Source organism: Bubalus bubalis, chromosome 2, assembly GCF_019923935.1.
Source record: "Bubalus bubalis isolate 160015118507 breed Murrah chromosome 2, NDDB_SH_1, whole genome shotgun sequence".
NCBI lineage: Eukaryota > Metazoa > Chordata > Mammalia > Artiodactyla > Bovidae > Bubalus > Bubalus bubalis.
In genome coordinates, this window is record NC_059158.1 from 126,095,528 (window position 1) to 126,167,616 (window position 72,089).

The 72,089-nt window shown below is 43.5% G+C and overlaps 1 long non-coding RNA gene across 1 annotated transcript; it reads left to right on the plus strand.

The window, feature by feature from the left end:
• Positions 1 to 13,847: 13,847 nt before the first annotated feature.
• On the plus strand, positions 13,848 to 48,902 carry LOC123328537. Its single transcript, XR_006543421.2, has 3 exons — positions 13,848 to 14,032; positions 48,051 to 48,173; positions 48,845 to 48,902. It is a non-coding gene; the product is annotated as an uncharacterized LOC123328537 (long non-coding RNA).
• The last annotated feature ends 23,187 nt before the right edge of the window (positions 48,903 to 72,089 follow it).

Here is a 72,089-nt window from a genome sequence, read left to right on the forward strand (position 1 = left end):
CAGGAATCTGGACCGGACCCAGAGAGAGTCAGCACCTCTCCAGGCAGCTTGAGCCTTAAGAATAGACTCAGAGGCTGCAGATAGCTATGTGAGTGGGCAACAGGAAAGACAAACTGCTGAGAAAGAGAGAGAAACAGGTGCATGAGATAAATGGAGCTGAAGGACAGGCAGCTGATACTTCCTGGGATCCAGAAAGAAGCTTTGTTACTACTTTCCTTCCTGTGACCCAATTCCTTTCTTGCTCTTGGGTTTCACAGATTAAATCTTAAGCTTTTTTTAAAAAATTTATTGCAACATTCCTTTTTTTTTTCCTAACAAAGCTGTCTTGAATTCATTTCTGTTACTCTCAAACAAACAAAAACTCTCCAGTGAGCCTTTTGCTCAGGTCCCTCACCATACACGAGTGTTGACATTTTGGTGTTGCATCATTTTTCGGAAGGTGCCTTAGAATTCCTTTGTGAATTTGGGATTGTGAATAACTGAATAGAATTCAGATATTCTCTTCTGAAGCTGGTCATGTAGTCTTCTGGATGTCACTGACAACAAGACAGGGTCTGGGGGAAGTCAAGAACACACAGAGGTGGGTCGTTGACCTGGGGTGTCTTCAGTTATAAGATTATCTCTTCTGCCACGAAGAAAAATTATTTTGGCCTGGCCTGACTTGTTTTGAAAGCATGTTAACTTTTTCCTGGTTTGCTCTTGCTTTGTCATGAGTTGCAGATCAGTAAATTATTTGTCCTTATTTCTGGGAACTTACTCTGAATAGTCCCAAGTTATGACTCCAGACTAGGGTGATTGCTGTTATTAAAGATTTACAGAGGTGCTTATGCTTCTAAATATCCTTTGATGAGTCTCCATTTCTGTGGTAACCTAGATAGGCTACTCAGTACACACAGGCACTTCTTTGGGAAAACCTGATAGAAGAAAACCTGAATTTACAGAAGAGATAAAGAAGAGGTTGGCTATTCACCCGGGTTTATAGAGGATGCACAGAGAGCAGCTCCCCTGAAGCGTCCGGTGCCTTCTCTGCTCTCCACACAGATCATGAACAATGTCTTATACAGAATAGGCTCTGAAAGAGAATTTTGTTGACTGATTGATGAGCCACTTGGGAAGAAGAGAAATGTGAAGCCAGGGTGATGGTTTGCTGCTGCCAGTTGGAGATAAATCGGAAAGGAACAGAAAGCATCCTGAGCAGACAGCCAGAGTCAGTGGGGAAATGGAACCCCATTTTAAAAAATGTGATCTGCATACAGTTTGTAGGAACTTCTTGCTGTATAAACCAAGGTATACAGGAATTTTTCACATCGATTTGCTTGAGGCCTGAAGGATGGCCCCTCAGCCTGGGTGCCAGTATTAATCAAAGGATGAGTGAGGCCCCCAGCACGTGGCAGTGCCAGGACCTGGTGTTTTTGCAGAGAAGCTACAGCTCATTTTTCAAGTTTCAAGTCCCCCTGGGCGAGGAGCTGCATTTTGCAAACCTGAGACCTTGAATAGCATGGCCAGCAGGGGCAGCCAGACTTGCCTTCTTCCCGGGGACCTGCATTGGTAAGGCTTTTTGGTTGCAAAGATTAAGCAAAGAGCCCTGGCCCATTGGAGCTGGGTGAACAAGAAGAGGAATTTAGAATGAAGAAACAAGACTGCTCCCTGGACTCTAAGGGCAGGAATATAGCTGTGCCTCAGACCCGGGAGGTGGAAAGGTGTGAGGGATGCAGACAGTTCCCTTGCTTCATCTCTCGCAGCCTGGCTTTATCTGCCTCTGCAAGCACAAGGGGGACTCTGTGGAGTAGGAGGTCGCCGACAGCCTACAGACCCTCCCTCCAAATGGGGTCAACTGGAACCCTGCTGGCAAGCCTGGAAGGTGCATCTTATAGCAACTAGTTAGCTCTGAGAAGTATAATTGAGTCTAGAGCTCCTAGAAGACACTTTTTTTTTTTTAAGTGGGATATAGTTGCTTTACAATGTTATGTTAGTTTCTGCTATACAATGAAGTGAATCAACCATAGGTATACATATATCCCCTCCCTCTTGAGCCCCCCTCCCACCCCACCTCCTGTCTCACCCCTCTAGGTCATCACAGAGCATCGAGCTGAGCTTCCTGTGCTATATGGCAGGTTCCCACTGCTATCTATTTTACACATGGTAGTGTATATATCAGAGAAGGCAATGGCACCCCACTCCAGTACTCTTGCCTGGAACATCCCATGGACGGAGGAGCCTGGTGGGCTGCAGTCCATAGGTCGCTAAGAGGTGGACATGACTGAGCGACTTCACTTTCACTTTTCACTTTCATGCATTGGAGAAGGAAATGGCAACCCACTCCAGTGTTCTTGCCTGGAGAATCCCAGGGACGGGGGAGCCTGGTGGGCTGCCGTCTATGGGGTCGCACAGAGTCGGACACACTGAAGCAACTTAGCAGCAGCAGCAGCAGCAGTGTATATGTGTTAATCCTAATCTCCCAGTTCATCTTACCCCCTCCCTGTGCGTACTTGTCTGATCTCTTCATCTGTGTCTTTATTCCTGCCCTGCAAATAGGTTCATTTGTACCATTTTTCTAGATTCCACATGTGATATTTGTTTCTTACTTCACTCTAATGACAGACTCCAGGTTCATCCACATATTTGTAAATGATCCAGTTTTGTTCCTTTTTAAGACTGAGTAATATTCCACTGTATATATGTAACATATTTTCCTTATGCATTTATCTTTCAGTGGGCATTTAGGTTGCTTCCATGTCTTGGCTATTGTAAATAGTGCTGCAGTGAACACTTGGGTGCATATGTCTTTTTGAATTGTGTTTTTTTCAGGGTATATGCCCAGTAGTGAGATTGCTGGGTCATATAGTAGTTCTGTTTTAAGTTTTTTAAGAAACTTCTATACTAGTCTCCATAGTGGCTGAATCAATCTATGTTGTCACCAAAAGTGTAGCAGGGCTCCCTTTTCTCCACACTGTCTCCAGAATTTGTTTGTAGATTTTTTTCAATGATGACTTTGATTCAATATGAATTCGCCAAATATCCCTTGTGGGCCGTCTCTGCAGGTGCTAGGGAGTAAATTATGCAAGAATTGGCCTTAGCCTCATTAGTTCATTGTCTGGCTTGGGAGATAGATAGGGAAAGAGGTATAGAATGGAAATTGCCAGGACGGGGACCATCACAGATTCTCAGTGGGAGTTCAAAGGAGGGATGTATGCATTTATTCATTCAGCATTCATGAGTGCTTCCCGTGGTGAGGAACTGCTCTGAGGGTCTGGGAGTGCAGTGGTGTTTATGGCAGATCTATGCCCTCAGGGGAGGAAACTGGCAAGACATGAACATAACCAAGATAACTTCAACGTAGAGAGGAAGGAAAGAAAGAGCCCTCAAAATAAATAGGTCAGGAGATTGAGTAAAAGGCCATCGTGGGGTCATCCATGTGAGTATCCATGTCAACCAGGATGATGATAAAGCCTGGGGTAGAACAAATAACATGCGCCAGCCTCCAATGAATGATCAAGAGTCAAAGGGGGAGTGGGACACAAAGGCCGAAGAGGGGGGCAGGGGCCAGATTGCAAGGCTCTTGGAGGGCCTTGTGGGTGGTGATGAGGACTGGGATTTTAAGCACAACTGGAGGATGCTGAGTCAGGCTGGATATCCAGGGGTGAGGACAGAAGTGGGGAGGGTAGAGGGGGCATGATGGCTGGGTTGGTTGGGGCTGGGGGAGAAGGACACAGATGTGCAGAGAGAATCAGTGGGTCTTGCAAATGGGTTGGCTGTAAGGAATGAAGAAAAGAGATAACCCAGGATGAATTCTTAGGCTTTGAATTAAGCAGCTGGGGAAATCGTGGTGCCATGTACCAAGAAGTGAAAAACTGAGTGAGAAAGAAGCATTGGTGGGGTCAAGAGCTCTGGCACCTCCTATTAAGTGTCAGGTTTCTCTTGGCCATCCAAGTAGAGATGTGGGGCAGACAGAGGAAGTCTTGTGCTGCAGAGCAGCGCCAGAGTGGAGGTGGAGCAGGCTATCCAGTGTGCATCTCAGGGCACTCTGAAATGGTCAGCTTGGGTAGATAAGGAAGAGCCAGCAGGTGAGACTGGGCGAGAATGAGGAACTTGGCATGTGAGAAGGCAAAGAAACTGAAATGGTGATTCCCGGGCTCTGGAAAGCTCCACCAGGGGAGCCCTGAAGTATGAGCCAGGGGAGAAGCAGGAGAGTGCTTCTGAGTGTTGGGGACAGCCGGAGCAAAGCAGGAGGAGGAGGAGGGGCCATGGAGGGGTCTAGAAGAGTGTGGACTTTTCTAGAGTTGGGGGAGGATGGGGAGTGGCGCAGGTGTTGGAGCACTAGGGGTCCTCTGCCCACACTGAGGACAGGAGCGTCCTTCTCTGGGTCAGTGGCCTGGACCACATTTGCAACCACGTTTGCCTCGCACCCCCTGGTCACTCGGGTCAGTGTGCTGCATGCTAGGGCTAGTCTCTGCGTTATTTCCTACTTGGGAACCCGTGCAAGGCAGGGTACAGTCTTGTAGAATTCATTGCTCTATTTTATAAGCAAAATCTTCATTTCTTTTAAAAAAAACTTTAAGTTTTTTATTGAAGTATAGTTGATTTACAATGTGTTATTTTCAGGTGTATAGCACAGTGATTCTGTATATATATATATACACATGTGTGCATGTGTGTCTTTGTGTGTGTGTGTATTCAGATTCTTTTCCCTTATAGGTTATTACAAAATATTGAGTATAGATCCCTGTGCTATATGGTAGGTCCTTGTTGCTTATCTATTTTACACACAATAGTATGTATATGGTAATCCTAAATTCCTAATTTTCCCCTCTTTCTGCTTTGGTGACCATATGTTTGTTTTCCATGTCTGTGGCCCTATTTCTGAAAAACTTTATTTCTGAATTTTCATTTCTATTAATAATGACTCTCTGGAGGCACGCTGTATGGGTGATGCAACGTATTGGGGTGTCCCAAGGCAGCAGCTGAGACCTTCTGCTGTGGGCCATGGGAAGTCCCTGGAGGGTTTTAAGCTGAAGCTCCATATTTGCATTTGAATTGATGGCCTGGCAGCTCTGCAAAAGGTGGGTCTCCACCTATTGACTGGGGACCCCTGTCTCTTATCCTCTACCTGCTTTCATCTTTCCATAATGAGCTCAAAAGCTGCAGGCAGGTTAGTAAACACCACCAATTATGTCAAACACAAGCCTTGCAGATCACACAGGGAGTCAGGGCAGGGTACGAACTGAACCAGGAGGCATGAGGTCAGCATCTCTCCTCCTAATCAGCCCTCAAAAGGAAGAGACACTCCCCTGGTAGCCACGGCACCAGCACCTAGGTGAGACATGCAGGTAGTTGAGGGCCTGGGAGAGAGGCTGGGGAGGTGGTGTGGTTGTGGACACCACGCTTGGTCTTCCCTGAAGATGTCCACATCTCACTACTGCCACTGTGTCCATAGGGTGTAGGCTGCTCAGCTGAAGCCTGAGGTGTTGAGGTCGAGGTTGTGGGTTCCATCTCCATGCCTTTATACATTTATTCACTCCAGTGATAAATACTTTGAGGGCTTACTACACTGCACTCTTCATACAGTGGTTTAAAAAAAGAGTGTCCCTGTCCTTATTCAGTGTATGTGGAGTTGAAAGGAGGAGGTGGATATTGTGCAAACATAGCAACACACAGATTATTTTAATTAATAAATTTGGTTTTATTTAATTTTTTTAAAATTGAAGTTCAGTTGATTTACAGTGTCATTTCAGGTATACAGCACAGTGATTCCATATTTTTTGAAGATTCCATTCCATTCTATGTTATTACAAGCTACTAGGTATAATTCCCAGTGCTGTACAGTACATTCTTGCTCATTTCATGTATAGTAGTCTGTTAATGCCAAACTGCTCATTTGTCCCTTCCCTCTCCCTCTTCTTTGGGTATCTGTAAGTTTGTTGACTGTGTCTGGGAGTCTGTTTCTGTCTCGCATATATTCACTTGTATTATTTTTCAATTAACGCCTTCAGTGCCCCCTTGGCCCATGAGGAAGTTGGTGCTCCTGACTGGCTGATGCGCCCCCTGGTGGTCATCTCCCGCTTCTGCCCCTCAGAGAGCGCCTCCGCCCTCTGACTCCCGTGTTCACACAGCTTCCTGGCTCCTTTCCAATTCATTTTTACACTCATATTTTTTTTTCCTCCCCCATGGAGCTCTGCTTACCCACCCTGTTATCCACCCATCTCCCCATGTGCTAAATCCTTATCTCACATGTAGTTCCCTTTCTGCACACAGCAGGCAGTACTCTGAATATTTCTTTAAGTCTGTAAAAAAGGACTCTAGTTGCAAATCTCTGAAATCTAATCAAATTTTAAAATTTTAAAAAAGTGACTGTGATTATGGTGGTGGTTTGTTCTCTCAGGGCTCATGAAACAAGGAGAGTCAAGAAGCGAGTCTGGCTTCAGGTGCCACTGGATCCAAGGGTGTGTCATCAAGAAGGTGACCCTTTGGCCTGTTGCTCAGCTGGATCCCCCCACCTCCCCTGTTAGGTCTTATTCTCAGGAAGCTGCCCCCAATGACTGGCGAACACAGCTGCTGGCAGCTCCAAGCTTTGTTTCCAGGAGAAGGCATTTCTTTTCCAGCCGTTTCAGCAAAAGTCTGGACCGAGTCATATGTCCTTCCTTGAGCCAACCATGCAGTCAGCGTTGTGGACACTCTTGAATGGCTAGATGTGGAGTTCGTGCCATGGACATCAAGATGGCCACCTCTGGCTGGAACTTTGTGGGCTCAGAAGTGGGCTTCCTCAGAGAAAAACCCAGGCATGATGGTTGGAAGAAGGGATTCTGGACTAGCAAATACCAAAAATGTCCACCTTGGTTTCAGCCAAAACCCCCTTACTTAGTAAAACAAGGATCAAAGCTGTGTCTTACTGCCTTTGATATCCTCACTGGCTTTTTTGTCGGGACTGGAGAAGACACACACAGCTTTCTGTATGGAGTGGCCAGGATATAAGGCGGGCGTTGACTAATGGGTGGATGTGCAAGGATGGATGAGAAAGGAATTTTGAGGAATGACTGGCAGGAGTTGGTGACAGATTATCATGAGAAGTTGTGCAGGAACAAAGGTCTAGGATTTCTGTTCTGAGTAACTGGGAATAAGAGGGACCACTGCCTGGGAAATAGCGATTTATCCTTGGATATCCTTCACCTTGGGTCATCCCAGTGGAGATGCTCAGGTGTTTATAAAGCAGGGGCTGGAGCTCAAGAAAGAGGTCATCACTGGACCTAGAAGTCTGAGCATTTTCTGTTTCTTTCTTTCCTTTTGCATTATGAAAGTATGATAGCACATTTACAGGACTCTTAGAAAATATAGAACAAAACACACACACACACACACACACACACACACACACACACAAAGAAAATATAGAACAAAGTTACATATAGTTCCAATGTAAGTGAGCATTTTCAAGGATAATCTGTGTATGTGCCTCTAAGAAACATACTGGGTGATGGTGGTTGGGGAATGGAACTTCTCTGGCAGTCCAGTGGTTAAGATTCCAGTGGTTAAGATCCACCACAGGGGGTGTGAGTTCAATCCCTGGCCTGGGAACTAAGGTCCTGCATGATAAGTGGTATGGCCAAAAAATAAATAAAAAATGAAGAAATCAAACAATGGTGGAGTATATAGGGAAAATAGGGCTTAGGCTGCAACATGGGGACCAGCCCTGTGGGAGGGTGAGCTGGAGGAGCAGGCTGCAACTTGGGGATCAGCCCTTTATGGGAGTGTGAGTGGGAGGAGGAAGACCAGCTGATGACGATGGCATGGCCAGATTGAAGGGGAATGGGCAGAAGCAATAAGGTTACCCAACCCAGGGGAGGAAAAGATCCCAGAAGAGGAGGGCAAAAATGTGAGTCGATCCAAATGGTCAAATGGGATTGGCTCAAGAAAACACCTTGAACTGTAGCATTTAAAGGACCACAGGTGATCTTCAAGAAAGCAGTTTAGGGAGTGACAGGGCAGGAGGAAGATTCCAGGGAGCTGAGAGATAAGACAGGGAGAAACCAGGACATGGATCAGCAGAGTCTTTTCCATAAAATACAGTACTCCCAGCCCTGGAGGCCTGAAATAGAGTGAGGGGACAATAGGGCTTGAACACAGTTGCTTGAACAATCATTTGGGGCCTCAGTTTCCCTCCTCCTAAAGTTTAGGTTGAAGTAGCTGCTCCTAACCTTAATATTAAATTTACAAGTGGCTTTGGTCTCAGAGCAAAGGGTAGGAAAATAAGATTTTTTCCCTTGACATACGTCTCCTTTTGAAGGTAATGGGTGAGGATGGAAATTCACATTTGAAATCGATATTTTAGAAGACTTAATGGCAGCATGACAATTGCACATTTGTGCCTCTCAAAAGGGCAGATCTGTTCAAATCAGAGAAGATCGAGCAAAATCGGTAATTTCACATCTTGCTTGAGAAGGAGGATTCATAGAGAATTTTAAAAAGGAATAAGGTTACTGCAAGGGACTCCCTTTCATGTTAGTCTTTTTTTTTTTAAAAAAGACTCTTGGTAACAGATTCATGGCACAGCTGTTGAAAAGAAGGCTCATTAATTAAAAAGCTGCAGTGGCTTTCCTTGGTATATAGAAATGAATTCTCATTTCTCACGGAGACTTTCAAAGTCCTGTACAGTCTGAGCCCAGCTTCATTTCATGTTTTCTTAGGTATAAAAATCCATTGCCCTTTGGACATTACTGGCCCTCGTTGCTGGTCCTTTCCAACATTTGTTCATCCCACGAATGTTAATGTGCCAGGCCCTGTTTTAGGTGCAGAGGTTATGATGGTGAATAAACTCACACCTGGTGCTCTGTTGAGGCCATGCCATTGGGCTCAGACAGCAGGATTAGAATTTAGAGTCAGGCTGTGAGATTTTGGGGAAATCTTTTCTCTTCTCCAAGCCTCCATTTTCTCTTGTTTAAAGTGAGGTAAGAACACTGGTTTTTAGGTTTTATGCAGAGATGAATGAGAAAATAAATGCAATGAACGTGACCACAGAGATGGTTCCAGTTTACGTTAGCTTCATCATTGCTGCTAAAATCCTCTCTGCCCAGGTTGTCTGTCTTCATCAGACTTGTTGCTTGGCCTGTACCCAGAACCACTGAACCAAACATTGCCCCTGTGAGGATGCATTTTTTCCTGTTGGCTCCTGTGACAACTTGGGAGCTCTAGCTTTATTAGGCAGGGGAAGCATAAGACTTTGGAACAAGTAAGAGAGATAATGTGATTGGAGCTGGGGTTCCAGCCATTGTAATAACCACATGAGAAGTGGCCAGGAAGGATGAAGTGATGTAGATGTGAAAATCTAGAAGTGACCTTTGGTATGGACAGGGAGGAAGAGATGTTAAATTTAGAAGAGAAACAACACTGGTGATGGGAAATGAGGTCTTTAAGAGAGGGGAGTTGGTTTTAGGGGGAGGTGCATATGGTCTTAATCACTAAGTCGTGTCTGACTCTTTGTGACCCCGTGGACTGTAGCCCTCCAGGCTCTTCTGTCCATCGGATTTCCCAGGCAAGAATACTGGAGTAGGTTGCCATTTCCTCCTCCAGGGAATCTTCCTGACCCAGAGATGGAACCTTAGTCTCCTTCGTCTTCTGCTTTGGCAGGCAGATTCTTTACCACTGAGCCACCTGGGAAGCCCTTTAGGAGTAAGAGGTGGAGTTTAACTTTATCCAAGAATCCTAGGGTGTTCTCTTGGTAATTTGGGACCATCAAGATATGGGGTATTTCAATCAAGGTAGTGTTAGTCACTCAGTCATCTTCGACTCTTTGCAACCCCATGGACTGTAGTCTGCCAGGCTCCTCTGTCCATGGGCTTCTCCAGGCAAGAATACTGGAGTGGGTTGCCATTCCGTTCTCCAGGGGATCTCCCTGACCCAGGGATCAAACCCAGGTCTCCTGCAATGCAGTCAGATTCTTTACTGTCTGAGCTACAGGGAAGCCCATTTCAAACAAGGCAAGAAGATATTTCGATCCTTCTTAGCTCGTGACCCAAGTAAAGTGAAGACTGAGCACCAGACAAGATTCAGAGGCCTGTTGACTTGGGTGAAGTGGCTGAAGAAGGTCAGGCTTGAATTGCTTGGTGCCCTGATCATGCCTCCTGGGCACGAGCTGGAGTATTCTCATGGCCTGAAATCTCCCTCAGGATGGGTGTCACTGCACGGTGGGATGGCTATGTTGCAGGATGCCTGCCTGCCTGCCTGCCTGCTATCTGGGTCCTAGCTTTGCTTAACAATGAGAAAAGGGACACTTGGGTGTTAAGATTTTGAATAAGTACTGAATGGCCTCTGTCTTCTCAAGTTTTTGCCTTGCTGCTTTGACTGGGAGCTGGCTTGCTTCATGTCCCTTGATTCTCACACTTGGATGGGGAATTGTTTCTTAGTGACTTATTGACTCGGTCTGTGTTCTTACAAGCAGGGACTGAGCCCTTACTGGTTCACCTGCTTTATCTTGCTTTGTGAGGCACATGTAATAACACCTGGAACCACAACACCAGTGAGGCTGACAACTGCTGTATGGCGTGTGATGTGATTTTCACCCTCTTGTCAACATTCCCGCTGCCCCAAAATACACAGGCACCATCTTCTCTCGGCTTCATTTCACAAAGCACGGTGATCACAAAAGGACTTTGAGGTCTCTGAACAGCAAGATGGATGTAGTTGATGGTGCTGGAATAAGGAAAGTGCCCAGCAGGTAGCTGAGAAGGGGGACCTGCAGAATAGGGTCGAGGCTGTGGCTCGTGGTCCAGCCTTGGGAAGTGCCATCCCAGCTGAAGTTGGGGGAGGAAATGAATTGTTCAGAGGGAGCATGTGAAGGGCAGAGGAGCAAGGGAAATAGCAGAACTGAGAAGGCAGGGAAGAAAAGAAGCAGGGCTCATGAGGAACCTTAACCTTAACCCTGACACTGTTCTCAACTGCTGTGGAACCAGGGGTGTGAGAGTCAAGGATGATAAAAGCTTTTAGAACTTGAGACTGAAGAGCTGTGATCCTGAAGGGCTCAGAGAAGATCACAGGAGGCTCAGCTGAGAGCTGGTGATGAGGAGGTGGAGATGATGTCTTGTTAAGCAGCCTCAGAATGAGGCTTTTGTAAAATAGATAGTGAGAAGCTACTGTATAGCACAGGGAACTCTACTCAATGCTCTGCGGTGGCCTAAATGGAAAGGAAATGGAAAAATAGGGGATAAAAATATACGTATAGCTGGTTCACTTTGCTGTACAGCAGGAACTGACACAGCACTGTAAAGTAACTACATTTCAATAAAAATTAATGAAAAAAAAAAAAGAATTAGGGTTTCAGTTGGAGTGGGGCAGGATCAAGAGACCCTCAGACAAGCAGAGCTGGACCCCTGGTAACTGCAGCTGGAATCCAGGGACTTCTGAACTTCTCGGTCTGTGGAGAAGCACTTGGTGACTATTTAAGCCCATATGAATAAGGGGTTTTCTGTTTCCAGCAGCCAATCACATTCCAGTGGTTTCCATCTACTGGAATGTAAACTCCAGGAAGGCAAGGGTCTCATTAACTTGTTCATTCTTGAATAGCCAGGGCCTAGAATAGTGGCCAGTGTATGTGGAAAAATATTTGTTGAATAGAATATCTTTAAGAAAGTGCTTCTAATAATATTACTAGTAAAGGCTGTTGGGAATTTTTAGGTAAGAGAACAGTTACACATCTCTAGGGGCTTCTCCAATATCACAGTTTTCCTGTAAGGGACCCAGGATAAGTGGGCAGAGGGCCTGGTGCCAGCTGGTTGCAAAACAGCATCATCTACAAATACCATCTAGTGTTATCTTTCTTGAATCAAAAGCTCAGAACAATAGTTCTTAAGCAGAGGTATACATGAAAATCTCTTGGGAGTTTTCCTAAACTATACAAATCTGCTTAAACTGCTTAACTGTAAATAAGGCATTTTTGAGACAACCAAGGACATTTAATTACCGGTTAGGTCTACCGCATCCAATAGAAATATAATTCCAACCATGTAGGTAATTTAAAATTTTCTAGTAGTCACATTAAAAAAAAAGGAAAAACAAACAGGTGAAATGAAATTTATTCATGTTGTTTTACTTAAACAAATACATCCAAAATGTTATCATTTCCATGTGTAATTCATATAAGAAACTATTAATGAAGTAATTCACATCCTTTCCATGGGAGAATGTGGCTGAACCATGAAATCTGAGTTGCCCAGGAAGCAGGTGTAATGGAGTGCAGCCTCTGACCCCGACTTGACCACTGTTGTGCTGTGTGTGAACTGGCAGCTTATTTACCTCTCTGGACTTTTTTGTTGCTTCGTCTACAAAAAGGCTCTATGCTTGTAGTAGCCTGAAAACAGGTATGTGAAGTAGGTATTATTCACCCATTTTACCTGTGAGGATGCTGAGGCTCAAAGAAGTTGAGTACCTTGCTCTGGTCTCTTAGCTCTGAAGGTGGGATCAATCTTGGACCCAGGGTTCCCTGACCCTGTAGAAACTTCTTTCCATTTTGTTGCTATTTTAGACCCTCTGTGTTTTGAACCAGAAACCTCCCAGGAAGTAACAGCATCTTTCCTCCTCACTCTAGAATTCTGGTCAGGGTTGCAAGGCTCTCCTTCCCAGCCTTATAGACAGAAGCCAGTAGAGATCTGGGAAATACTTGTGGGGGTATAGCAAAGGCCATTTGTTTTCTTCTAAACATACACAGAATAAGGCAGTGTCAAAACAGCCCTGCCTTAGAATGCAAAGGCATGGTTTACTTTTGAAAACCAAGGGGGTTAGGTCTCTGCTTGATATTTACAGTGAAGACTCTTCTCGTTATCAGCTGGACTGTCCTCACCAGCATCCCCTCAACTTCCGGGCACTGGGAGTGATATTGGAATCCCGTCAGTCTGGGTGTAGACCTTCCTGCTACACTTCACAGCAACACCAAGGGAAATTCAAAGGCAAAATTAGTTTGAGGGTTGCTGGTGCAAATAAATTCTCAGTGGAGTGACTGAAGCATGGTAATTTAGCAGTTGCCGACCATTTCTCAATAATAACTGAAATAATTATTTATAATTAGATGAGATCTAATAAAGGATTACATTTAAACCAGATGAAAAACATGGACCCCCTACCTTCACCCTTTATACATTCTCACTGACTAATTCAAATATTTCTCATTTCTTTTTCTCCCACAAAAGGATGAAAAGAGCTGTTTTGCCTTCGAGTAAAAGTAAGTATAATTTTCTTCTAGTGGGCTCACCAACAGTTCATGTTGACTTGCCACAAAGGCCAATTAAGAGACAGTCAACATCCTTGGCTAATCTTGCATGCTTTTTGAGTGACTGTGAGTTGAAATGGAGTTGATCCACGAGGGCCCGGCTTCCCACAAGAAGCACAGCGCCCACCTGGGGTGCTCTGGAGACCTGGTGCTAGTCCCTCATCAGCCCATTGTGTTCCTGCTCTGCCCTCATTGCTCTGATGGAGACTTGAGAGGTGTGGCCGCTCAGGCTTTGAAGGTGACTTATTAAGCTCCTGCTGCCTGTGCCCGGAAGGCTCCTGGAGTGAGCCTCCGGATGAAGGAAATTCTCGTGGGTGGTGAAGCTCTGGAGCAGCAGGAGAGTGTGCACAAGCACTTAATGCTGCTTCTAATTTCTCAGACAATTGGAGGCACCGAAGGCAGAGCGTCTTGGGAATTTATTCTCCACGTTAATGGGGATAATTTGAGAAAACCACTTTCAACTGTCCATGCTCACGGCCCCTTATGCTTCGCACTGCCTACACCCAATTAACTAATCATTTTCATAGCGGGAGCAACTTAGCCTTAGAAGAGAACAAGCTGTGTGCTGAAATATAGGCGGAAGCAAGGACTCTGGGTTTCTCTGCTGTTCTAGTAAGAGAGGGAGAGTGAGAACAGTCCTGAGGGATCGCCTGGCTGACTCACACAGACCCACCATCTTCCAGGGAGAAGCTGGGGGCTGGGGTGGATCTGAGAGGAGCAGTGCGTGCTGCATCATCCAGGGCAGAACCAATCGAAGGTGGGAATGGAGAGGAGGGGACAGAGGTGAGACCACCCCCACCCCACCCTGTCTCCCCAGTACACCTGAGTCAGTGTTCATCAATGCACACCAGTCGAAGGGTGTGCAGGGGAAAAGGATGGTTATTTCTGGTAACCAAGCTAAGAGATCACAGATCCAGGAGAGGACTTAAGTGCAACCTCTTTAAGTCTCTGTGGTTGAAATCAGCAGTGAATTCAAAAGTAGATGGTTTTTTTTAATTAATTCTTTTTGGAGTATAGTTGCTTCACAGTGTTGTGTTAGTTTCTGCTGTGCAGCAAAGTGAATCAGTTATATGTTTACATATATCCCCTCTTTTTTGGATTTCCTTCCCAGTTAGGTTACCACAGAGCACTGACTAGGATTCTCTGAGCTATACAGTAGGTTCTCACTAGTTATCTAGTGAGCAGAGAAGGAGCGGCTGCAAGCTGGAGCTGAGAGCTGGGGTGTTCAGTGGTTCCCTAAATTGGTGGAGGGCAAATGGACCAGGGGTGGGGCAGGGCAGCAGCCATCATGAACTTGAAATGAGACCAGTGGGTGTGTTTTTGTCAAGCCATATTCAGCCAGCTGCTGGGATATGGGGACAGAGATGTCAATGGAAGATTTACTGAGGGTCAGGTTTTGCTGGGCAAGAAGCAAGGAGGGGAGAACATGGATGAGGAGTTTGAGGATGTGGGATGAGAGGGATTATAAAAAGGCACAAGGTGGTCCAGGGACAGTGAGTGGATGCATCGGGTCAATGAATTCAAAATCCTACTGGTGCTGAAGCATTGTGGGAATAGAAAGGACACATTCAGAAAGTTTGAGAATATAGGGGATTTGGCTGAAAACTGGCCACAGATATAATACAGGGGAATACTCGAGAGTTGGGGGTGGTGGTAGAGAGTAGAGGGTGGGTTCTGCTGAGATCAGAAAGAACTGGATGGGCTTAGAGCCTGGGAACTAGCCCAGAACTGTAAGGTTGTCAGGAGACTCAGGCTACCTAGGGCGGTGATTTGATGGGTAGCCATTTTGTTCTTCAGGGGATCTTCCCGACTCAGGGATTGAACCCAGATCTCCTGCATTGCAGGCAGATTCTTTACCATCTGAGCCACCAGGGATGCCCAGTTACATACTGGACATTTTTCTTGGAACGTTCCATTAAATTCAATATTATCCAATTCAAATCTGTGTTGCCCCCATAGACCTTTCTTCCTTCTTTTCTTCCTGTCTTTCAGTATAGTTGATTTCAGGTGTACAGCACAGTGATTCAGTTATATATATTTATGTATCTACTCTTTTCCTGATTCCTTTGCATTATAGCAGAGGTCCCCAGCAAGTTCATGGTCTGTTAGGAACCAGGCCACACAGTAGGAGGTGACCATCAGGTGAGCAAGAGAAGCTTCATCTGTATTTACAACTGCTCCCCCATTGCTCACATTACTGCCTGAGCTCTACTTCCTGCCAGATCAGTGGTGGCATTAGATTTTCATAGGGGCATGAACTCTGCTGTGAACTGTGCATGCAAGGTATCTAGGTTGCATGCTTATTATGAGAATCTAATGCCTGATGATTTGATTTTGCATTATGGTGAGTTGTATCATTATTTCATTATATATCACAACATAATAATAATAATAGAGATAAACTGTACAATAAATGTTATGTGCTTGAATTGTCCTGAAACTATCAACCCCCTACCCCAGTCCTTGGTGCCCAAAGCGTTGAGGACCATTGCATTATCAGTTCAGCTCAGTCGTGTCCGACTCTTTGAGACCCCATGAATCGCAGCACGCCAGGCCTCCTTGTCCATCACCAACTCCCAGAGTTCACTCAGGCTCACGTCCATCGAGTCAGTGATGCCATCCAGCCATCTCATCCTCTGTCGTCCCCTTCTCATCCTGCCCCCAAACCCTCCCAGCATCAGAGTCTTTTCCAATGAGTCAACTCTTCGCATGAGGTGGCCAAAGTACTGGAGTTTCAGCTTTAGCATCATTCCTTCCAAAGAAATCCCAGGGCTGATCTCCTTCAGAATGGACTGGTTGGATCTCCTTGCAGTTCAAGGGACTCTCAAGAGTCTTCTCCAACACCACAGTTCAAAAGTATCAATTCTTCAGCACTCAGCTTTCTTCACAGTCCAACTCTCACATCCATCCATGATCACTGGAAAAACCATAGCCTTGACTAAACAAACCTTTGTTGGCAAAGTAATGTCTCTGCTTTTTAATATGCTATCTAAGTTGGTCATAACTTTTCTTCCAAGGAGTAAGCGTCTTTTAATTTCATGGCTGCAGTCACCATCTGCAGTGATTTTGGAGCCCCCCAAAATAAAGTCTGACACTGTTTCCACTGTTTCCCCATCTATTTCCCATGAAGTGATGGGACCAGATGCTATGATCTTCGTTTTCTGAATGTTGAGCTTTAAGCCAACTTTTTCACTCTCCTCTTTCACTTTCATCAAGAGGCTTTTGAGTTCCTCTTCACTTTCTGCCATAAGGGTGGTGTCATCTGCATATCTGAGGTTCTTGATATTTCTCCCAGCAATCTCGATTCCAGCTTGTGCTTCTTCCAACCCAGCGTTTCTCATGATGTACTCTGCATATAAGTTAAATAGGCAGTGTGACAATATACAACCTTGACGTACTCCTTTTCCTGTTTGGAACCAGTCTGTTGTTCCATGTCCAGTTCTAAGTCTTGCTTCCTGACCTGCATAGGTTTCTCAAGAGGCAGGTCAGGTGGTCTGGTATTCCCATCTCTTTCAGAATTTTCCAGAGTTTATTGTGATCCACACAGTCAAAGGCTTTGGCATAGTCAATAAAGCAGAAATAGATGTTTTTCTGGAACTCTCTTGCTTTTTCCATGATCCAGCAGATGTTGGCAATTTGATCTCTGGTTCCTCTGCCTTTTCTAAAACCAGCTTGAACATCAGGAAGTTCACGGTTCACATATTGCTGAAGCCGGACTTGGAGAATTTTGAGCATTACTTTACTGGCGTTGGAGATGAGTGCAATTGTGTCATAGTTTGAGCATTCTTTGGCATTGCCTTTCTTTGGGATCGGAATGAAAACTGACCTTTCCAGTCCTGTGGCCACTGCTGAGTTTTCCAAATTTGTTGGCATATTGAGTGCAGCACTTTCACAACATTATTTTTCAGGATTTGAAATAGCTCAACTGGAATTCCATCACCTCCACTAGTTTTGTTCATAGTGATGCTTTTTAAGGCCCACTTGACTTTACATTCCAGGATGTCTGGCTCTAGGTGAGTGATCACACCATCGTGATTATCTTGGTCATGAAGATCTTTTTTGTATAGTTCTTCTGTATATTCCTGCCACCTCTTCTTAATCTCTTCTGCTTCTGTTAGGTCCATACCATTTCTGTCCTTTATTGAGCCCATCTTCGCATGAAATGTTCCCTTGGGATCTCTAATTTTCTTGAAGAGATCTCTAGTCTTTCCCATTCTGTTATTTTCCTCTATTTCTTTGCATTGATCACTGAGGAAGTTTTTATCTCTTCTTGCGTTATAGTTTATTATACAATATTGAGTATAGTTTCCTGTGCTAAACAGTCAGTCCTTGTTGTTTCTCTGTTTTGTATATAGTAGTCTGTATATGTTAATCCCAACCTCCTAACTTTTCCTTCCCTTTTCCCTTCTTTCCTCTTTGGTAACTGTAAGTTTGTTTTCTACGTATAGACCTTTTTTCATACCATGATTTTTCATGGAAAATGCTCCACCATCAACCTCTCCCAATAGGAAACCTAAATCCCCTCCTTGCCTGCTCTCTTTCCCCATGCCACATTAAAGTCGCCAGCAAGCCCTTTTGATGAGACTTCACTCAGGATCTGAACCTGCCAGCCTGTGCCCCTAGCCACACATGGCTGTGTTCCAGACCACCCTGTCTCTGACCTGGTGTCTGCCCACTGCCTTCCTCCATCCTCACTCTGCTATAAATGCTTCTTCCAGCTAGGTGAGCATCTGAGAAGTATCTTGGTTAGAGTCCAGCGCATCTGCTTGGACCCTTGCTAGGTTCCCAGAGCTGAGCACAGTGCTTGACCCCTGGAAAGAAATCCATCAATACTTACCACTGGATTGATTCCTAGCTGCAGATACCATGGGCTCCTTCACTGGATGTGACAAGCCCAAATCATGCGAATGAGAAAATCAGATAATTGATTGGCTCCTGGGGCTGAGTGGTCTAGAAATGAAATCTGACTATCTCTAGAGATGCAATAGTTTCTTTTCATGAGTACACAGACTGGCTTCTTTCAGGCATGTCTTATCAGCTTGTTGATCCCTGCAGAAAAGCAAAGACTTTTCTGGAAGCTCTAAGGGAAGGTACCAGGACCAGGCTTGTCTACCTTTGGAGGGTGGGCACCAGTCCTACCTGGTAGGGAAGAGGGCTTCTGGAGGCTAGTGGGCTATTCTTCCCTGCCTGTCCCCTCCCCACTCCTACTTCATTTGGCAGTAGTAAAGAGAGAAGACAGGAAATCTGGAGAGAGGAGTTAATACCAAACAGAGGTTCAGTCTGGAAGTTCTGTTTGCTTTGGATTGTTGAGTCCATGAAAGCAGATCTATGTCTTTACAGAGGAAGTGAGGGAACATTTGTCAGGGCATATTTGATAAATGTGAAAAGCCAAGTGTAGGAGGGTGTGTTATTTTGATTGATGACAGCATACTCATATCAGTGTCAAAAACATATTAGGAAGATACAAAACTCCATCATCTCTTAATAATAGAAATAAAATAGGTTCAATTAAAATGCTTGCTGCTCTTTTTCAAGTGCAGGACCAAATGACATAAACCACAGGTTCTTATGATCCTCAGAAAAGAACAACAAATCTGTTAGAAAAACAATTTGCAAAATACTCATTAGTCCAAAAGCATCCCTGAGAATTCTGCCTCCAGGCCTCTAATGGGCCATGAAACTTGAATTCAATAAAAAATGATTTAACCGTCAAGCGGGTGAACTGGGTAAACGGCGGCTTCCTTGCTCTCTCATTATGGAGTTTATTTTTTGGAAGCTGTTTGTGTAAATGCTATTTGTTTTACTGAAGTTCAAAGAAGCTTTGTGTGAAAATGGTATTTTGTTTCATGGAAGGTGCTGGTACTGGCTGAACTCCTGTCCATCTTCCCTGCTGTTCTCTGCCACCCTCCCTCCCCCAGGGGGTCCTGGAAACCTCAGCCCCCAGTGCTACGATTCCTGGGTGTGAGCAGTGAGTCAGCCAGTCTGGGGAATTCTGAGAGCTCGTATATTAGATTCTTGCTTTCCAATCCATTAATTTTGTTGTTTCTAGGCCTGTTGGGAGCCCTGTTGCCGCTTGTAAGAATAACATCTCTGCTGATGCTTTGGGCATCTGTTAGCCAAGCAGCTGTTTTCCAGACATTTTGTCTCCACATCATCGCTGGACTTTGTGTGTCTTTGTGTGGTGGACCCAGTTTTATACTGACTTCATAGGAGGGTGTGAGCATCTTCCTCAAGGGTGGGGCACCACTTACCTCTCTTCTGCGAACACTGAGCCCATCCTCTGACATGAGAGAATGTGGAAAATCCTTCCAAAGCATTTTACAAAGAATCAGAGGAATCTGTTCAGGACATAGTGGTTTGGAATTTTCTTCTGATGAGTTGTCATCTCACACCTCCTGTGAGAAGCCATCCGGGAACCAGAGCCTGGGCGGCGGCTTGCTGACACATTGAAGGGATTTGGAGTCTTGTGCCTGGTGGAGGCTGGGAGAGCAGCAGACTGGTTGGAGAGGGAGGTGGACAGGTGGTCGACCTGTATCAGCTCACCTTTGGTCCCACGGGATTCAGGTGCTTAATCAACATGTGGAGGCCCAACTGCCATTTAATTGGCTAGTGCTTGCTTCTCTCCTACTAGGTCTGATGTATCTTCCTGCAGGTGATCAGACAGTTCAGGGGAGTTGGAGGTCCATGTGCATGGCAGAGAGGGTAAGAACTCTACCTTTAGAGAGGTAAGGGCTTTGGAATTCAGTCCTGCTTATCAGCTGGGTAACATTTGAAAATTAACTTAACTTCTTTGACCCTCCATTTCATAATTTAAAAATGCAAATAAGAAGGCCTACCTCTTTACCCTGTTTTCATAGTGGCAGTATTCACAATAGCCAAAACATGAAAGCAACCTCGATGTCCATTGACAGATGAATGGAAAAAGAAGTACATATTCCCAGATGGCACTAGTAATAAACAATCCACCTACCAATGCAGGAGACACAGAGATGTGGGGTCCATCCCTGGGTTGAGAAGATACCCTGGAGGAGGAAATGGCAACCTGCTCCAGTAGTCTTGCCTGGAAAATTTCATGAACAGAGGAACCCGGTGGGCTACAGTCCATAGGGCTGCAAAGAGTAGGACATGACTGAGTGTGCATGTGTGGGCATGCATGCACCCCCCCGCCACACACACACACAATGAAATAGTACTCAACCATGAAAAAGAATGAAATAATACCATTTGAAGCAACGTGGATGTACCTGGAGATTATCATACTAGGTGAAATAAATCAGATAGAGAAAGACAAATGCCATATGTGAAATCTAAAATAGGACACAAATGAACTTATCTATGAAACAGACTCACAGACAGCGAACAGGCTTGTGGTTACCTAGCAGGAGGGGGTTGGGGGAAAGATGGATTAGGCATTTGGAACTAGCAAATGCAAACTAATGTATAGAGAATATATACACAGCAAGATGATATTGTATAGTACAGGGAACTATATTCGATATCCTGTGATAATCCACAATGGGAAAGAATATGAAAAAAAGAAGACCTACCTGTTAATTTCAGGTATACAACAAAGTGATTCAGCATATATATATATATACATATACACATATATATATATATATATATATATATATCTGCCTGCTGCTGCTGCTGCTAAGTCGCTTCAGTCGTGTCCGACTCTGTGCGACCCCAGAGACGGCAGCCCACTAGGCTCCCCCGTCCCTGGGATTCTCCAGGCAAGAACATTGGAGTGGGTTGCCATTTCCTTCTCCAATGCATGAAAGTAAAAAGTGAAAGGGAAGTTGCTCAGTTGTACTGACTCTTCGCAACCCCTTGGACTGCAGCCTACCAGGCTCCTCTGTCCATGGGATTTTCCAGGCAACAGTACTGGAGTGGGGTGCCATCTCCTTCTCCAATATATCTTCCTATCTATATCTATACAAATCTATTATTTTTCAGATTCTGTTCCCTTATAGGCTATTACAAAATATTGAATATAGTTCCTTGTGCTATACAGCAGGTCCTTGTTGTTTATCAATTTATATATGGTTGTGTGTATACATTAATCCCAACCTTCTATTTTTTTCTCTTCCCCCTCTGCCCTTTGGTAACCATAGCTATGTCTGTGAGTCTATTTTTGTTTTATAAATAAGTTCATTTGTATTATTTTTTAAGACTCCATGTATCAGTCATATCATATGGTATTGGTCTTTGTCTGACTTACTTCACTTAGTATGAGATAATCTCTAGGTCCAGCCATGTCAAATGGCATTATGCCATTCCTTTTTATGGCTGAGTAATATTCCATTGTATACATGTATTGCATGTTTGGGCTTCCCTGGTAGCTCAGCTGGTAAAGAATTTGCCTGCAGTACAAGAGACCCTGGTTCAGTTTCTGGGTTGGGAAGATCCCCTGGAGAAGGGATAGGCTACCCACTCCAGTATTCTTGGGCTTCCCTTGTGGCTCAGCTGGTAAAGAATTTGCCTGTAGTGCAGGAGACCTTGGTTCGATCTCTGCGTTGGGAATGATACCCTGGAGAAGGGAAAGGTTACCCACTCCAGTATTCTGGCCTAGAGAATTCCATGGACTGTATGGTCCTTAGGATTGTAAACAGTTGGACACAACTGAGTGACTTTCACTTTCACTTTTTTTATCCATTCCTCTGTTGTAGGACATTTATGTTGCTTCAACGTCTTGGCTGTTAGTGGGAATGTAAACTGATGCAGCTACTTCATATGGAGGACAGTTAAGAAAGTTCTTTAAAAAACTAAAATAGAGCTACCATATGATCCAACAATTCAACTCCTGGGTATACATCCAGATAAATGTTAATTCAAAAAGATACAAGCCTACATGTTCATAGCAGCACTATTTACGATAGCCAAGACATGGAAGCAATTATTTATATGAACTCTCCTTTGTTGAAATATGTAGTGCGATTTCTGTTTTTCTGGCTAAACCTGGACTCATATAGCATGATGTAAGATGTCAAGAGTTCCTTATTTCAGGAAACAGATCCTCAATGAGGAAACTTAGGAATTGGTTTGGTGGTATCCTTCAGCTTAAGTGCAATGCTGAGCTCCGAGCCACCAGCAATCGGATACTGGAAAGACCTGGGATGCAGTGGCAAGGAGAGTCTCTGAACTGTCAAGTTATTCTCATGAGATTTTATAAACCGAGTGTGAATCACATGGCTGCTGCAGGTGGCCACCTTGGTGGTAACAACGATCACAAGCAAGAACTGTGGGTGACATGGCTGCTTCTGAGGGCAGTGAGGCACTTATAGAAAGAGAATGAAGCTCAGTGCTCTGAACTCTGCTCAAGTCAGGATCAGAAAGCTGGAGAGCAACTATGACAGCCTTATAATGGTATCTTAGGAGGTGAAGTTACCATGCTCAAGAGATATCTGATCCCCATATTTATTGCAGCATTACTGACAGCAACCAAGACATAGGAACAACTTAAGTGTCCATAGATGGATGAACGGGTAAAGAAGTTGTGAGATTATACATAATCATATATATGCAGTCAAATGTATTTATTTGTTGCCATTTAGTTGCTCAGTTGTGTCTGACTCTTTCACAGCCCTATGGACTGTGGCCTGCCACTCCTCTGGCTATAGGATTTCCCAGGTAAGAATACTGGAGTGGGTTGCCATTTCCTTCTCCAGGGTATCTTACAGATCCAGGGATCAAATTTGTTTCTCCTGCATTGCAGGCAGATTCTTTACCACTGAGCCTCCAGGGAAGCCCAAATATATTTATACTCAGCCCTAAAAATGAAGAAAATCCCGGCATTTATGACAATGTGAATGGGCCTTGAGGGCATTATGTGAAGTCAAATAAGTCAGATAGAGAGAGACAAATATTGTATGATCTCACTTCTATGTGCAATCTAAAAAAAAAAAAAACAAAAATCAACCCTCCCCCCAAACCCTCCCAACTCATAGGAAAAAGAGATTAGATTTGTGGTTACCAGAAATAGGGGATGGGGATATGGGGGATTTGAGGAAGATGGTCAAAAGGTACAACTGCTAGTTGTAAAATAAATAAGTCCTGGCATAGAGAACCAACTTGTGGTTGCAAAGCCAGGGTGGTTAGAGGAGGGATGGACCAAGAGTTTGGGGTTAGCAGGTGCAAACTATTACATTTAGAATATGGCAGAAACCAACACAATATTATAAAGCAGTTATCCTCCAGTTAAAAGTAAACAAACTTAAATAATTTTAAAAAAAGAATAGATAAACAACAAGGACCCTGTTGGAACTCTAGGGAACTATATTTAATATCCTATGATAAACAATAATGGAAAAGAATATGAAAAAGAATGTATGTACACGTATAACTGAATCACTTTGTTGTACACCTAAAACTAACTTAACACTTTAAATCAACTATATCCCAATAAAAAAATAAAAAAAGATAAGTCCTGGGAATGTAACATATAGCTTGATAACTACAGTTAACACTGCTATAAGGTATATTTCAAAGTTGCTAAGAGTAGATCCTTAGTTCAGTTCAGTTCAGTCACTCAGTTACGTCCAACTCTTTGCGACCCCATGAACTGCAGCATGCCAGGCCTCCCTGTCCATCACCAACTCCCGGAGTTCACTCAAACTCATGTCAATTGAGTCGGTAATGCCATCTAACCATCTCATCCTCTGTCGTCCCCTTCTCCTCCTGCCTTCAATCTTTCCCAACTTCAGGGTCTTTTCCAATGAGTCAGCTCTTTGCATCAGGTGGTCAAAGTGCTGGAGTTTCAGCTTTAACATCATTCCTTCCAATGAACACCCAGGACTGATCTCCTTTAGGATGGACTGGTTGGATCTCCTTGCAGTCCAAGGGACTTTCAAGAGTCTTCTCCAACACCACAGTTCAAAAGCATCAATTCTTTAGCACTCAGCCTTCTTCACAGTTCAACTCTCACATCTATACATGACTACTGGAAAAACCATAGCCTTGACTAGACGGACCTTTGTTGGCAAAGTAAAGTCTCTGCTTTTTAATATGCTGACTATGTTGGTCATAACTTTCCTTCCAAGGAGTAATTAATTTCATGGCTGCAGTCACCATCTGCAGTGATTTTGGAGCCCCAAAAAATAAAGTCTGACATTGTTTCCACTGTTTCCCCCATCTATTTGCCATGAAGTGATGGGACCGGATGCCATGATCTTAGTTTCCTGAACGTTGAGCTTTAAGCCAACTTTTTCACTCTCCTCTTTCTCTTTCATCAAGAGGCTCTTTAGTTCTTCTTCACTTTCTGCCATAAGGGTGGTGTCATCTGCATATCCTTAGAGGTCTCATCAAAAGAAAAATAATCTTGTTTTTGGTATCTTGTAATCATTTCACTTCATGGGAAATAGATGGGGAAACAGTGGAAACAGTGTCAGACTTTGTTTTTTTGGGCTCCAAAATCACTGCAGATGGTGACTGCAGCCATGAAATTAAAAGACGCTTACTCCTTGGAAGGAAAGTTATGACCAACCTAGACAGCATATTCAAAAGCAGAGATATTACTTTGCCAACAAAAGTCCATCTAGTCAAGGCTATGGTTTTTCCAGTGGTCATGGATGGATGTGAGAGTTGGACTGTGAAGAAAGCTGAGTGCTAAAGAATTGATGCTTTTGAACTGTGGTGTTGGAGAAGACTCTTGAAAGTTCCTTGGACTGCAAGGAGTTCCAACCAGTCCATTCTGAAGGAGATCAGCCCTGGGTGTTCTTTGGAAGGACTGATGCTGAAGCTGAAGCTCCAGTACTTTTGCCACCTCATGCGAAGAGTTGACTCATTGGAAAAGACCCTGATGTTGGGAGGAATTGAGGGCAGGATGAGAAGGGGACAACAGAGGATGAGATGGCTGGATGGCATTACCGACTCGATGGACATGAGTTTGGGTAAACTCCAGGAGCTGGTGATGGACAGGGAGGCTTGGTGTGCTGCGATTCATGGGGTTGCAAATAGTTGGACACGACTGAGTGACTGAACTGAACTGAACTGAAGGGGAACCCTGTTCCCCTCATATCCCAAATTGTGTCCACTGGCTGTGGCAGGAACAGTGGTGGTTGCCAATGATGTCCACATCTTAATCTTCATGATTTTTGAATATGTACCTTTATGTGGCATAAGAAACTTTCCAAGTGTAATTCAGGTAAGGACTTTGAGGTGGGGAGATGATCCTAGATTTTCTGGGTGAGATTATCCTAATGGAAACATAGGCGACCTTAATAATGAAAAAGGCAGAAGAAAGTCAGGAAGAGATATGATTATGAAGATGGGTGAGAGAGATCAGTGTTGCTGGCTGCGAGGAAAAAAGATGCAACTGAGAGCCAAGGACTGCAAGCAGCCTCTAGAAGCTGGGATTGTAAGGAAGTGATTCTCTTTCTAGAGACTCCAGTAAGAAATGCAGCCACACAGACACCTTCTTTTTAGCCCAGTGAGACCCATGTCTGATTTCTGACCTACTGAGCTGTAAGGTAATAGATCTGTGCTGTTTTGAGACACTGAGTTTGTGGTAACTTGTTACGGCAGCTGTAGAAAACTAACACAGACTTGCAACCATGGTCCGATCTCAGCATGCTGCAAGGGACGGACATAAAATCTATTCAAAGAGGAGAGATAGTTTATATTCCAAAGTCGTTGCAAAAGCTGGCTAATTTATATCAGTAGAGACCTGCGTGTGCTAAGTCTTTTCAGTCATGTCCTACTCTTTGCAACTCTATGGACTGTGTAGCCCACCAGGCTCATCTATCTCCAGGAAAGAATACTGGAGAGGGTTGCCATGCTCTCCTCCAGGGGATCTTCCTGATGCAGGGATTGAACTTGCAGCTCATGCATTGTGGGCAGATTCCTTACTGCTGAGCCAGCAGGGAAGTATACACACACACACAAGCACATACACACACACACACATACACATATTCTTTTAATATATTCTTTTCCATTATGTTTTATCACAGGGTATTGATTATAGTTCCCTGTGCTATACAGTAGAACCTTGTGTATCCATTCCATGTATAATAGTTCACATCTGCTAATCCCAAACTCCCACTCCATCCTTCCCCCATACCTCCCCATTCACTGACAGCCATTAGTCTGTTCTCTGTGTCTATGAATCTGTTTCTGTTTCATACACGGGTTCATTTGTGTCATATTTTAGATTCCACATATAGGTGATATCATATGATATTTGTCTTTCTCTGTTTGACTTACTTCACTTAGTATGATGATCTCTAGTTGCATCCATGTTGCTGCAGATGGCATTATTTCATTCTTTTTAATAGTTGAGTAATATTCCAATGCTTTTGAACTGTGGTGTTGGAGAAGACTCTTGAGAGTCCCTTGGACTTCAAGGAGATCCAACCAGTCTATTCTGAAGGAGATCAGCCCTGGGATTTCTTTGGAAGGAATGATGCTAAAGCTGAAACTCCAGTACTTTGGCCACCTCATGTGAAGAGTTGACTCATTGGAAAAGACTCTGATGCTGGGAGGGATTGGGGGGAAGAGGAGAAGGGGACGACAGAGGATGAGATGGCTGGATGGCATCACTGACTCGATGGACGTGAGTCTCAGTGAACTCCAGGAGTTGGTGATGGACAGGGAGGCCTGGCGTGCTGTGATTCATGGGGTCGCAAAGAGTCGGACAGGACTGAGCGACTGATCTGATCTGATCTGATACCATATATTCTCTTTCCATTCACTTGTTGCTGGACATTTAGATATCTTTCATGCCTTGGCTATTGGGAATTGTGCAGAGCCCTCGGTTTAAAGGTGGGGGGGCACCGCTGAAGAAGGACTTTGCTGCACTGCTACAAGTTCGTCCTGTAAATCTTCCTCTAAGCTGTCCCCAAAGTGTCCTGGATCTGTTGATTAAGATGACTGTGCTCATGTCATTGGATGAGGGAAATGCCCAGACTTCTAGTGCACTACTCCATGTTGGCTTTTTATGACTGTTAATTCCTGTGGAGCCCAAAAGGGTGTGGTCCACAGATTAGGCTCGTGGGCTCACCTTGTGGATATTTCCCATTTCTGAATGCGTGATCTGAATACACATCATAAGCAACAACTAGAATCTCCTCACTGGCCTTAGGCCCATGGAATGAGGGCTGTGATAGCAGACAGGGCATAATCCCTTGGGACATCCCTTCCTGACCTGAGTAGAAACCCAAAGCTATGCTCTAGACCAGGGAGCAAGAGTAGAAGGGCCACATGTTCATGTGTCCACATGAGCTTGTCCATTGTATGTCTTTTAACTGGACTGGACCACCAGGCCAGAGAAGGCAATGGCACCCCACTCCAGTACTCTTGCCTGGAAAATCCCATGGGCGGAGGAGCCTGGTGGGCTGCAGTCCATGGGGTTGCTAAGAGTCAGACACGACTGAGTGACTTCACTTTCACTTTTCACTTTAATGCATTGGAGAAGGAAATGGCAACCTACTCCAGTGTTCTTGCCTGGAGAATCCCAGGGACAGGGGAGCCTGGTGGGCTGCCCTCTGGGGTCGCACAGAGTTGAACACGACTGAAGCGACTTAGCAGCAGCAGCAGCAGCAGCAGGACATTCAGGCACAGAGTCTCAAGGACAAGTTAGAGCTGACTGTGAAGTTGTGGGGTTGGAGTGGGTAGCCCTGTGCTTGTATCTCAGGAGTACCACTGTACAGGTGTGTGACCTGGGATGTGGACCCAGGTAGAACAAAGCCCTAGTTTCTTCATGGAAAAGGCCAAGAATCTGGAGGGTGAGAGATTTCTGGAATCCAACTTTCTAGACTCAACTGTGAGTCTTCTACTTACTTGGGAGTTGTGTGAACTTTGAAGTTGCTTAACTTCTCTATGCTTTAGTCTTCATCTCTCTAAGAAAATATTATAATGTCTATTTATTAGCTTCTTGTGAGAATTTAGTGATATCATAGATACAGTACATTGGAACAAAACAAGTGCTAGAAAATAAGTGATACTATCATTATGTTAATTATTTAGGAAAAGAAGCTCTTTGGTACATGATAGCTAAGGCTGACATGAACAGAGATGCGAAGTGATGCGTTTTGTATCTAAGGCCTGACCAGTGATGCTTCATACCCCAAACCAACTAACCAATCAACCGACCAACCCACAAATGAACAGCAAAAAATTCCATCCTATTTTTCAAACGATTATGCAGATTCAGTTCATTGCATGGTGCAGGGTGAGTGGATTGGAGGTGTAGGGAGTGTCTGGGGACAGAGGGTGGGTGATGAGAAGGGACTTTATTTCCTGTAGGACCTGCGAAGGCAGAAAACCACATGGCCACAGGTTCCTGGATGGATTAAATTACATTCCAAGCTTATTGCAATGTCCTTCTCTTAGACATGAACTGGTCCCTGGACTGACAGTCTTCTCTGGGTACCTATGACGGACCTGACATTTTCTACCAAGTTCAAACAAAAATATGGGGCTTCTATAGTACCTGTTTGAAGGAGGAAATCTAGCATTTACTCAGCCCATCCTAGGTACCATACACTGGGTAAGCGACCTTAAATATAGCTGGATTCTCACAACCAGAGTGGAAATGTTCATTTCGCCCCCAAAAGAGAATGCCAACAACAGCAGCAGTGACAGCAATGGGCAGCCTTTGTTGAGGACTGCTATGTGCTCACACTGTGCCAAGTATTTTACGTGTATTGAATTACTTAATCCTGGCAGGGAACCCATGGGAGTGGCATTGTATTTATTTCCATTTTGTAAATGAGAAAACCAAGGTGCAGAGAAGTTATATAGACAGGACCAGTAAGTGCTAAAACAGAGACTTCACAATAGGATGATCTGATTCTCAAGTCCATGCTTTCCTGTATTAATTTGATTTTACCCAGCAGAGAAGAGTTCACATGGATCCCATCCATGCTGAGAAGTCGGCTGTGGTGGGGAGGTGATGAACTGTGAGCCTGTTATTTTTCCAAAGAGAGGAATGGAGAGACTTTATCTTCTCCCTAAAATTCAAGTTTACTTTGGACAAACAAAAGAGGATAAGATCCTGTTGTGTGCCTGGCCCTTGCCAGGTGCTAGTATGTCAGGGATGACTGTGTGCTTATCCTCTTCCTCTGCATCCCTGTCCTCATTCTGACATCTCAAGCGACTGGATGTTTGAGCATCTTCTTTCCCATCGTATCATCCTTCACATAGCAACAGTGTGGCTATTTCCTGCTGCTTTGGCAGCTAGACTGGGCAGGCACTGTCCTCAAGTACACACCAGCTCCCTTCTTCCACTCCATTGACTCCAAAGTTGCTGTTATTCCCCCTGTTTACCAATGAAGATAGTGCAGCATAAGTGAACTGTCTGAGATCTCTGAGCTGGAAAGCTGATGCTTACTCCCATGCCCTTGGGCTTTGAAGACAAGTTCTTTTTTCTACTCTCCGTAGCTTGTCCCTTTGGGGAATAGTTCGAAGGACTTTACCAAAATATCCTGCCTGGAATTGAGCCTTAAGCTCTTCTGTTAGAACTGGCAGGATTGTGTTGAGGTGACATGTTTCAGAAAGGACAGAAATTGTCTTAGTCATCATTCAATTCCCAGGTGGGTGCTGAGCACAGAGAAAACTCCAACAGTGTTTAATCAGAGAGGACATACGCATGTACTTTTAGTCAGGAAGAGGCAAGGCATGTGCAGCCCCTTCCTTTGGGTAGGTTATGAGGTCTGGGAGAGACGAGGGCCTGGCTTCTGGTGTGGAGAACAAAGGAAAATGAAGACACAGAACAGGAAGGGGTTGTGCTTGGTTATTAGTTATGAAGCAATTTTGTTGTAGCCTAGTCTGCACGGTCAACCATGTCTGTGACCCTGAGACCCCATAACTGATCCAGAATGCTGTCTCTTATTCTCTCAGAGAAGCACTCTCATTGCCCACCCACTGATGGTGATTGCATGTCACCTCTCATGACATCACCTTCTAGAACATTCTCCTTCTCTGCTTCCACCTCCAGGCGTGACTCACCCCCTGACGACTGCAATTCCCAAGCTCATTTTCTCTGTTGGCCTAAAAGAGTCAAATCAATTCTCTGTCTGGGTGCATTTTTTTTTAAACTGGCCATGATGTTAGCTTATTTCTTCCCTTCCTTAACACAAATGGTTTCTAAAAAGGAGTTCAATTTTGCAGCCCACTGGTGCATTGCATGCATCATGGTGGCCGCATAATACCGTCTCCTGGCAGTGCTGTCAGGAGACTAGGACTGCCACGTGGTGTCCGGAATGGGGAGGGATGTGTCGCGGAAGGAAAAGATTCCCACCACTGCTACCTCTAAAATCATGACGATCGGTCACACACAACTGCTGGTTTACACGCGCATGACTTTGTGTGTTTCTCTGTGGTCTGCTGGGATGAGGGTTGGACTTTGTGGAGGGAGACTTCCAGAGAGGATGGGTGTAGCTTTGCAGCTGCTCTGCTGGTGGTCAGCCCTGTGACACAGGGCCTCAGTTTTCTCATGTGAAAAAGAGAGATTTTGATGAGATACTATCTAAGGTTTCTTCCCTTTCCAGTTAGCTTCGATATCATTTTCTACATGCTAGGAACTCTGCCGAAGGCATGAAGATGATAAATAAAACACAGTCCTATTTTCAAAGATTATAGATTATATACACACATAAAAGTGTGATGGTGCCCCTGGAGTGATGTAAGCTCTGGGAAAGTATCTAAAGGAATGATGCATTCGGCCTGTAGGACAGTGTGTAGCATGGGGCAGGGATAGGGGAAGGAAGATAGAGAGGCAACAGGAAAGTGAGGATGATGAAGCTGGGCGTGGATGTGTGGGGGGAACATTTCTCAGACTGGTGAGGCTGGGGAAGAGGCTTGAGAAGCACCATGAAGCCTGTGGCACACAGCTAAACACCTCCTGCCACATGTCTAAGTACCTCATCAAGCCGAAAGCTTTGTGATTTGGGGAAACTTGAGGATTCCCCTGTAGACAACACCTAAGACCCTTTTCTTACTAGAAAGCCCAGTGCTCTAGGGCCACACTGGGTGCTGTCCTGGGACTTTCCTAAAGAGCAGATAGTATAAATATAGGCTTTGTGGACCCTGTGGTCTCTGTTGAAACTACTCTGCTCTGCCATTACTGTGCTAAAGGAATCATGGACAGTACATCCATAATTGGATGTGGTTACTTGTCAATAAAGCTTTATTTACAAAAACTGGTGTGGGCCATACTTGACCCATGAACTGAAGTTTGCTACCCCCTGGAGGACACTGACAGGTAAAGCTGAGATATAATTTTAAAAATTCAATAGTTCTATTGTTGGTGCTGTTTTATGACACCTTTTCTTCTTTAAAAAAATTATTTTATAGAAATATAGTTGATTTGCAAGATTGGGTTAGTTTCTGGTGTATAGCAAAGTGATTCAGTTACATATCTACATATTATTTCTCAGATTCTTTTCTCTTATATGTCATTACAAGACATTGAGTGGATTTCCCTGTGCTATACACTAGCTTGTTGGTTATTGGTTATCTGTTGGTCCTTGTTGGTTATCTATTTTAGATATAGTGGTGTGTATCTGTTAACCCCAAACTCCTAATTTAGTCCTTGCTCCCTGCTTCCTCTTTGGTAACCATGAGTTTGTTTTCTATGTCTGTGAGTCTATTTCTCTTTTCTAAATAAGTTCATTTATATCATTTTTAAGATTCCATATGTAAATTATATCATATGGTATTTTCTTTTGTCTAAGTGACTTACCTCACTCATTACGACATTAATAATCTCTAGGTCCATCCATGTTGCTACAAATGGCATTATTTCATTCTTTTCTTATGGCTGAGTAATATCTCATTGTATAGATATACCACATATTCCTTATCCATTATAATATCCTTTCTTAAAACTGCACACAGTGTGGATCTTTATGTATGTGTCCAGCCTTCAGTGGATGATTGGTGGTGTGATAGGACTCTGACACAGAAGAAGCTGTGGGCAGCGAGGACCCTGATTTCTGTATGTTTAAGTGATTGGCAAGACTTCCTGGTTTTCTTTGGAAACTCCTCCTCCACCTCTGCTTCCCCTGCAGCCCAACTACCTATTCCACATCCGTCTCTGCACACTGTGGCCCCTTGCCATCTCCCTGTGGGGGACTTGTGTCCTCCAGATCCCCAAATACTCCTTTTGACTGAGTCTTGACCTTACACCAAGCACTGAAATAGGGTTTTGTTGCTGTTTGGTCACCAAGTCGTGTCTGAGACATTGAGACCCTGTGGACTGTATCATGTCAGGCTCCTCTGTCTCTGGGATTTTCCAGGCAAGAATACTGAAGTGGGTTGCCATTTCCTTCTCCAGGGGATCTTCCCGACCCATGGATCGAACCTGGGTTGATGGCTGCTTGGCAGGTGGGTTCTTTACCACTGAGCCTATAAGGCAAGGGCCATGCAATCGGGATTAGGCTTGGGCTTGGCTGTCCCCTGCCCACACTCAGGTTTGTGCTCTCCTTCCTAGGCTGTGGTACCAGAGCTGGAGGAGTCAGGAGACCTAAATTCAAATGCCATCTCGCTCACCAAATGACCATAGGACCTTCCACAAATCACTTCTCCTTTCCCAGTCTCTCATCTGAAGAAGTTGTTCTTCAGTTCAGTCAGTTCAGTCACTCAGTCATGTCCGACTCTTTGTGACCCCATGAATCGCAGCACGCCAGGCCTCCCTGTCCATCACCAACTCCCGGAGTTCACCCAGACTCACATCCATCGAGTCACTGATGCCATCCAGCCATCTCATCCTCTGGCGTCCCCTTTTCCTCCTGCCCCCAATCCCTCCCAGCATCAGTCTTTTCCAATGAGTCAACTCTTCGCATGAGGTGGCCAAAGTACTGGAGTTTCAGCTTCAGCATTATTCCCTCCAAAGAACACCCAGGGCTGATCTCCTTCAGAATGGACTGGTTGGATCGCCTTGCAGTCCAAGGGACTCTCATGAGTCTTCTCCAACACCACAGTTCAAAAGCATCAATTCTTCGGCACTCAGCTTTCTTCACAGTCCAACTCTCGCATCCATACATGACTACTGGAAAAACCATAGCCTTGACTAGATGGACCTTTGTTGGCAAAGTAATGTCTCTGCTTTTCAATATGCTATCTAGTTTGGTCACAACTTTTCTTCCAAGGAGTAAGCCTCTTTTAATTTCATGGCTGCAATCACCATCGGCAGTGATTTTGGAGCCCAAAAATATAAAGTCAGCCACTGTATCCACTGTTTCCTTATCTATTTTCCATGAAGTGATGGGACCAGATGCCATGATCTTCGTTTTCTGAATGTTGAGTTCTAAGCCAACTTTTTCACTTTCCTCTTTCACTTTCATCAAGAGGCTTTTGAGTTCCTCTTCACTTTCTGCCATAAGGGTGGTGTCATCTGCATATATGATTCAAATGGAAGCTTCATAGATTATTACCAACTTTCCTACCAGGAAAAGATTACTGAAGAGTTAGAGCTTCAACCACAGCCAACTAGACCCATCCTCATCAGGCCCTCAGTTCATCTGGTTCAGGATGCTGTCTCGGGTAGTGGCTCTGAGCGGAGTTGGTGGGATACTGTTCTGCTTGCTTGGACTGATGTGTCTGCCATGTCCATCTCTCCATCTGGATCTGAGCTCCTGGGGCAGGAATGAGATCTGTTTTTTTTTGCATCATCTTCAGCAGTTTACACAGTCTTAGCACATAATAGGTGATCAGTAAAGACTTGTTGGATTGAAAGTTTTATGGCAATATTTGATATTTGCTTGGAGGTTTAGAGGAGACCCTCAGATAAGAAAGCCTACTTAAAAAAAATGTATGTGGTGGTTTAGTTGCTAAGTTGTGTCTGACTCTTGCAACCACATGGACTGTAGCCTGCCAGACTCCTCCATCCATGGTATTCTCCAGACAAGAATACTGGAGTGGGTGCCATTTCCTCCTCCCAACCCAGGGATTGAACCCTGGTCTGCACTGTAGGCAGATCCTTTACTGACTGAGCGATGAGGGAAACTCTCATAGAAGAAATGTAGAGATGATTTACAATGTTGTGTTAGTTTCAGGTGTACAGCAAAGTTATTCACTTTATATATATATTCTTTTCCAGATTCTTTTCCATTATAGGTTATTACAGGCTATTGGCTATAGTTCCCTGTGCTGTACAGTGGGTCCTTGTTGTTTATCTATTTTTTATAGTTTTGTTTCTGTCAATCTCAAGCTCCTAATTTATCCCCCTTCCCCCCGAGAAAGTCTGTTTTTGACAGGGGAAATTATTTATTGGGCAATGATGAACTTTCATAAACACTTACTCTGCTGGGGCTTGGTTCTGATTCAGTTTTTAAAATACTACACATGATTTCTATTTTACAAATGACTATTTCAAATCAACAGGCCAAGCCAACCACTTTTATTGATGAAATATATTGATTGCATGTGACAGGTACTATGCTATCCTGTACATTTTTGTTTCCATTTAATTCTAACTCTAACACTGGGCAGTTTATAGTATTACTTCCATTTCACAGACGAGGAAGTTGAGCCTTGGCCTAAGGTCACCTAGGTAGGAAGTGGTACAGTCTGACTCCAAGGCCTATACTCTTATGTGGCAGGTTTGACTTGGAGCTTTCTGGAAATCTTGGCCAAAAACTTGACGACTTACAGAGTTTTTGTTGTGAGAATCTGTCCTAGAAGGACCTGTCTTTAGGATAAAAAGCTATATCGATAATAACCAACATCTTCAATGACACTTTCATCATGTATGGAGGAGTCAGTTTAGATATGGCAGTTTGTGTAAAGGTTCCTTTTTTTCAAATCAAAAAAATTTTATTGGAGTATAGTTGATGTATAATATTATATGTTACAGGTGTACAATGTAGTGACTCACAATTTTTAAAGGTTATACTCCATTTGTAGCTATTTTGTACTTGACAAGTTTTTCATTTTAAGGAATAATTTTTTAATTTTATTTTAAAACTTTTATATTGGAGTACAGTTGATTTATAATATTATGTTAGTTTCAGGTACACAACAAAGTGATTCAGTGATACATACACATATATCCATTCTGTTTCTATTGTATTACTTAATCCTTAATCACTATCCTGTCCCTTCCTCCTTCCCTCTCCCCACAGGTACCGGTAGTTCATCCTCTATATCTGTGAGTCTGCTTCTTCTTCGTTATCTTCATCAGTTTGTTGAATTTTTTAGATTCTACATATAAATGGTATCACATAAAGATATCAAGTCTCCTCATTATGGTCCTCAAATTATATTTTTAAAGGAGGAATACTCAACTCTGGTTGCAGATTTAGAATCACTTTTGTTAAAAAAAAAAAAATAGCCTGGGCAGATCCCAGGCTGAGTTAATGAGAATCGCTGAAGTATTGAAATCTCTTTCAATACTTCTGAACATTGGAATATTTTTAAAAGGCAAATAAAACCCCTGTAGCATGCAGAGCTGGGTGGGGCAGATTCCCATGTACCTCCACTGATATTGTTCAGGAATAGAATTTCTGGCAGTCTAGCTTGTTACGAAGGCTGCAGAGGCTGCTTTGAGGTGGCAGAGGATGGCCTGACCCTCAGGTCTTCTTTCTCAAACATGATTTATCTCAGATGCACTTTTCATCAACCCCAAACACCAGAGCATGTCAAGTGGTTCTTGCTTGTGGAGCCGCAGGGCAGATGTCTGCCTGAGGGGTCAAAAGTCCAGTTGGTCACCATCTTTCTTCTCAGTGACCTTTGTGAACTTTGTCCTCCCTAGGTGCCCACACAAGTGGTAACTATGATTAGAAGCAGCATCTTCAGAGAAAAGCGATCATCAGTGACAACCAAGGAACAAAAACAAGTGACCCATTTAATTCATTGCATTTGCGGCATGCTTTACATTTTTCAAATTCTTTCCACATCGTCCATCTTATTTAACTGTGATGACTTTCTCCTTAGCATCCGTCAAGGGGATCCTCATGACAGGACCCTTTGCTACTTTTCCAGCCGACTCTCCTGCCTTTCACCCCAGGCACCTGCGCTCCAGCCATCTGCAGCCATTCGTGGTCTTTCACGCCTCTATGTTATTGTACATCCTGCCTTCTGTCTCTGTTTCTGGAGTTCTCTTTCCAACTCTGTGCATCCGGTAAATCCCTGCCATCCTTCAGGATCCAAGGGGAGGGTTTCCCATTCCATCAATCTTTCCCCACATCCCCGAATCTTCTGTACCATCCCTCCCAGATCCCTAGCTGTGATGCACTCAGGTGGTCCTCTCCCTAAACTGCCAGCCTCTCCAGGGTAAGCAGCCCTTCTGGTTCATGGTTTGCTTGTGCTGAGCACCATGTATGGAAAACTGTCCATGTTTAATCAATGTTTTCTGAGTTACTGAAGGCCTGCGAAAGGGATTTTGGAAGATCAGGGCAAGAGCAAGCAATGTGCTGTTTCTCCCACTGCTTCACTCTATATACTCCCTGTAAGACAGTGTCCTGGAGAAGAGACTCTGGGAAAAATGGAACAATGTGGGCTCTTGGAAAGGAACAAGGTGCCTGAGGGAGTGGAGGGAGACTTGCTTTCTCCTGGGTGCCCTTATTACGTTTTGAACTTTACACCATATTATGTGTTTGACCCACTCAAAAGCTAAAGTAAAACAGTTGCTCTCATCTCCTGACGACGATGTTTGGTGTGAGTGTTGGGTTGTGGCATCAGACCCCTGTTTGATTCCTGACACTTTCTAGCTGTGTAAACCTGAGCAAATTTCTGAGCTCATCTAAGCCTCTGTTTCCCTATTGTGATACAAACATAATGATAACAATGCTTGAAATAAAATTAGAAATAGAAAAAGCAGTCCCTGGGAGTGGGAACTGGCTGTGAACAGAAACAATGCCACGGGACACCAGGATCAGACAAGCCCACTCTGTGACCACGATGGAGCAGGAAACAAACAAGATCACTTCATAACCATGTGTAAATACAGACAAAAGAACAACGTGGTCCAAATCATAAAAATGATAAAATGTCCCCTAAGCAGGCTATTCTATGTGATTGAAGCTTGTTTAACAAGTATATCTATTTGGCTTCAATTTGTGCTTTCCACATTATGAATGAGAATTATCATGTTATTCTTTGATAGAATTACCCCTCCCTCCTGAAAGATTCAAGTCCAGGGTTAAGTCTCCCCTTCTGGGACCCTCTCCTAAGTCTCCTAACAGGAGCCCAGATCCTTTTACACCTGCTTTCTACCACCCTCTTCAGGAGATGCGTACTGCTCCAGTGAGGTGCGACTTCCCTGTTGCCATGAGGCTATGAACTCAACTTTGTTCAACTACAAGTGTGTTTCTGGCACTTTTGCTGCTGTAAGGCATCAATAGATTTTCATCATCATCATCATCATTAATAATGACCAACACTTTTTATCTTCTCCCTCTCCTTTTTAGATTTACCTGGGATCAGATAACAGCAAAGACAAGATTTGACTTATGACTTCTTGAGTCTTATCCCCACCATCTTTCAGCTGCTTTATGGAAAATAATACTTTTGCACAATAGAAAAAAAATTATTTCCTGCAGAATCCCAGCTGCCATTGTTAATGTCAGATTTTGCTAAAAACATTCTGTGCAGACTAGAAGTATATTCTGAAAATATCATGGTGCTTTGTTGGTCTCTGCAGCTGAAAAAAAGCCCATGCAAGCTCAAAGACTCAGAGCAAATCAATACAGATGCTTAAAGGATTATTTCCAGGGCTTGGAAGCCTCTGAGAAAGATACTTGTTCCACCCATTAAGAATGGCAGGGGTGACCTTCAGGGGATGAAGGTCATCTCAGTGTAGAGATTACCCACACTAGGAAACTCTTCCTGGAGGCAGAGAAAGGGATTCACTGTCAAGACATTCTTTTCTAGGTTGCTTGAGCAACTTAGTACTTGGCTACTTTTGCTTGTTCCCATTTTGGGCTTGAAAATGAGAGAGCAATTATTGTTTGGGTTCAGAAATAATGAGGAGTTTCTAGCTGGGGAAAATGCTAATATTCTAAAGTGGCATTGAAAACAGGGGATGTAAAATATACATGCTTTACGATTGAAGCTAAGAATTACATGGAGATAATAGACTGGAAGGAAAGTACCAAAATAGAATACTGATTGCCTCTGTGTGGCAAAATGGTGGGCGATCATCTTTTTCTGTATTTTCCAAATGTCTTATGTAGATCGTGTGTTACATTTATAATGGAGAAGGTGAACAGTGATACAATACAAAGATTCAGCAAAATTTCATCAGGCAGTGATGGTCACAGACAGGCTAGACTCTTGGTGGTAGGAGATTAGAAACTTCCCAAGGACCCCTGTTCTTTCTAAAAGAAGTCACCAAGCTGCTGGATGTTTGCAAGTTTTATACAAACATCATATTAAGCATCACAAAGGCACTATTCCAATGGGGAATGGGCTTGAGGCCAAGTGGGGTGTAACTTTCCTCTGATGTCTGGCCTGTGGCCCAGGGCTTTGCTTCCCAGTCCTGTTGAGTATCTATTGCTAGCCTCTATAAGCTTCCCTGGTGGCTCAGAGGATAAAGTGTCTGCCTGTAATGCACAAGGCCCAGGTTCGATCCCTGGGTTGGGAAGATTCCCCTGGAGAAGGAAATGGCAACCCACTCCAGTATTCTTGCCTGGAGAATCCCATGGACAGAGGAGCCTGGCGGGCTACAGTCCACAGGGTCGCAAAGAGTCGGACATGACTAAGCGACTTCACACTTCACATAGCCTCTATAAGCCTCTGTTCAGGGAGATTCAGGAAGTTTGATTCAGTTCAGCTGTAGTATCTCTAAAGCTTGGAGAAACAAGAGGTCAGACTGGATGGAGAGAATTCAGAGCATAGAGAGCTGTAGGGGCCACATGGGGGAGCCTGGTCTTGGGTACCTAGATCTGTGCTATTTAAACTGGCTGCTTACTCCTTCTGGTGTGACATCATGTCACTTACAGTATCAACATGATACATCTTCCTAGACATTCAGTTTGATTTGGGTTCTTGGAGTGGTGTGAGGGCACGTAGAGAAAGTCAAGTAATTTAAATGCTGAGTATTTTATATCATTAATTTTACATTAAACAGACAGATACATTTGGTACTGAAATGTGAAATCTGCATGAATTATTAAGAGCAAAGAAATGTTGTGCCTGCAGCAGACCACCTCCTACCACATCTTTAAACCCTCAGGGACTCACTCTTGGACAATTTAACTTTTTTTTTTTCTCACCAGAAACTGAATTTATAAAGCAAAGAATAGAAAACTATCCAGGACAGTGAACTGGGGACCAGTCTCCTAATAATTTTTAATACGATATGTTTTTTAAAATCAATTAATGTGCATTTAAATTCTGAAAGAATCATATTAGAACCAGAAAATGGCCTTTTTATCATTTTAAAGGGATGCAAAATGAATATCCTCCATGGGCTACACAGGTGGAGGAATGACACATTTATTACATCATCAAGCTTCATTTCGGGTAGATTACTCCCCTCAGTCTGAGGGATTTATTCCTTTCTTTCTCCCTCTCCCTCTTTCTCTCTTCCTTCCTCTCTCCCTCCCTTGCTTCCTTCTCCCCCTCCTTTTCTCTCTCCCCCCTCTCCTTCCTTCCTTTCTTTCATTCCACAAAGACTTATTGAGTTCCTAATGAATGGACATCTCTACCCCAGAGAACAATTTCCTGCACTCCTAGGGCTTAGAGCTTCCAGATCCCGCGGAGGTAAAACCCTGCAACAGAAGCATTCTTACAGTTACTGAAAAGTGTACCTTGAACTCTATGCCAATGAACTTGGATTCTCGTCCTGCTCAGTTAGTCTCACTGATTGGCCTTGGGCAAAACTTGAGTGAATATGCAAATATCTGTTTCCTCTGCTATAAAATATTGGCACTGCCTGTTTATCTCTGCTGATTTCTCAGCATGGCCATTGTATTTGTGAATACAAATTCAAAAGCTTCATCATCTGTGCTGTGTTCTACTAGGTTAAGCTGATCACTTAAATAATAAAAGAAGAATCCCAAAGTGTTATTCTTATCATTATTATACCATTCTAATGAAGTTCCTCTCAGCCATCAAGCACATCAAATCAAGGTTAAGAGGTGCTTTTGAGACAGCAGACAGAAGCAAAAACTGGTATAAAGTGAAACAAAGGGAGGACAGGCAGCACACTCAGCCTACACACAGCAGGTTGGGGGCTACAAAGCCAAGCAGGTCTGCAGCCCCTCAGTGCTGTGTGCTCCTGGCACTGCTTTGTGTCCTAAGGTTCAGAGAGGTCCAAGAGCTGGGCCTGATTTCAACGTCACCTGGTGATTTGGACACAGAATCATCTCGTGTTCCAAAGAAGCGTCATTGCAAGGAGAGGGGGCGCTATCCTTCAGCATGACATGGTTCCTCACCATCCATCCTTCCTCCACAGAGCAGGGGCTTTGGTCCATCCCAAGTGGGAAGAGTTGGGCTACTTCTCCTTCAGGACAATGTGCTGGGTTAATGCACTGCTGGCCGTTCCTCCACTGTGCTTTCACACAGAAGGGAAAATCTTAGAGGCCTGGCTGTGTGCCAGGTCTTTACTCTGTTCCCTGGACCCTTACTAGCTCACTTAATCCTCACAAAAAATCCTCCTTTGCAATTTTTACAAAGAAAAATTTGAGCATCATGAGGCAAAGTAACATCCAGTCCTGTAGTTCACGAGTGGGAGTAAATGCAGAGCCTGCCCTTCTAACCACAGTGCACAGCACTGTGGTGCCTCTCAATGTGTTTTTACTTTCATATAGATTATTTTTGAGAAATATGTCTTTTCTTGCATGTTTATGAGGTGTTTTTTTAAATAAATAAATTAATTTTGTGCTGGGCTCCACTACCAATGTCAAGGACCATGGTTAATCAAACATTCTATCACCTCCTTATCTATCATTTATTCAGGAAATATTGAGAGAACAGACTCATGTCACACAGTGGAAAACCACAGACTTTGGAATCAGAGACACTTGGATTTACAACCCAGTTTTCAAAAGTGACCTAGAATAAGCCAGTCTCCATGAACCAGAGATTTCCAGTATGTGAAATGGGGATTATAATACCTGTTTTTACTGCAGGAATTAGAAATAATTCTTTCAACATATTTAGCACAGAGTGAATGCTGATAAATATGAATTCCTCCTTGAGGATTAGCAAGCCTATAACTTATTCTTTGCTCTCACGACTCATTTGCTACAACTTGCTATGTGCCCCATCTATTGAAGCATAGTGTTGGGGCTGAATCATGTGATGTGTGAACTGATATCACAGATGTCTGTGTAGCTCCTACATCAGAGGATGTGGAATGGCATCATGGGAACATCCTTGAGCTTTAAGACCCCAGGGAGAATGTCTCCCACTGGGGTCATGTTAACCAGGCAAGGCCATGATGCAGTAACAAAAAGCCCTGAGTCTCAATGCTAAGCTTAACCAATCAACTTAAAATTTTATTTTATTGAAGTATATAGTTCATTTACAATGTTGTGTTAGTTTCTGCTCTAAAACAAAGTGATTCATCCATATATATGTATTCTTTTTCACATTCTTTTCCTTTATGCTTTATTATAGAATATTGAATATAGTTCCCTGTGCTATACAGTAGGATTTTGTTGTTTATCCATTTGAGATATAATAATTTACATCTGCTAATCCCAAATTCCCAATCCATCCCTCCCTGACCCTGTCCCCTTGACAACCAAATTCTGTTCTCTATATCTGTGAGTCTATTCCCATTTCACAGATAGGTTTTTTGGTGTCATATTGTAGATTCCACATATAATTGATATTGTATGATGTTTGTCTTTTTCTTTCAGACTTACTTCACTTGGTATGATAAACTCTAGGTCCATCCATGTTGCTGCAAATGTCATTATTTCATTCTTTGTTTGTTGTTGTTTTTGAGTATTATTCCATTGTATATGTATGTACCAAATCTTTTTTATCCATTCATCTGCTGATGGACATTGAGGTTGCTTCTCCATGTCTTGGGTGTTGTGAATAGTGCTGCTATGAACATAGGTGTACACTCATGAGTGGGATTGCTGGATCATATAGCAGCTCTATTTTTAATTTTTAAAGGAACCTCCATGCTGTTCACCGTAGTGGCTGCACCAGCTTACATTCCTACCACAGTGTAGAAAGGTTCCCTTTTCTCCACACCCTCCCCAACACTTGTTATTTGCAGACTTTTTAATGATGGCCATTTGGACTAGAGTGAGGTGGTACCTCACTGTAGTTGTGAATATCATCAACTTTTCTTTATGTCTCATTCCACACATGCAATGTCATGGATCCCTGCTGTCTGACACTGGTCAGGCTGATGGAGGCACCACCATCAGACAGCTGTACCATCTGAGATGCACAGGCTCCTGGTAGCTGGTGTAGGAAAGACACTGCTGGGGGGTGTGCACTAGGGGTTAAATGAGGCTCATCACCCTGGCTCACAGCCTGCGGGTCTGTCCAGATCCTGCCTAACTGCACAGGGCAGGGAAATCCACCCTCATGTTTGGACAGAAGGGATAAATGGATGTGAACAATCACTCCAAGACTCTCCACCAGAAGAATCTTGTCTCTGTGAAATCAGTCATTTCTCTGCAGCTCAGATTCCAATCTGAAAGGAACACCTTCCTGTGAAAAGACATTTAAACAGACATAGAGAATAGACTTACGGATATGGGGAGAGAGGACGAGAGGGTGAGATGATTGGAAAGACTAACATAGAAACTTACATTACCATATGTAAAATAGATAGCCAATAGGAATTTGCTGTATGACTCAGGAAACTCAAACAGGGGCTCTGTATCAACCTAGAGGGGTGGGGTGGGGAGGGAGATAGAAGGGAGGTTCAAAAGAGTGTACCTATGGCTGACTCATGTTGAGGTTTGACAGAAAACAGCAAAATTCTGTAAAGCAATTATCCTTCAATAAGAAATAAATAAATTAAAAAAAAAACAATTTATTTTTTTACTGGAGACATGCAGGACACCCCAATAGGTGTAGGACAGAGTGCTTGACTCAAACCAGAGAAAGAAGTCTTGATTGGTGATGTCTCTGGATTCAGATGTTAAGAGAGGATCCAGCCAAGGGAGAAGCCCACCCACCCTCCCACACAGTCCAGCTTTAACCAGGCTTCTCCAATACAAGGATGTTGGTTTGTACAAAAATGGAGGTTAGGGTTTTAGAAGTTGGAGAACAAGAAGAGCTGGGTTGTGCCATGGTTCACCCCCAGTGGTTGTATGGATTTGACAACTGACAGGGTTTTGGAGAATGAACATAATCATTAAAATCAGCTTCAAAAGCAAAGAATGACCAAATATTCTGCATTTTCTCTGATGATTCACCATAGCTATCATTATACTATCACATCTCTGTATCATTCTTGGGGATTTTTTGAAGTTTTTATTTTATTTTTTTAAATAGAAGTGTAGTTAATTTCAGCTTCCTGGGTGTTTCTAGTGGTAAAGAACTTGCCTGTCAATGGAGGAAACATAAGAGACATGGGTTTGATCCCTGGGTCAGGAAGATCTCTGGAGGAGAGCATGACAACCCACCCCAGTATTCTTGCCTAGAGAATCCCATGGACAGAGGAGCTTGGTGAGCTAAAATCCATAGGGTTGAAAAGAGTTGGATATGATTGAAGTAACTTAGTATGCATGCATATAGTTAATTTACAATGTGTTAGTTTCAAGTGTACAGCAAAGTGATGCAGTTATACATATTTGTAATCTTTTCCATTAATGCTTATTATAAGATATTGAGTATAGCTCCATGTGCTGTACAGTAGGACCTTGTTGATTATCTGTTTTATATATAGCACTGTGTCTATGTTAATCTCTATTAGCTTATCTACCCCCCTTTCCCCCTTGGCAACCATAAATTTGTTCTCTATGTCTGTGATTCTGTTTCTATTTTGTAAATAAATTCTTTGTAGCATTTTTTAGATTCTACATATAAGTGATATCACATGATATTTGTCTTTGTCTGACTTACATTACTTAGTGTGATAATCTTTAGGTGCATCCATGTTGCTGTAAATGGCATTATTTCATTCTCTTTTATGGCTGACTAATATTCCATTGTATATATGTACATCTTTATCCATTTATCAGTCAAATGCTATTAGGTTGCTTCCATGTCATGGCTACTGTGAATAGTGCTGCCATGAACACTGGGGTGCATGCATCTTTTCTAATTAGGGTTTTCTCCAGATATGTGACCAGGGCATTCATAGTAACTTAGAACTTTTGTTTTGAGCTATTCCTCCCCTAGTTACCTGATGCTCTGATGGAAGAAGATGCATGTGGGACCCTGAGCTCTCACTCATTAGCTGTTTGGATTTGGGCTCACTCTCTTTTAGCCTCAGTTTCTTCATCAGTAATATGGGGACAATGATAAACTGGATGTGTGACTATCATGAGCATCAGATGAAATAAGATGTGAAATGAGGTACATCAACAGTTATGGCTGATAAAAAGCCAGTCACAAAAATGTTATTTGGTGTGCCCTATGGAAGGACTGATGCTAAAGCTGAAACTCCAGTACTTTGGCCACCTCATGAGAAGAGTTGACTCATTGGAAAAGATTCTGATGCTCGAGTGGTGGGGGGCAGGAAGAGAAGGGGATGACAGAGGATGAGATGGCTGGATGGCATCACTGACTTGATGGACATGAGTTTGGGTGAACTCCGGGAATTGGTGATGGACAGGGAGGCCTGGCGTGCTGCAATTCATGGGGTCACAAAGAGTCAGACATGACTGAGCGACTGAACTGAACTGATGTTTATTTATCCCCTGACTTGCTGGGGCTTAAATTTAAATTCCTGTATACTCTGGACAACTTGTCCTGGGATGCCAAGATTTTGATCACAAAGGATGCTCTTTCAACCTGTATCTCCGTTCACCCAGGCTTCTTTCTGCACCAGGGAGACCCAATACCCTGAGTTGGTTCTCATCCAATAACTCCCCTATTGTCCCAGAAAAAAGCCTAATAACTTTTTCCTGTCACTGTCATCAGGGCCACTCAAGACATCTGGCTGCCAACTGCATGATTAGCCAGGGCATTGGCGAGCTCTTCTTCCAGGATGGAGAGGATCTGTTGGAAGATGATAGTCATTGACCACAATTATGCCAAAGGAGAAAAATCAGGAAAGGAACAGGAAAGGGGGCAGCAAATACATTTTCACCAGGACTTAGATTTATTCTGGAGAAACATGAACTGATTTAGAAAACGGATACCGCTGAAAAGCAGGAGCAAAGCGATGCTTTGCCGGGGACCAATTTCTGGGAGGATGAGATAACACAGGTGTTTATCTGAAGCCCTTTATACACATGCACATACGACAACTTTTTCTAGCTAATTAGAAATTTCATTTTACTGATGGCATTCCCAAACTCTTATCAATCTCTGTGGCAGACAAATGCTTGATGGAGGTGAATTTTCTAGTTTGGATGCTGTTTGGGTAATTCATGGGCCTCAAAAATAGAAAGCGATTGAGATGGAAAGGACCTTGACAACTCATTTGTTAGCATCTCGGCTCTGCCCCCAGGATTTCCTTTATGGCATGTATATTCCACATTGCAATGATGATGCCAGTCTTTCCATTCATCCATCTACTCAACAGCAAAGTGTTGACTAATAATAAAAATAAATAGACGAGGTTTTATTAAGTTTTCACCTTTATGCCATGCTAAATGTTATGTTAGATACCATGCTAAATGTTTCACACCAATTTTCTCATTTTACAATGAGAATTCTCTGAGGGATAGATTATTACTATCCTACTATTTAGATGTGGTTTTGGAAGGTTCAGTATCTGACACCTAAGATAGAGCTGTTCAGGGATTTCCCTGGTGGTCCATTGGCTAAGACTCTATGCTGCCAATGCAGGGGGCCTGGGTTCGATCTCTGGCCGGGCAACTAGATCCCACATGCCACAACTAAGAGTTTACATGCTGCAGCTAAGACCCAGCACAGCCAAATAAATAACTACATATTAAAAAAAAACAAAACAGAGCTGTGATGAAGACATAGCCCTGCCTTCAAGGAGCTTATAGTCAAGTGAGGACACACACCCCAAGTGCATACAGTATAATAAGCATGCAAAGCACTGAGACTGTGTTACTGAAGTCTGTGGAGGCCAGCTTAGCTCAGCATGGGGATGTAAAAGAAGGCTTCCTGGAGGAAGTGATATTTGGACTGAGACTCGAGTCCAAAGAGAAAAACTGAGTCCAACTGAGAAAAACGTGGAATGGAGCAGTCTTACCCCAAGGTCCTCATTAAATGTGATTTTAGCCAGGTTCTTCTGGTGTGTTTTATTATATCAGAAACAGTTTGTGCAGAAAATTGGAGGTTAAGGCTTTTGCTGCTAAGTCACTTCAGTCGTATCCGACTCTGTGCGACCCCATAGATGGCAGCCCACCAGGCTCCCTGTCCCTGGGATTCTCCAGGCAAGAACGCTGGAGTGGGTTGCCATTTCCTTCTCCAATGCATTAAAGTGAAAAGTGAAAGTGAAGTCGCTCTGTCGTGTCCGACTCCTAGCGACCCCATGGACTGCAGCCTACCAGGCCCCTCCGTCCATGGGATTTTCCAGGCAAGAGTACTGGAGTGGGTTGCCATTGCCTTCTCCTAAGACTTTTGAGATTAGGAAAAATAGGTTGACACCGAGACCGTCTCTTATACCCAGTGCATGGATGAAGTAGCCCTAGAGTTTGGCTTCTGAGTGTGGTAGGAGCAAAGACCAGGAGGAGGAAGCAGCATAGTAGTTGGCATAATGAACAGGGTGAGGGCATGTGGTTCAGTATGAGGGGTGTGGGATGAAGCCAACTGAAGAAACATGAGGCTGGAGGGGTGCAGGGATCAAGGGCCCCAACTTCTGTTCCTTAAAATTTATTGCATACAAGTATAGTTGATTTACAATGTTGTGTTAGTTTCAGATATACAGCAAAGTGATTCAATTATATGTTTATTTATATTCTTTTTCAAATATTTTTCCATTATGGTTTATTACAGGATATCAAATATAGTTCCCTGTGCTATACAGCAGGACCTTGTTGTTTATCTATCCTGTATATAATAGTTTGCATCTGCTAATCCAAAACTCCCAATACATGCCTTCCCACTGCCCTCTCCTCCCTCCCCCTTGGCAACCACAAGTCTTTTCTCTATGTCTGTGAGTTCTTTTCTGTTTCATAAATTTATTTATGTTTGTCTTTCTCTGTCTGACTTCACTACTCTGATAATCTCCAGGTCTATCCATGTTGCTGCAAATGGCATCATTTCATTCTTTTTGGGGGCTGAGTAGTATTCCATTGTTGTTTGAAGAAGGCAATGGCACCCCACTCCAGAACTGTTGCCCGGAAAATCCCATGGATGGAGGAGCCTGGTAGGCTGCAGTCCATGGGGTCACTAAGAGTCAGACACGACTGAGCGACTTCACTTTCACTTTCCACTTTCATGTATTGGAGAAGGAAATGGCAACCCACTCCAGTGTTCTTGCCTGGAGAATCCCATGGACAGAGATGCCTGGTAGGCTGCAGTCCATGGGTTGCACAGAGTCGGACACGACTGAAGTGACTTAACAGCAGCAGCAGTATTCCATTACACACACGTACCATATCTTCTTTATCCATTCATCTGTCAGTGGGCATGCAGGTTGTTTCCATGTCTTGGCTATTATACATAGTGCTGTTATTAACATAGGGGTGCATGTATCTTTTCAAATTAAGAGTTTTGCTTGATCCTCATTTAATGTAGAGTCGGCATCTCTGCCAAAGTAGGGCCCCAACACATGGACACTTGCCCTCAGGGGAGGGGCTGTGTTCAGTCTCACTGTTTCCAGCTCCCATCCTTATTGATTTTCCAGCTGCTGTGCTTGCTCCCATCAGAGACAAAGCAGAGGTGGAGAAGAGGGCCATGAATGGGGACATCCTTACTGGATTGATGCTGCAGGGAGGTGGCTCTGCCCTCTGGCCTGGCAGGTGCTCTTGTGGGTACCTCTGTGGATTCTTTGGGGATTTCCTGATGGGTCCCTCTTTCCTGGGAGATGCTTATCTATCAAGAGGATGCACTGGGAATTCCCTGTTGGTCCAGTGGTTAAGACTTGGTGCTTTTACTGCCATGGCTAGAGTTTGGTCCTTGGTCTGGGAACTAAAATCCCACAAGCTAAGTGGGGAAAAAAAAAGAAAAAAAAAGATGCACTGCTCACTCCTTAGTTTCTGCCTGTGCATCCTTCTGTCTCCACAATGAAGCCCCTCCTGCACCTCTATTTATGATCAATTTTCAGACAAGCCGGGGTCAACATTTCTATCACGAGTTCATCTCAACCTGCATGCAGGCTTCCCTTTCTTTGATCTGCTCTTTGATTTGTACTTACTTCCCAGATGCAGTCAGCCTTGGCTTTCCCAGACATGCACCTTCTGTGTTCCCATCAGCAGGGAATGCATGGCAAAGCCTGTCAGATGCTGGGGTGATTGGGTGGCCCCCCACCCTCCTTCCCTGTGTTGGTGGATGATACTCCCAGTGACCTCCTCTAAAGGAATCTTTCTTCAATAAATAACCTTGTGTGTGTGTGTGTGCGCGCGCGCTCAGTCATGTCTAACTCTTTATTACCACAGGGACTGTGGCCCGCCAATCTCCTCTGTCCATGGAATTTTCTAGGTAAGAATGCTGGAGACGGTTGCCATTTTCTTCTCCGGGGGATCTTCCTGACCCAAGGATCAAACACACATCTCTTGCATCTCCTGCATTGGCAGATGGGTTCTTTACCAGCATCACCTGGGAAGCCCCTAACCTTATTTTTTAATTGACGTATAGTTGATTTACAATGATGTGTTAGTTTCAGTTGTATAGCACAATGATTCAGTTATACATACATACATTTGTGCATGCTAAGTAGCCTCAGTCATGTCTGACTCTGTGCAATCCTATGGACCATAGCCCACCATCTTCCTCTGTCCAAGGGATTCTCCAGGCAAGAATACCAGATTGGGCTGCCATGCTCTCCTCCAGGGGATCTTCACAATCAAGAGCTCGAATTGGTGTCTCTTATATCTCCTGCATTGGCAGGCAGGTTCTTTACAATTAGTGCCACCTGGAAGCCCAGACACACACACACACACACACACACACACACACACACACATACCTATTCTTTTTCAGATTCTTTTCCCTTAGAGGTTATTATGAGACATTGAATATACTTTCCTGTGCTATACAGGGAACTAGGTCCTTATTGTGCACCTATTTTATTTATAGTAGTGTGTATATCTTAATCTCAAATTCTTGTTTTGTCCCTCCCCACTTTCCCCTTTGGTAACCATAAGTTTGAAAAAATAAATCACTTAATATTTATTCTTGATGCTTTTCTATCTTCATTGACAATTGGTTATTTAGCTAGTTCTCATCACTGAGTTTGAAATGTCACATTGAGGTCTTTATTACACCTTGATTTTGCAAGTTGATGTTTATTATATGTCAACGTTGCCTTTGAAAGCTCCAACTGAAGATTCTGTGGCATTATGCTTTCAATCTTTCCCACATGCCTAATGTATTTGAGCCTTAGAGCTATACTGTGGATAGGGAAGGTATTTTTGTCTCTATGTTTCAAATTAAGAAATTACTGACATGGTGAGTAAGAAAAAATCCTGTGGGCCTGTGGACTGGACCAAGTCAGGAGGGTCAGGCTCAGTAGCTACCTCTGGACAGGGCCATAGCCAGTGACCCAGAGAGCAGTGTCTAAGGGGAGCCTGGATAGGACAGAGTCCCAGGGGCATAGATGTCACACAGGCTGGGGCTGAGTAAAATAGAGACAAGAGCTCACCCAGCTTGTGTCTTTGGGTAGCAAGAGGCAGGAGGCAGCATAGAGAGTTGAGATGAACTGTTAGGCTCCTGTGATCTGGGGCAAGTCTCTCCGTGTCTCTGGGCCTCAGTTTTTCTTATCTGTTAAATGGGAGCATGAATATCTTCCTCACAGGGTTGTCACAGGACTGGATGAAATGGCATCTATTAAATTCCAGCACACTCTTTGCCAGAAGAGAGGTGGTAAATAGTAGACACAGTTCTTGAGGTAAAGTTATAGGTGTCAAGTTGATGGGTGCCTGGCCCTCTATGTGGGTGGGGTCAGAAGAAGGAGAGAATTAGTAAGAACTTCATCTAGAACTGGAAGTAGAAAGCAAAAGTCCTTGGTGATCTTCCTTCCTTATTTCCTTTGTTTCTTTTTACAATCAAAGGATAGTTGATACACAATGTTAGTTTCAGGTTTATAGCAAAGTGATTCAGTTATACATTTTATATATATTTTTTTTCATATTTTTTAATTATAGGTTATTATAAGATATTGACTATAGTTCCCTGTCCTTGTTGGTTATCTATTTTATGTACAATGGTGTGTATTTGTTAATCCATACTCAATTTATTTGATGATTTTTCTAATTTACTTACTTCTAGTACTTAGGATCCTGGTTTGTTTTGGAAACAGCAAGGGAGCCAGGAGCTGGGGAGACTTCTGAGCCAGTCACAGTAACAGGCCACCCCAGTGAGCAGAGAGTAGAGCAGTGACTGACCAGGGGAGGAAGCAGGCTGCATTTCTGGGCCCCAGTGAAGAGAAGACAGAGGTGCTCAGCCTGTGGCCTTGGGAAGAGGGAGCCCCTGCAGGCTGAGTCAGGAGGCCCATGAGCAAGATGGTACTGCCTAGTCCTCTGTGAAGCTGTGGGGTGTGGAAGATGAGCTTCTGGCCCCGGGAACACGCAGCAAAGACACCAAGGCCAGTCCAAACACAAGGGCACCCATTTTCTTTGCTTGAGTTGAATCTCAATGTAGTGACATTGTACAGGCTGAGGCAGAAGAACAGATAGAAACAGAAAATCTTTCTGTGTTATAGGTTCTGAGGTGTGCTGTCCTCAGGCCTTATAATGCTGCTTTGTTTGCATTTATGTGTGCTTTAGAAAAGAATAGAGCAAAACCACGGAGACCATAAAATGATCAATGGTTGCTGTTTTTTTTTTTTTATTTTTCATTTTATTTTTTAGGGGAGGAATTGAGGGGGATGACTAGGTGGAACACAAAGGATTTTTAGGACAGTGAAAAAGTCTATATGTTACTATAATAATGGATACATGTCACTGTGTTTTCATCCAAACCTATAGAATGTATAACACCAAGAGTGAACCCTAATGTAAACGCTGGACTTTTGGTGATGATAGTGCATCAGCGTAGGTTCACCCAGTGGAACAAATGACCCATCTGGTGGGGGCTGTTGATAAGAGGGGAGGCTGTGCATGTGTCGTGGGAAGGGTATATAGGAAGTCTCTGTCCCTGCAGTTCAATGTGTGCGTGTGAGTTAAGTTGCTTCAGTCATGTCCGACTCTTTGCGACCCTATGGACTGTAGCCCACCAGGCTCCTCTGTCAATGGGATTCTTTAGGCAAGAATACTGGAGTGGGTTGCCATGCCCTCCTCCAGGGGATCTTCCCAATCCAGGGATCAAACCCGCATCTCCTGCACCTCATGCAGATTCCTTGCCACTGAGCCACCAGGGAATAGTGCTATGAAAGTTAAACTGGTCTGGAAAATAAAGTCTTTATAAAAAATAGAATCTAAAAAAAAAAAAAAAAGAATCTATTGTGTGTTTAACCACACTATCATTCCTGTTTATCCTGGTTTGGGTAATTATTTTGCAAAGTACCAAGCATCTTTTTCTTTCCAGTCTTAGAGTCTCAGTGCTGTTGGGTTTACCATAACTGACTGGGTTTGAATTTTTAACAACCGTGTTTGCTGGTGTGCATGTGTATGCACATGTATGCACTTAGCATGAGATAACAGGCAGATGGGTAGATGGGAAGAAGCATCAGATGTGACAATACCACATTCCACTTGTCTTTTCAGTTATGTGTCCAGTGTTTGTATGAGTGGAGTCCATTCTGCTCCCTATAGGGTGAAATTTAATTCTTTGTGTGCTAGGGTGTGTATGGGGCTCCTCTTAGGGCAGCTTTACCCTGAATATTGTGTCAAGACTTTGTTTTTAGTAGCTTCTGGCAATGGCACCCCACTCCAGTACTCTTGCCTGGAAAATCCCATGGACGGAGGAGCCTGGTGGGCTGCAGTCCACGGGGTCGCTAAGAGTCGGACACAACTGAGCGACTTCACTTTCACTTTTTACTTTCATGCACTGGAGAAGGAAATGGCAACCCACTCCAGTGTTCTTGCCTGGAAAATCCCAGGGATGGTGGAGCCTGATGGGCTGCCGTCTATGGGCTCGCACAGAGTCGGACACGACTGAAGTGACTTAGCAGCAGCAGCATGTCTGCTAAAGTGAATTGATTGATTAATGTTCTCTGTAATTGGGCTCTCAAACTTGAGCATGTGTCTGAAACACCTGGAGAGCTTCAAACACAGAGCAGTGAGACCTAGGCCCATAGGGTCTAATTCAGCATGCCCGGGAGGCGCCTGATTAATTTCCCAGGCAATGCTGGTACTGCCAATTCGAGGACCCAGTTTGAGAAACACTGGGCCTTTGAACAATTCTAATAAAATTTGATGTCATTTCTTCAAAGCACCTACACTAGAAACTAATTGTTTACTCCTAGGGCTCTAAGGGCTTCTTTGGTGGCTCAGACAGTAAAGAATTTGCTGCAACAGACTGAGTAACTAACCCTTTCACTTCCACTTTTCACTTTAGGGCTTTAAAGTATCACATGTGTGTGCTAAGTCACTTCAGCATGTCTGACTCTTTGTGACCCTATGGACCGTAGCCTGCCAGGATCCTTTGTCCATGGGATTCTCAAGGCAAGAATACCAGAATGGGTTGCCATGCCCTGCTCCAGAGGATGCTCCTGGCCCAGGGATCAAACCCCGGTCTTTTAGTCTCCTGCATTGGCAGGTAGACTCTCTACCACTAGTGCCACCCAAAGAATTACATAGTCAAAAGGAAAGTTATGTGTAGCTTTATTAACCAGAGCAAGTTCCAGAAATCCCAAAGCAAGCTCAAGGTAGCCCTAGGTTGGGGAACAGAGTATAGGCTGCAGGTGAAAGTGTGGTTTCCACACCTGAACCCAATGTTTGCCTTCAGTAACTACTGGGGGTCAGAGCTGGGACTTGAATTCAGGCAGAGTTTGGCTCATTGGATAGAGATTGCTGTTGTCATCGAATAGATGATGAAATGGAGTTTCAGAGAAGTTAAGTGACTTGCTTAGAGTTGCACAGTTGGTAAGTGATGGAGTCAGAATTTAAACCCAGCCCCATGGACCATAGAGCTGGGGCTGCTTCCACTCCAGGTTCTGCCCTTTAGGACAGCTACAACGGATGAGGTCTACACATGGGTGCTTGTGATAATTTCATCCTTGGGATAAGTGTAGCACTTTCTCCAATTCTCTCCTTGAGTGTCATGGCCCTTGCTTTGATGCATAATTTCCTGTTGAGTGTCAGCAAGCCTTTCATGTGATTTTTGGTTTCATCTTACACATGAACTCAAACCTCCATTATGGATGAAGACAAAAAGTGAATGTTTGATTTGCTTAAAAATTGCCAAGACAGCTAGAGGTGGGTCTGGACTTAAACTCAGCATCCTCAACCCAGAGCCAGGCACTCATTGTTCAACCATGTTTGGGATGTGGTTAGGGCACCTATTCTCCTTTCCACATTCTGAAATTGGGGGTGGAGGAGGGGAAATCATATGGATACACTGGTAATATTTTCATGCTGTTTCTGCTAAAAGTCAAACCCGTGCTGCTACCATGGCTGTTTCTGGCATCTCTGTTGAGTTATTTATCCTATGTCCATATCACGCACACCATTTACACACGCAGAGATGCAATCTATGCATTTGAAGGATGGTTATGATCAGGGCTGCTCTATTACTTTACAAAAAGCTTTAGGAAATATGGTGTTTTTCTCAAAATGCCAATATAAAAGTTGATATAAAGATTGGTGATGTGTAAGCTTTGACATTACATAAAAATATATAGGCATTGTAAAAGTTAACAACCGTTTTATTTATAATTATATTGCAGATTGGGATTTTTATATCCGCATTGTCAACGGTAACCTTTCCGCCTTCCCTTCCATCTTGGCCACAAATGTTTATGCTAGGTTATCATGTCTGTGTTTCCTTCTGTCACATCAGGGCTCACAGTGTCTTTCCTGAGTCTCAGTCATATGCGTGTCACCCGTCTGTCCCCCCAGGAGAAACAGTTCTTATCCCACTGCATCCATAATTCTCAGGATCCTACTGCAGAGTTTGCTATTTTGTTACTGCCATGTGAGTACAAACCATACTTTTCTCACTCTCTACATCCTCATATTAATAATAATGCTTTTGGACTGTCACATCTGTCTTGCAAGATAGAAAAGTTACATTCAGCTGAAATTTGAGTCCCTGGATTAAGAAATGTCCATTATCTGACTCTTACAGGTTTATAAGGATGAAGATTCAAACTCTCCTCTTCGCATACGTATGAGGAAGATAATAGCACATCTTTATCCTTTGCTCAGCGCTGCTTTAAGGGAAAAAATACCTCATCTTAAATATTTGTTCTTCTCTACGAAAGATTCCCTATTGAACAGGGAGCTATTACTTTTAGCTGTCAGAAAACCACTTCGGAGGAGCATTTAAAGTGGGAAGAGAAAAGCGATAGCCATATAATATGTGGAACTATTGACCCTGGAATAATGCTACTTTCTTTTTTCCAGTTTCTTTATAAATTGAAGTATAGTTAATTTACAAGGTTGTGTTAGTTTTAAGAGTACAACAAAGTGATTCAGTTATACAAACACACACTTGTATTTTCAAATTATCAAGGATTTTAAAGTTAGTGAGTAGGAAAAGTAATCTTTTTGTGAGCATCTGCCATGTGATGTTCCCCTTATTCAGACATCACATATATTATCTCATCTCATCTTTGCATAAACCCTGCAAAAGCGTGGTCTCTCTTTATGGACAAAGAATGGAAGCTCAGAGAAGTTGAACAATTTGTCTAAGTCAACACAGTGCTGGAAAGCAGTACAGTCGAGATTGAAACCCTGAGTAGGTCTGAATCCAGAATCTGAACCAGGATTATCTTTTCTATCTTTTGTGTCTTAGAATCAGTGGCTGGAAATCCAGAGATCCCAGTTAATTCGAAGAAAGTAAGAATGCTGTTTGGCAAAGCTTTGGCTCTGCTGGAGAGTTCAGCAGGACACTTTTGAATTCAAATCTGAATGCAATTTGTAAAAGGGTTTCCAGCATGGGGCTGAGAGTTGTCACTTCCGCTGCTGTTCTCTAGTCTCTGGGGGTGTTACAGGGCTGAGATTTATCTTTGAAAAAGAAAAGATCAGAGGCACAGTCTCTGAAGTGCAGACACTGCTTCAGCAGCCTGCATTCCCCCATTTCACTGCTGTCTGTGCATTTGTCTTCCTCTTAGAACAGGATATAGAAACTATTTGACCTCGGTGAGATGGTTGCCTACTTGGATGAGATCACGACAAGATGAAATTATCATGGCAGGCACTTGACAGTTGCTTTATTAATTAGACTGCTTTATTTAGCAGACGTTCTTCACATCATTCTCCCTTCTGCATGTGCAGAAGAGGCAGCTACCTGTGTGCTGTGAGTTGGGGAGTGCCGGCGGAGTGGGGGGACCCTCATCCCAGAATAGCTATGGCTTGCTGCCCAGCATCATGAGACAGTATGACATCACATGTCACTAGTCCAGGAAAAGATAACAATTCAAAATTCAAAGTATACGTGGATGGACCTAGGGAGTGTTATATGAAGAGAAGTCAGAAAGAGGAAAGCAAATATTGTGTATAAACTCCTATCTGTGGAATCTAAAAAATGGTACAGGTGATCTTATTTGCAAAGCAGAAATAGAGACACAGGCATAGAGAACAAATGTATGGATATCAAGGAGGAAAGGGGCTAGTGGGAGAAATTAGGAGATTGGGATTGACACATATACATTATTAATACTGTGTATAAGATAGACAACTGATGAGACCATACTGTATAGCAGAGGAGACTCCACCTGCTGTTCTGTGGTGACCTGAATGAAAGGAAGTCTGAAAGGGAAAAGATATATGTATTAATATATGTATGGTTGATTCATTTTTCTAAGCAGTAGAATCTAGTACTGCAGCAGAATCTATAGTTGTAAAGGAACTATACGCCAATAAAAAGTAATTAACTGCCCCTCCTAAATTCAAAGTACAGTTTCTACCAAGTGCATAGTGAAAGTGAAAGTGAAAATTGCTCAGTCCTGTCCAACTCTTTGGGACCCCATGGACTATACAGTGCATGGAATTCTCTAGGCCAGAATACTGGAGTGGGTAGCCTTTCTCTTCTCCAGGGGATCTTCCCAACTCAGGGATCAAACCCAGGTCTCCCGCATTGTGGGCAGATTCTTTACCATCTGAGCCACAAGGGAAGTCCAAGAATACTGAAGTGGGTAGTCTATCCCTTTTCTAGGGGATATTCCTAACCCAGGAATTGAACTGGAGTCTCCTGCATTACAGGCGGATTCTTTACCAACTGAGCTATCAGGGAAACCCTATTTTAAGTAGGGGACCATCTGTATTATTCTCTTCTCCCATTATTTAACAGCTGCTCTGTTTCTCCTTGTCCTGGTAGAGTCAGTACAGTAACCCTGGTCATTGCCTCTTGGTTGAGAAGGAGGAGGAGCTCAGAGTGGCTAGGTAAGCCATCTCAGGTTAAAGGTCAATGGGACAATTGTTGAGCCCTTCCAGTAAAGGCACTACTGCTTTGTTAACAGACCTCAAAACCAGCAGACTCCAAACTGATGGAGGCGTGAAGATAAATTCTGAAAGTTGGTTATAGGAATATCAGTAAAGTTGGCTACTCCTGCCTTCATGGCTTCCTTCTCCACCTTTACACTTGACTGTCAGAGACAGAGTCCTTTGTTAACCGCTGTATTTTATAGGATTGCTTCACAACTATGCACAGTGTTGTCTCTGAGCTGGTGCCACACTGAATTTTTAACAGACCACTGCAATTTTCTAGAAGGTCATCTGTTCCTGCATAGTGGGGAGAATGGTATGAATGATAAATGCCAAGGGCACAAGTCTATCGCCTTACTCGTGCTGCTGAAATAAATTTTCTTTTTGTGAGAAGCAATGTTATAGAGAAGCAGTAGATTGGTGATAACAAAGGTATTCAGTAGGTTCAGAGATGAGAGCCCAGCTTCTGCCAGAGAAGGCATATCCAAGTCCAGAGTATTTCTATTCTAGTGAGGGGAAATTGCTGACCCTTCATGAGAAGGGTCCCAGTATAATGTAACTGCCACCAGGGCTCTGGCTGGTTCTCTAGGGAATGATGCCATATTGTGAACATGGTTTCCAGTTCTGATTTGGGCAGGTGAGGCATTTGGCAATTGGAGCAGCCAGCAGAGATCAGTATTGTTAAATTGATGCATAACTTCAGTCTATGTCCTGGCTGCATGATTCAGGAATCCATTGAGCAAGCCCTGGGATAGCTGGGGAAATAGGCTGCCTCGTCTAGAATGGATCAACTTCTTTACCTGATGATGGAGACCAACCTCTACAGTAGGTACCCTCTGGTAAAGAGTTGTATGGAAAAAAGGTATCTCCATACTCTGTTCATTCTGACAAATTTACCCTACCTACTCCTCAGAGCTCCCTACCACCATTTCTATGAATTTAACCCCTTTCCAACCTTTACCCTGTAGCCACATTATTGGTTACTGGTCACAGTTAAGGCAGGTCTATTCCTCTGACCATCTCGCCTTCCAGGCATTGTTTGATTCTGCAGATCATACTAGTAGAATTCGACCTGAGAGCCTAACCCTGTTTCTTATGAAAAAGCTGGAGCACTGATTAAGAAAGAGTAGAGATATCACCTCATACCAGTCAGAATGGCCATCATAAAAAATCTATTAGCAATACACTGTTGGTGAGAATGTAAATTGGTATAGCCACTATGGAAACCAATATGGAGATTCCTAAAAAAACTAAAAGTAGAGCTACCATGTGATCCAACACTCCCACTCCTGGGCATATATCTGGAGAAAACCAAGGTTCAGAAGGATATATGCACCTCAATGTTCATTGCAGTACTGTTTACTAGAGCCAAGACTTAGAAGTAGCCTAAATGTCCATTGACAGATGAATGAATAAAGAAGATGGGGTACATATATACAATGGAATATTGTTGTTGTTGTTTAGTCACTAAGTTGTATCCAAATATTTTTGACACCATGGACTCTAGCCCATGAGGCTCCTCTGTCCATGGAATTCTCCAGGCAAGAATACTGGAGTGGGTAGCCATTCCCTTCTCCAGGGGATCTTGCCAATCCAGGAATCAAATCTACATCTCCTGCTTGGCAGGCAGATTCTTTATCACTGAACCCCTTGGGAAGATCCCCACAATGGAATATTACTCAACTATAAAAAAGAATGAAATCATGCCATTTGCAGCAACATGGATGGATCTAGAGATTATCATTCAAAGTATAGTAAGTTACATAGAGAAAGACAAATATCATAGATATTGCTTATAAGTTGAATCTAAAAAAAAAGATAGAAATAAACTTATTTCTCAAAGAAACAGTCTTACAGTATTAGAGAATGAGCTTGCAGTTACTAAAAGGGAAGGGTAGGGGAAGGAATAAGTTACAAGTTTGAGACTTACATATACACTATGTTTAAAATAGATGATCAACAAGGATCTACTGTATAGCTTGGGGACTCTGCTCAATACCCTGTAATAACTTAAATGGGAAAAGAATTTGAAAAAGAATAGATATACGTATAACTGAACTACTTTGTTGTACACTTGAAACTAACACAACATTGTTAATCAATGATACTCCAATATAAAAGAAAACGAAAAAATAAAGAAAGAAAAGAAAGAGCAGAAACTGAGAATTGAAATGGGGATATTGCCTGAATTCTGCTGAAGCTGGTATTTCAAGCCTTCATTCTACATTGAGCCTCTCTTCTCTGGTAAGGTCAGTCTTCCCTTGTCCATACACTCTGCAATGTCTCTACCTTGACTCATAAAGGAATGTGGATATTCTCAAGTTCCATCCTCACACCCTTGCTTTGCCTCCAGACTCAGGACCCTGGATAGATCTCTGCAGATTCTGGGGAGATGAGCATAAGCAGTAGCTATTGATGGTCTCAGCTGCTTGCCACTGAAGGCAGGATTCCTTAGAGAGGTTCTAGAAGCCACAGCAGAGCCTCTTGCTTACTGTCTGTCCAAGACCTCATGCCTGCCTGCTGCTGTTGCAATGGTAGCTTCTGCTTCTTTCCACCTTCCAAATATTTCAGGAGAGTTTCTCCTTGGATGATCAAAAAAGAAACCACCCTGGCAAAGAGTCTGGGAGACATGATTTCTAGCCTTCTGCCCCTGTGCCACACGAGAGAATGTCGGATAGTAGAGCTGGTGGTATCTCCCACTCGAAGGATCTGCAAGGCATACACTTGAGGAGAAAGTGAGTTGGTAACAGAGGAAAGAAGGAGCATTCCTGTAAATGAGCTATTTGGAAGGTAGAAAGGAGATAAAGAAAGAGAAAAATTGGATGGAGAAAAATTCCTGTCATAAGAAATAGTTTCATTATTGTTCTCGATTGAAAAGACAGTTCCCAAGGACAGATGAATGATATAGTTGGCCTTATAGAAGTAGCTTATATCCTGGTGGAGACCAGTTTCTAAAAATTAATAAGTTGCCAAAGATTCCTTGAATGCTGTTAAGGGAAACAATTCTCTGTGGGATTTACTCAAGTTGGTTTTATTTATAGGAAGGCTGAAGTCTTTCTCTCCCTGATGGGTTCTCTCTTAGGCATGAAATGTGTTCTGGGAAAAGCCAGGAAAGCAAGAGAGCCAAGCAATGAGTGGGACACATGTGTTTGTTAAGAGGTTTTGACAAAGCATCCGGGAGGGACATCTGTTATGAACAGTGGGAGCTAAATTGCACTGTTTTGTTTCTCTTGGTACATGCAGAGAAATGAGCCCACACGTCCCCTTTGGTATGATCATGGAGATATGAGCTCTCTGGAAAAGATGAAGGATTTCATGTTTGAAATATGTGTAGTTTCTTGGCATCCATACCCAGAATGTCTGAGGATGAATAATGCATACATGATTATTCCTGATTAATATTTTAATCCTCAATATTGCACCAATTGGGAGAGCGTTGGCATGTTAACAGCTTCAACAATAACAGGGAACAAAGACTCTGCTTCTGCCATCAGAAGCAAACTCAACTCTATAGGCAAAGAGAACTGATGTCCAGGGAGATCTGATCTACCTTCATGTGCAGGAATCAAAGAAAGACCCTGAGATGAAGTAGAAAAAGCACAGTGGACTTGTGTCAAGATTTTTTTAAGGAAGTAAGATAAAGTCAGTGGGAGCTTTTCACCGAAAAGGTGATCCCACAGTGGCAAAGTTAGAGGGAGAGCCTGAATTACAGGGGGAGGGGGGTGGTCTCAGGGAGCCACAGTGGTGGGCAGGATGATGGCACTGGGGATGGAAGAGAGTGGAAAGTGAAAGACACAAGGAAGGGTCCTAGCAGGATTAGGGTTAGGGTAAGGGCTGGGGCGATCAGTTTGTATCCACACTGTGGACAGTGGCGTTCTGGGCTGGCATTTCCAAGTCGTGTGGGTGGAGGCTGAGTTGGCAAATCAAAGCCACAATGCCAGGCTTGGGAGTCCTAGGAGAGCAGGTTGTGTCCAGGAATTGCCCTACTGCAGGGCAGGACACCAATGAAAGCCCCCCCTCCCCCCTACCTCTTCCCTGTAGCATGTATTCTTTGTAACTGTCCTTGTAGGACCACTTTCTCTGAGGGCAACCTGTGCGAGTGAGGCTCCAACTTTGTGGACGTAGGGAGTCCATGGTCCTGGTTGCTCACAAACATGACTTTGTTCCCATCACCTGAAGCAGTTCTGCTGTTTTCTATTATCTTATTCCTGCTGGAGCCCATCACCTAAGAACTGCATCCTGTTGAAGGGTGTGATTATGTCAATGAAGGCTGCTTCAGTTACAGGTGACAGAAAATTAACTCGAGCTGGCTTGAGTTGCTTTTTAAAAATGAATTTCATTGCCTCGTAGAACTGAAAAGTACAGAGATGGATATAGGTTCAAAAATGTTAGAATATGTTTTTTTGAACATGGGATTCTGGGTGGGTAGGTGAAATGGATGAGGGTGATCAAAACGTACAAACTTCTGGCTGTAAAATAAATAGGTCATCAGGATGTCATGTGCAACATGGTGACTATAGTTAATAAATACCTTATGGTATAACCGACAATTGCAAAAATAAAAAGCCTAAAACAAACAAACAAACAAACAAAAAGCTCCACACAACAGAAGACAGAGAATCAAATGATGCCATGAATCATGGGGACACAAATGCCCAACCTCACTCATCTCTGATCATCTCTGACCTGATGTCATCCTTAGGCAGGTTTTCTCTCTATGGCTGTGGGCTTACAATTCCATGAACTCGGGTCCAGAAGTAAAATAAGTTCCCCTTTTCTAAGGCCTGAGTTTGGGTCTTTCTGATGCATCCCTGGTCTAATTTCTGTGGCTGGGTTGGGGGAGGGGGTTGTGTCCAGTGTTTTGATTGGCCAGACCTAGATCTTGTATCCACCTTCAGAAACAAGGAGGATTTATTACATTTGAACTACTTAAACTGGAAGGTTTAGAGGCTGGAGGATTTCTTGAAGTACACTAGGGTTCCCTTCTATAAGAAGGGGGGGATAAAAAGATCCATTGCATATGGGGAGCAGCAGAAGATGACTCATGAAGCATCTAGAGTAGCAGGAGCAAGTCTCAATTATGAATGTCATTTGATTGGAATGACTGCCTGAAACATGGTGTTGAGAAGGATGCTGAGGTTGCCTCAGTGTGCAGTAACTGATAAGCAGTGTCTATCACAGATGCAGAAGCATGGGCTGGTGTTATAAGTGCCACGGATTAACCAGCTCTGCTGGAGAAGATACCTTTATTTGGCCATGGTGATCACTAATGCCTTTAAAATGAGAAAGCTTTTTTCCTTCAAAAAACATGAGATGGGATAAATTTTTTCCTGCTGAAAATGAGCAATATATTCAAGCATCACTTGTTCTGATGAAGGTCCCAGGGTATCCTCCTCTCACCTTCCTTTTGTGAAAATCTAAGGTAAAGCAGCAAGCTTGGCAAGTATTGTTGAGATCTGGCTACAGACTGTGGCCAAAATGCCTGGGGAGTGTTTGAATGCTTCTGCTTCGGGCACAATTACATTGTGAAGGAGCCAATTGTGTGGAAGATGTAAAATGTTTCCGAGTGGATTTCTCATCTTGACAAACTCCTCCACTAACAGCCTGGGAGCACAGATCTCTTTAGCAGTGAAAGGGAACAGGCATTAACAGTGAGAGGTTGGGATGCTAACAGCCCAAGGCCCTCCGCCCTCTGCCAGTACCATCAGCTTAATCTTCCGTGGCCGGAAGCTGCTCTCCCGCAACTCCAGGCCTCATTATACATGCTTCTCGGGCCCACTGTTCCTTGCTCCACAGCTCCTCCTCACGCATCTGACACAACCTCATGAAGACACTTAGCTTCAGTTCTCACATCTGTTGCTCAGGCACAAGTCAGTGTCCTCTGATGCCTGAGTGTCTGAGGAGCCCAGCAGCATGTGGCCATCAGGGTTGTGGCTCAGAGAGAGAGTTTCAGGGCTGCACTCTCTCTGGGACCCATTCAGCAACACCCTTGAATATCTTATCTAGGCATGAGGACACACAAATAAACATCACCAGTCCCCATCCTCCAAGACCATCTAGTCTGTGACCAAAGACAGGTCCCTCAATGTATAAGTCATAACACAGAATGTTGAGTTCCAAAGAAAGGAGTAGATCTGAAGAGGCTGCTTGAAGACACAATAATTAATGTAGGTTTGCATTACTTCCTGATGCTCATGCTCATTCTATTTTAATAGAAAGAACAAATCTGACACTATATTAGATCTGTTTCTTTTCCTTTAATCTTTGTATTCTATTGCTTCCAGTTAATGTTGCTTATAACCTAAAATATACAGGGTAGCCCATTCTCAAGGCTCTTATCTTTAAGAGCATAATACTTTTACATTCATAAATAATAATTTGCAGAACAGGAAATAACATTTGCCTTGTTGGAAGTTTACATGAACACCATAACCTGGACCTACATGGACAGCTGGAAGAACAAAGGATTCCTACACCAAGAAGTCTGCAATAACCAACCATGCCCCTCCCTCAATCTGCTGAAACCCTTTGGGGAACTCAGGGTTTTTGGGGGTATGAGCCACTTGTTCTCCTTGGATGTCCCTGCAGTAAACTTTTCTCTGCTCCAAACTCCGTTTGGTATCCTTTGGCCTCGCTGTGAGCTGGGCACAGGAAGTTGAGTTAGATAGTGCTGTGAAATTGACAGGCTCTGTGTTTACTGCCCCCATTTTACAGATGGGGAAACCAAACTTTAGGTTATATAGCCATTCATTCATTCCTTTACCTTTTTCTAGTACCTACTATGTATCATCACCTTGCTAAGTACTGGGGATACAGAGATGAGTCGTCCTTCCCACTCTTGATTGAGATGCTCATGACTATCCCTCAAGAGACACCACTCAGTGAATGGATCTGGGAGACTGAGCACTTGTTCCTCAGTTTGAGGTTATCTTCCCCCAAATACTTGGGATGGTACATTTCATGTAGTGCAACCTTAAAGATATGGCATTCCTAAAATGATCTACTCCCCAAAACAGTACTGATGTTTTTCTGTAAGATGTTTCTCTTAGTTCTCTGAGTTTTGGCCAAGATGGAGAGGCAGCTCCTGGTTATATAAATGCAGGTCCCTGGAGGCTCAGACAGTAAAGCGTCTGTCTACAATGCGGTAGACCTGGGTTCGATCCCTGGGTCGGGAAGATCTGCTGGAGAAGGAAATGGCAATCCACTCCAGTACTATTGCCTGGAAAATCCTATGGACAGAGGAGCCTGGTAGGCTACAGTCCATGGGGTCGTAAAGAGTTGGACACGACTTCACTTTCATTTTCCACCCTACAACAGGGACCATCTCTTGGGAACAATGAAAATGACTCCCTAGAATTTTCTCTCTTCAAATGGTTGTTGACATATCCTGGAAGAATTTTTCAAGAAAGCTCTGTAAACACCGGACTTGAGAACTGTGTTTGCAAAGCCATCTATTATGTTGACTCAGAAGATCTGGAGGCAGAAATCTTTGGGCTCTGCAGGCACTGCATGAACCCCAGAGGTGCCATCAGTGGCTGCTCAACAGGATGGCTCTAAGTTGCACCCCAGGAACTCAGGAAAGCCATTGTCCCCTGCCACTTCTCCTTACCCTGGAATGAACACAGTGGAGTTGCTTTGACTCTTCTCCCAAATGATGCAAGGCTATATTCAAGTTATTTTTTCTGAAATCACCTAATACCATTGGTAAACCAGTGATTGGGTTCAGGCTAATTTTGACCACTTTCATGAAAATTTGTTTTTAAGGATATTTTTAAGCTGACAGTGAAAACATTCTTATTTTGTTCCTTCAAATTTAAGCTGTGTTAGCTAGAGACAGGAGAGAGTGAGGGAACTTGTTAGTACCATTTTGGATGAATTCTGCCTGTTCTACAGAACAGTATAGAGCCCCAATCCCTGGGGAATAATACTGTTTTCCTTGCAATTTTGCTGCAAGGAGGACTGGGTTTGCTAAGTAGATGCTGTCCCTCATCCTACTGTTTCTTCCCTTATGTATGTGTACTAAGTCATTACAGTTGTGTCTGACTCTTTGCAACCCTATGGACTATAGCCCACCAGGCTTCTCTGACCTTGGGATTTTCCAGGCAAGAATGCTGGAGTGGGTTGCCAATGCCCTCCTCCAGAGGATCTTCCCCACCCAGGGATCCAATCCCAGTCTCTTATGTCTCCTACATTGGCACTAGTGCCACTTGGGAAGTCCTCTTCCTTTAAGAGAGAAACATAAATAAACTATATATATCCTCAGAAAATAAAGACCATATTCAATTTAGTTCTTCAAAAGATCATTTGCACTTTGAGAATAGCCTTTCCCTGACCAATAACCATTTGGATTTTCGTGAATGTTTTCCTAGTGTTTTTAACATGCATGTAATTTGTGCTAAGCAAGCCTCTGTGTACATTTAAATGAGTGACGATGATTTCTGTTCACACAGCTGAGGCCTCTGTTAAGCTATGGATCTAAGACAGAGCTTGTTCAAGTCAGTCTTGATTTATTAAGTACCAGTGATATATTGATACATGGATTCAGATTTGCTTGCTGTCATTGTGTCCTTTACAGTTCTCTGAAAGCGAGTAGGACCTTGTGGAGCTCCTGGGCACAAAATCCTTTCTGTGTCCCCTGTTTCTGGATTACAGGAAATAGGCTTCATTCAGGCTCCATGGCTTTCCCCAAGTTTCAAAGGACAGGTTCAAACAGTTGCTAATCATGGAAGGTAAGGGATGCAGAGATAAGGGAGGAGCAGCCAAGAAACAATAGTGCAGCCTTGAGGCAGGGTCCTGATTCTCCCTTAGGGTAGACACACAACAATGCCTTTGAGCTGTTTTGCAGATACTGAACCCCCCACCAGTTCAGTTCAGTCGCTTAGTCATGTCCAACTCTGCAACCCCATGGACTGCAGCACACCCGGCTTCTCTGTCCATCACCAACTACTGGAGCTTGCTCAAACTCATGTCCATCGAGTCAGTGATGCCATCCAACCATCTCATCCTCTGTTGTCCTCTTCTCCTCCTGCCTTCAATCTTTCCCAGCATCAGGGTCTTTTCCAGTGCGTCAGTTCCTTGAGTCAGGTGGCCAAAGTATTAGAGTTTCAGCTTCAGCATCAGTCCTTCCAATGAATATTCAGGACTGGTTTCCTTTAGGATTGACTGGTTGGATCTCCTTGCAGTCCAAGGGACTCTCAAGAGTCTTCTCCAACACCACAGTTCAAAAGCATCAATTCTTCGGTGCTCAGCCTTCTTTATGGTCCAATGCGCACATCCATACCTGACCACTGGAAAAACCATAGCTTTGACTAGATGGACCTTTGTCAGCAAAGTTATGTCTCTGTTTTTTAATATGCTGTCTAGGTGGATGAAACCTCCACCAGGTGGGGTAAATGAACTGAATGCTGCCCATAAGTATGCAGACCCCAGACTAGTTGGAAACAGAAGGTTGATGATGGTGACTCCCACTTACCTCACCATCAACGAATCAGAAGAATGTTCATGAGCTGATCACACCTTCTTTGAACCATTAGCATAAAAACTCACTACTCCCTCCAGGATGGGACATACAGTTTTGAGGGCCTGCTCTGTCCTTTGCCTGGCAAGCAATAAAGCTATTCTCTTCTACTTCACCCAAAACTCTGTCTCTGAGATTTAATTTGATGTCGGGGTACAGAGGCTGGATTTGACTTCACTGTTGACTGACCTGCATATCAATAGCTACTTTAGAGTTTCAGGGTCTCATCAGCCTGGGAAGACAACAAAAGGAGTTCAGAATGAAATATTCATCCACAAAAGCCGTGGAAGTGCTGGACCTGTAGCCCAGATGTGTTTCTCCTTTCTCCTTTCCCCTCCTGGGTCCTGGTTTCTGTGATGTGCCTTTGAGTCCCTCACTACCTTTTCTGGATCAGTTCAATAAGAGGTGGCATTGAGAGTCGTTAGAAATGACATGGCAATTCCCTTTGTCTGTAAAGTCAATAGGCAGTGTCTGGGCTTTCTCCTGTGAGTGAGCTCTTTCTCCCCACTCCCTGATCTGGTCCTGAGAGTCAAGCTTTTTTTTTTTCCCCTGAGCATCATTAGCTATCACCATAACAGGGAAGAGCAAAATCTGACTCCCTATTGGATCTGTTTCTTTTACTTTAACCTTTGTTCTCCAATGCTTTTGTTACTATAATCACCAAAAGAATGCTGTCTATCTCTATAAGCACACAAAATGGCCTGCCTTGGGGAACCTGCCCCTCTGCCTGAAAGTTAAACTACGGTGGCTTTATTCAGCTCACTGGGAAACACCCTGCCCCTGCCTACCAGTGAATGGTTGCAGGGAAGCAGAAATGAACACATCCCCTCCCCCAAAGCTGACCAAGCCAGGAGATACTTGGCAATATGCATTTACTTTACTTCCTCCCCCCTCCCCATCTCTGTCCCATAAAAGAAACAGGCATCCAGTCTCTAATAACACAGCACTCTAGGACATTAGTTCACCATCTTCTTGACTGTCCAGCTTTCTGAATAAAGTCTTTATTCCTCACCTCTATACCTCGTCTCCTGACTATTGGCCTGTCATGTGGCCAGCAGGCTGATCTTGGGTTCGGTAACATCACCTGGCTGAACTTTTTTCCTTAGGCAAAGAGGTCACCTCTGCCTCTGACCTGAACCAAAAGTTGAATGTTTCTGTGCTCAGATAAGCCCCTTTCTGGGGATCGAGCATTCCTGAATTGATAGAAAAAAGGACAGGAGAGATACCTGGGTTTGTTCCTTCCTGCTGAGGCACCCTGAGTGAGGCACTTAACTTCCCCAGGTCTCCAAGCCCTCCAGCCAAACCCTAAGAATATAAGGATGCTGCAAGTGCCCTTCTGCCCTGGAGTATGAGCTGCAGGATCTCCTGAGCTGATTGGACGGCTCTGTGGCAAACTAAATGGACTGTAGTTTTCCCTTCGGTAACCACTTGTTTGATATCATTTTTACAGAAGCTCTACTTTTTTGTAAAGTTGTCCTTTTTCTGCTGCACTTTGTCTTGTGATTCTGCCTTATTATTTCTTCTCCTGTTTTCAGTGCTGACTTTCCACAGGTGTCCCTGGACCTCACCGTCATCCATCAGAGTAATTTCCTCTGAATCCATCCCCCACAGGAGCTCACTGGAGGTTCCCCTTTGGTCCTGATATGATAAGATGATTTAACAGCCACATTCCCACAGCTAATCCACATGGAGGAGATGGAACCTTCCAATTGACTCCCTTTTTCTTTTCCCGATGCCATTACACCCTGCCTTTGATACAATCTGATTTGACACATGCCACAAAACGTGAAGAGATCACAATGCCTCTCTCTTTGGAAACTTAAACAAGCAGTTTCCGATTTTTGATGCTGCTTTTCTTTCAGAAAAATTACCCAGAGAGTAGTTGATTTTCTTCTCTTGGGGTAGCTCTAAAAAAAGAGAGGAGATAAAATTGTTACATTGAGTGCTGCCTGTGTCCTTGGCTTTATACCAACTGCACAAAGAAGAGGGAACCTTGCCTTGCTAACTCTCGGCATAAAAGAAGATGGATCAAATAGTTCCAGAGGAGCTTGGAGAAGTGTCGGCCACGGCCTGCAGTGCTTTCTGCACCCGAGCACTTTGTAAATTGCCCCTTTTGAGTCATTCAAAAGCTCTGGAAATGTCTTCTCTTTCTTCCCACTCATTTTTTTTGGGCCCAAAAGTTCATCTATACTAAGAAAATACTAGTTTTGATAACAATAAAATGGATGCTAATAGTAGCTACCATTTGTAGGCATTGAGGTGCATTAAATAGGCTGTATGTTGTGTTTAGTAATTACCATAGTCCTGTGAGACCGAAGGGATCTCCAAGGTATAGTCAGGGAAAGCAGAGCTTGGAGCAATTAAACTACCCATCAGGAAGACTGAGATAGATAGAAATAAATGCTGTAGTGAAAATTTGAAACAGGGAAGAACAGAATCAGACGGTTTCTTCTACCTTAACTCTTGCTCTCCGTTGCTTTTGGCACTATAATCTCTGAAAACATGCTGTCTATAGCTGTATTGTTGTTTGGTTGCTAAGTGGTGTCCAAGCCTCCCAGGTTCCTCTGTCCATGGGGTTTCCCAGGCAAAAATACTGGAGTGGGCTGCCATTTCCTTCTCTAGGGGGTCTTCCCCACCCAGGGATCAAACCTACATCTGCTGCTTGGCAGGTGGATTCTTTACCACCTGGGAAGGCCCAGGTGGCTGTAAGCATACATAATAGCCTGCCTCCATCCTGCCCCTCTGCCTGAATGGTAAGCTAAAGTACCTTTGCTTGACTCAAGGGTATTCAGCTTCTGACGCTGCCCACCTCTAAATGGCTGCCAAGAAGAAGAAATGAATACATCCCCTCCCCAGTGCTGGCTAAGCCAGGAGATATTTTACAAGACTTATGGCCATTTACTTCCTCATCTCCTTCCCCTCTCTGTTCTATTAAAAAAGAAAAAAATTAGCATCCAGACCCCAGTGAGATGGTACTCTAAAACATTACTTCATTATTTTATTGGATGCCTGGCTTTCCAAAAAAGGTGCTGTTTGCTTCAACACATCTCCCAATTATTGGCCTCTCATGTGGCAAGCAGATGGAGTTTGGATTCAGTAACAAATTCACACCCAAGGCTTTTCCAACTTCAAACCCTGTGCCCTTTCCTGCATGTCAAACCCACTTTGAATTTCACTTTGATTGTAGGTCTTTTTCTTTCATCTCCCTTGTCAGAGTAGATAGTATTTTTTTTTTTTTTTTTTTTTCATTACAAGCAATGGGTAAGGGGTTTGAATAGCAAAAATCTCTGAGAGGAACCTGGGAAATCTGAGAACTCCCCTGCCCCCAACACACACAGACAACACTGTTGTTTATTTTATTACGAGAAGTTATTTATTTATTTTTTTAATTTAATTTTTTAAAAAAATGAGGCACCTGATTTCTGGGCCTTAGAGTTTTTTTGTTTTTTTGTTTTTTTAATCAATTTGTTTTTGGCTGCATGGGTCTTAGTTGTAGCATGCAAGCCCTCTGGTTGTGGCACACAGGCTTAGTTGCCCTGTGACATGTGGGATCTTAGTCCCTCTACCAGGGTCTAACTTGGGTCCTCTGCATTGGAAAGCAGATTCCTAACCTCTGGATCACCAGGGAAGTCCCTGTTGAATTTATTTTTGTCATGAAAGGTTCAAATAGTGCAAAAGTATAGAGGAATAAAAAAATCATGGGAAGTCCTGGAGAGATTTTTTCAAAATACCAAGGCCTGTGGCTCATATTGAGAGCTTGGTGTGTGGGGTCTGGGATGAAGCCTTGGGGTCTATATTTTAAACAATCTGTACAAATGGTTCTAATTCTCAGCTTGAGCCAAAAGACCATGATCTTCTCTACACTCAGATAAGAGATTGAAGTCATGGTGTACCTACTGGCTTGCTGTGTGAGTCCAGATGGATCATACCTCTTTTTATTGATTCCTTATAACTAGAGGCTTCCCTGGTGGCTCATGGTAAAGAATCTGCCTGCAATGCCAGAGGCCTGGGTTTGATCCCTAGGTTGGGAAGATCCCCTGGAGAAGAGAATGACTACCCACTCCAGTATGCTTGCCTGGAAAATTGTGTGGACATAGCTGCAGTCCATGGGGTCACAACGAGTTGGACACGACTGAACAACTAACACTTTCACTTACTTATAACTAGAGGACTCTCTACCTCTCTCTCTCTCTCTCTTTTTTTTTTTTCAATTTCCAATAAAAATTTTCATTTTTTAAGGTAAAACTGTGATGAATGACAGAAAGCAGAGAAGTGATTACCTAAGGTTAAGGACAAGCATTGGATTGTCCACAAAGAAGCAAGAAGGAACTTTTAAAGTTAAGAAAATGTTTTATATCTTAATTTTCTTTATTGTTGATTTACAAAGTATGGTTGATTTACAATGCTCTGTTAGTTTCTGATAGGCTAGATGATTCACACATACATATTCACATTCACATATACATGTATACATGTGTTCTTTTTCAGATTCTTTTCCATTATAGGTTATTACAAACTATTGAATACTGTTATTTTTCTGAGTGGGAAATAGGGCTGCCAGTGGTGTGGGAAGAGAAGGAATAGGATGGTGTGGAAGGCTCTGTGCATGTTACAAGTTTATTCTATCCCTTGAGGTTTGGATCTAGAATTTACAAAGTTTGAATTATCAACATTTCCAGGCAGTGGCATGATTTTCATTCTGAGATGCCTGGTGGTTCAGTGGCTAAGACTCCATACTCCTAATGCATGGGGCCCAGGTACGATCCCTGGTCTGGAAACTAGGCTTCACAGCCCACAACTAAAAGAAGCCACGTGCTGCAATGAAGATGAAAGATCACACATGCTGCAACCAAGACCTGGCCCAGCTAAATAAGTAAAAGAATGTGACTGCAGGGTCACACCCGCATGACCAGGAACTGGGTTCTTCCCTTAACAAGTTGAATGAGAACCCAAAAGGAACCTCTAGCTTTATGATTAGACTTTGACATTTGGATCCAGCCCTTCATGCAAAAGCATGGACCAAACAGGCCTGGTTCCTTGTAGGTATGGAATACATTCTAGTCTCCTTTTTCTTTTACATATAAGATTTTTAGAGCCAAGTTGAATCCTGTGGGGAGGGCATCACTTGAGATTTGCAACCCTTCCTCACTGAACTCTTTTCCTTTGTCTCTTCAAGGGGACTAAGTGACCCTCAGGCAAACGCTCAATTCTACCTGGACCCAACGAGGGAGGAAGCCATTACTCAAAAAACATAAACACCAGGAGTCCAGCAGCACTTTGGTCAAATGGAGATGCCAGCTTTTCTGTCTGCATTCTATCAGGATTTATGCTGTGGCCATTTCAAGGAGACTTGCAAATGGTCATAAGCGGTGCAAAATTATAGAAGTGACTCATGGACACTTAGGTTATTTAATTTGATTGCTGCCCTCAAAGATGCTGCCCCAATAGATTGCTGACTGGAGTGTAATAGCGATAGGTAAAGAGTGTCTGAGGAGGTTCCTTGACTTTGTCTGCCTGGCTATCGATATGCATAAAATAACCAGGTATAAAACAAAGACTGGGAAAAAAAAAAACAAACAAACCCTAAGCCTTCCATACAGTGGTTCCCTGCCTTTGAGTCACAGTCGAAATGGAACTTCAAATTCCTCTCTCCCAGTTCAGCCTGTTCCCATCAATCAGT